The sequence below is a fragment of the Triticum aestivum genome, chromosome 5B (assembly GCF_018294505.1).
Source record: "Triticum aestivum cultivar Chinese Spring chromosome 5B, IWGSC CS RefSeq v2.1, whole genome shotgun sequence".
NCBI classification, from domain to species: domain Eukaryota; kingdom Viridiplantae; phylum Streptophyta; class Magnoliopsida; order Poales; family Poaceae; genus Triticum; species Triticum aestivum.
The window spans coordinates 658,988,264-659,060,190 of NC_057807.1; the positions used below are offsets into that span (position 1 = coordinate 658,988,264).

General features: G+C 45.9%; 3 protein-coding genes and 1 non-coding gene across 4 annotated transcripts; 2 read left to right on the forward strand and 2 right to left on the reverse strand.

Moving 5' to 3' along the window:
- The first annotated feature begins 7,417 nt into the window (after nt 1-7,417).
- LOC123115198 (serine/arginine repetitive matrix protein 1) lies at nt 7,418-10,197 on the forward strand. The gene is made up of 3 exons (XM_044536426.1): nt 7,418-8,113; nt 8,181-8,377; nt 9,836-10,197. The coding sequence occupies exons 1-3, from the start codon at nt 7,418-7,420 to the stop codon at nt 9,873-9,875; spliced, it is 933 nt and encodes a 310-aa protein (XP_044392361.1). The 3' UTR covers nt 9,876-10,197.
- An 8,038-nt stretch (nt 10,198-18,235) lies between these two features.
- Nucleotides 18,236-25,406, reverse strand: LOC123115199 (uncharacterized). The gene is made up of 11 exons (XM_044536427.1): nt 25,207-25,406; nt 21,755-21,868; nt 21,270-21,350; nt 20,930-21,043; nt 20,078-20,188; nt 19,580-19,645; nt 19,417-19,485; nt 19,197-19,340; nt 18,838-19,108; nt 18,668-18,756; nt 18,236-18,552 (listed from the first exon to the last, which is right to left on the reverse strand). Exons 3-11 carry the CDS (start codon nt 21,345-21,347, stop codon nt 18,295-18,297), a joined length of 1,200 nt encoding a protein of 399 aa, XP_044392362.1. The 5' UTR covers nt 21,348-21,350; nt 21,755-21,868; nt 25,207-25,406; the 3' UTR covers nt 18,236-18,294.
- A 2,602-nt stretch (nt 25,407-28,008) lies between these two features.
- On the forward strand, nt 28,009-31,376 carry LOC123113965 (uncharacterized). Its single transcript, XM_044535306.1, has 2 exons — nt 28,009-28,112; nt 29,855-31,376. Exon 2 carries the CDS (start codon nt 29,865-29,867, stop codon nt 31,215-31,217), a length of 1,353 nt encoding a protein of 450 aa, XP_044391241.1. The 5' UTR covers nt 28,009-28,112; nt 29,855-29,864; the 3' UTR covers nt 31,218-31,376.
- Nucleotides 31,377-42,166: 10,790 nt separating this feature from the next.
- On the reverse strand, nt 42,167-42,239 carry TRNAE-CUC (transfer RNA glutamic acid (anticodon CUC)). Its single transcript has one exon. It is a non-coding gene; the product is annotated as a tRNA-Glu (tRNA).
- Between the last annotated feature and the right edge of the window lie 29,688 nt (nt 42,240-71,927).

Sequence of the window (71,927 nt, forward strand, 5' to 3'; positions counted from 1 at the left end):
TGGCACATTGTTTTGCTACATCACGCACCTAAATTTCCTCATATGAAATAATCGAAAAGGCTTTGAACGAACGACAAGTCATCCGGATTATGGGCTAACCAGAAAAAAGGTAAATAGACTAGAAAATTCCAAAATTAATAATATCTAGCCTTTAATTATGCAAATCAGAAAGTCTGAACCGTTGGATTTACTTTAAAGGTAATCATCTCTAAATTACCCACCATTGGCATTCAATTCTCCCTCCAATCGATCAACAACACAAGACATAACCCAATTGAAAAGAAAAAAACTGATCAAAAACAGAATAAAGAAAAAAGGACAAGATACACACACGTACACAACAGCCTCGGCTTGAAGCACAACAATAGATTGGGTGTCCGCCTCCCTTAAACCGAATAAATTCTATGGAAGGAAATAATAGTCCAACCTAACCTTATACCATTATATCCTCACGTCCCATGATGTTTACTGGCCTACCGGCTCCGCATCATGCCATCCTCTCCGTTCACCTCTAGTGCTCACCAGCGCCGCCACTACTCGCCTAGGGATGTTGCTGGAGCTTAACCTGCTTCATCTTCAGCAAACATGGAACTGCTTTAGGCTCCTTTCCAATCAGTAAATATTGGCTTCATTAAACTGCAGACCGGCGGTCGATGTGCTGAAGTACAGGTATGTTTGTTGTCACGTATGCTTTGGAAAGAGGCCACTATGTTTATATTTCAAAAATGTTTCTAAATTATTGACTAGTACATCCACTTTAAGCACCAGTTTTTATATTAATTCATGATGATAACACTTAACCTAGCCTTTCATGTTCACGTACTAAATACTGGGGCAAATAAAAATAACAGACCACTTAATTGTTGTGCAAGTTCTCTATAGGAAATTTATTGTCATGTTGTATGGTCGCACCACCCCAGACCCACACCATTGTATCTTGGTATGGGCGCCAATTGAGGGATTAATGCAACTGAAATGAAGACATCACATGGTTGGATGTACTCCAAGCCCGGTTCGCACTGCAACATACCCAACGCCATCAGAAACCAGCAGGGTGAGGCAAGTGTTGATCGATTCTCTCATATTTCTTGCATGTAATTACTACCCCTTGCATGTGCGTACATACCTTTGTTTCATTCTCAAACTGATAGAACATGTACGTCTATACTATGTTTCATCACATGACGTCCAGATAACAAGCATGAAAGGACTACTTGGGAGCTTAAAAAAATATTGGTTCCTGGCTAGAGTACCACTACCTATGGACTTGTCTCCATAGAATTTGTTCCCAAGATGTCATTTTAATTAACCGCTTAAGCTTTGCTCTATTGCAAACCGTCATGTGCATCATGGTATATATGTGACCATCTTGCCCATGTATACACAAGAGGCTCAGAGAATGGGGGGGGGGGGGGGGGGGGGGGGGGGGGCTGGAGCGAGGGAAGAGTAAACAATGGTAGGAGTACCGCTTGGTATTCTGAAGAAAAATACCATCCAAAGATTGATTAGTGTCATGGAAGCTAAATGCTAATATACATGTTACATTTGTTTGGATCTTTTTCAGATAATATCACCTAAGTTAGGTTCTTTCTTATTTCATATGGATACCTTATTTCAGTAAAAGTTCACAACCAAATTCGTAGGACAAATATAATTTTGTTTGTTCTTTCAGTTTTTCGCCACCAAAGATCAGTTTAAAGTCTCTAGAAATGGACAATGATTTACACATTCTATATCTTCTTGATTGATCAGCATGACAAGGAAATAAAAGGATTGAATGATATAGAATAACTTTGAAGCGGTCTATTCGTAAAGGTTACTAAAAATTAGAGTAGTGCCATCTAATAGACGATATAAATATACTTAAGTTTGATGTTGTTGAGCTAATTATTAAAGAACTCATCATTATTGGATGTCCTTAGCAGCTCAAGAACCAGTTGGGTCAGAGTTGAACAAATGGATTTTACACTTTTAAATTAAAGGTTTAGCTAAAGCTAGCAGGTGTTTTTAAACCTGAAATTTTTGTGTCCTCGAGAGTTTCTTTGTATTTTTTCATTAACATTATTTATACAACATTGCGACAAAGATTAGCTAAAGTTGTTCATAGATACGTTGGAACCTGAAAAGCTTCCTTGAGTTTCCTTTTAAGAGTTCTACATTTATTTTCTCATAGATCTTAATTCTTATGTAATACCAAGATGTATTGTGAGAGTGTACATGTGTTAAATTCAGGTTATTCTACATAACTTGCGACAAAATTTAGCTCACACTGCATTTAAATACGTTGAAATCTGAAAGCTTCTTTTGTTCTCCTTTCTACATCTTGCATCGGATTAAATCCCTTTAGTTATCCAACATTTTGTACTACATGCAGAGATAAGTTCATCATAGTTGTCTATTTCCGTGCTAATAAATGTATGAAATCTGCGTTTCTAAGCTACTAGGACAAGTAGAAAAAATAATGTTACTATAGGTTTGAAAAACTGCTGTTGTGAATTGCACTTTGTTTATGTGTGAAAGTGATCACATTTTGTTTCATTTTCTATAGAAAAATCAACTAATGCATTTTCACGATAAAACTAGAAAAGTTCTAGCCCGCACATCGGGCGGGCCACCCGACTAGTTAAAACATAAAACCACATCTAACCAGAAGCTATATAAATTATTTATTACTAAATAGGAGAAAAAATGAAAGAACGAAAAATAAAATTGGATTGCCTCCCAACAAGCGCTATCGTTTAACGCCTCTAGCTAGGCATAAAAACATGAATAGATCTAGGTGTTGCCATCTTAGGTATGCAATCCATAAGTGGCTCTCATAATAGATTAAGAAGGCAATTTAATTTTCTTCCTAGGAAAGTGTTCCATGCCCTTCCTTAACGGAAATTGGAATCTAATATTTCCTTCTTCCATATCAATAATTGCACCAATCGTTCTAAGGAAAGGTCTACCAAGAATAATAGGACATGAAGGATTGCAATCTATATCAAGAACAATAAAATCTACGGACACATAATTCCTATTTGCAACAATACGAACATCAATAATCCTTCCCATAGGTTTCTTAATGGTGGAATCCGCAAGATGCAAATTTAAAGAACAATCATCAAATTCACGGAAACCAAGCACATCACACAAAGTTTTTGGAATCGTGGAAACACTAGCACCCAAATCACACAAAGCATAGCATTCATAATCTTTAATCTTAATTTTAATAGTAGGTTCCCACTCATCATAAAGTTTTCTAGGGATAGAAACTTCTAGTTCAAGCTTTTCTTCATAAGATTGCATTAAAGCATCAACGATATGTTTAGTAAAAGCTTTATTTTGATTGTAAGCATGAGGAGAATTTAACAAGGATTGCAACAAGGAAATACAATATATCAAAGAGCAATTATCATAATTAAATTCCTTGAAATCCAAAATAGTGGGTTCATTGCTACTTAAAGTTTTGACCTTTTCAGTCCCACTTTTATCAAATTTTGCATCTAGATCTAAAAACTCTGAATCATTGGGACGCCTTTTAACTAAAGTTGACTCATCTCCAGTACCATCTTTATCAATATTCATATTGGAAAACAAAGATTTAATAGGAGTCACATCAATCACTTTTAGATCTTCATCATTATTATCACGAAAACTAAAAGAACACGCTTTCATAAAGCAATCTTTTTAGCACGCATCCTAGCGGTTCTTTCCTTGCACTCATCAATGGAAATTCTCATGGATTTGAGAGACTCATTGATATCATGCTTAGGTGGAATAGATCTAAGTTTCAAAGAATCAACATCAAGAGAAATTATATCCACGTTTCTAGCCAACTCATCAATCTTAAGCAATTTTTCTTCAATCAAAGCATTGAAATTATTTTGCGAACTCTTAAATTCTTTAACACTATTCTCAAAATCAGAGGGCATATTATTAAAATTTCCATAAGAGTTCTTGTAGGAATTACCATAATTAGTAGAGGAATTACTAGGAAATAGCCTAGAATTAAAATTGCCTCTATACGCGTTGTTACCAAAATTTGTTCCTACCAACAAAATTCACATCCATAGATTCATTATTATTCTCAATCAAAGTGGACAAAGGCATATCATTAGGATCAGAAGAAACACTTCTATTAGCAAACAATTTCATAAGTTCATCCATCATTCCACTCAAAACATTAATTTCTTCAATCGCATGAACTTTTTTACTGGTGGATCTTTCGGTGTGCCATTGATAATAATTAACCATAATATTATCTAGGAGCTTAGTAGATTCTCCTAAAGTGATTTCCATAAAAGTGCCTCCCGCGGCCGAATCTAAAAGATTTCTAGAAGCAAAATTCAATCCAGCATAATTTTTTTGTATAATCATCCACAAATTCAAACCATGTGTGCGGGCAATTACGTATCATTAATTTCATCCTCTCCCAAGCTTGTGCAACATGCTCATGATCAAGTTGCTTAAAATTCATAATATTGTTCCTAAGAGAGATGATCTTAGCGGCAAGAAAATACTTAGAGATAAAAGCATCTTTGCACTTATCCCATGAATCAATACTATTTTTAGGCAAAGAAGAGAACCAAGTTTTAGCACGATCTCCTAGCGAAAACTGAAACAACTTCAATTTAACAATATCATTATCCACATCTTTCTTCTTTTGCATATCACACAAATCAACGAAGTTGTTTAGATGGGTTGCGACATCTTCACTAGGAAGGCCAGAAAATTGATCTTTCATAAAAAGATTCAACAAAGCGGCATTAATTTCACAAGATTCAGCATTGGTAGTAGGAGCAATCGAAGTGCTAATAAAATCATTGTTGTTGGTATTGGAAAATTCACACAATTTAGTATTATCTTCAGCCATCGTGACAAGCAATCAATCTAACACATAAGCACACAAGAAGCAAACGAGAAGAGACAGACGGAAAGAGGGCGAAGAACAGGCAAAGGTTTTCGAAAATCATTTTAGAAGTGGGGGAGAGGAAAACGACAGGCGAATGGCAAATAATATAATGCGAGGGAGAAGAGTTTATGCTGGGTACTTGGTTTGTCTTGACTTGGCGTAGATCTCCCCAGCAACGGCACCAGAAATCCTTCTTGCTACCTCTTGACCATGCGTTGGTTTTACCTTGAAGAGGAAAGGGTGATGCAGCAAAGTAGCGTAAGTATTTCCCTCAGTTTTGAGAACCAAGGTATCAATCCAGTAGAAGATGACACACAAGTCACCTAGTACCTGCACAAACAATCAAGAACCTTGCAACCAACACGATAAAGGGGTTGTTAATCCCTTCAGGGTCACTCGCAAAAGTGAGATCTAATAGAGATAGTAAAGTAAATATTTTTGGTGTTTTTGTTGTATAGATTGGAAAGTAAAGATTGCAAAATAGTAAACGAGATGCGATGTAAATAAAAGAGATGTAATATAATAGAAAAGAGACCCGGGGGCATAGGTTTCACTAGTGGCTTCTCTCAAGATAGCATGTATTACAGTGCGTGAACAAATTACTGCCGATCAATTGATAGAAAAGTGCGTAATTATGAAGACATCTAAGGCAATGATCATGAACATAGGCATCACGTCCGTGTCAAGTAGACCGAAATGATTCTGCATCTACTACTATTACTCCACACATCGACCGCTATCCAGCATGCATCTAGAGTATTAAGTTCATAAGAATGGAGTAACGCATTAAGCAAGATGACATGATGTAGAGGGATAAACTCAAGCAATATGATATAAACCCATCTTTTTATCCTCGATGGCAACAATACAATATGTGCCTTGCTTCCCCTACTGTCATTGGGAAAGGCCACCGCAAGATTGAACCCAAAGCTAAGCACTTCTCCCATTGCAAGAAAGATCAATCCAGTAGGCCAAACTAAACCGATAATTCGAAGAGACTTGCAAAGATATCAAATCATGCATATAAGAATTCAGAGAAAAAACAAATAATATTCATAGATAATCAAGTTCATAAATCCACAATTCATCGGATCTCGGCAAACACACCGCAAAAGAATATTACATCGAATAGATCTCCAAGAACATCGAGGAGAACTTTGTATTGAGAATCAAAGAGAGAGAAGAAGCCAGCTAGCTAATAACTATGGACTCGAAGGTCTGTGGTAAACTACTTACGCTTCATCGGAGAGGCAGTGGTGTTGATGTAGAAGCCCTCCGTGATCGATTCCCCCTCCGACAGATCGCCGGAAAAGGCCCCAAGATGGGATCTCACAGGTACAGAAGGTTGCGGCGTTGGAAAAGTGGTTTTGTGCCTCCCACTGATGTTTCTAGGGTATAAGAGTATATATAGGCGAAAGAAGTACGTTGGTGGAGCTATGAGGGGCCCATGAGGGTGGGGGTGCGCCTACCCCCTGGGCGCGCCCTCCTGCCTCGTGGCTTCCTCGCAGAGTCCCAGACTTCAACTACAAGTCTTCTGGATTGCTTTTGATCCAAGAAAGATCCTCGAGAATGTTTCATTCCGTTTGGACTCCGTTTGATATTCCTTTTCTGTAAAACACTAAAATAGGCAAAAAACAGAAACTGGCACTGGGCCTCTGGTTAATAGGTTAATCCAAAAATAATATAAAAGAGCATATTAAAGCCTATTAAACATCCAAAACAGATAATATAATAGCATGGAACAATAAACAATTATAGATACGTTGGAGACATATCATAATGCTTTACTTTATCGCTAAGCAGTAGCAATAGTAGTAGAAGCATGGTTGGTGTGACAACCCCGATGGCAACACAATGATGGAGATCATGGTGTCATGCCGGTGCTTTGGAGATGGAGATCAAAAGCATGAGTTGATGGCCATACCATGTCACTTATGATTTGCATGTGATGTTAATCCTTTTATGCATCTTATTTTTCTTAGGACGGCGGTAGCATTATAAGGTGATCCCTCACTAAAATTTCAAGATAAAATTGTGTTCTCCCCAAGTGTGCACCGTTGCGAAAGTTCGTCGTTTCGAAGCACCACATGATGATTGGGTGTGATAGACTCTATGTTCACATACAACGGGTGCAAGCCAGTGTTGCCACTACTGGAATCAGGGAATTTGTCGTCTACCAATTCTTTGCCGTCAGCTAGCGGACGGCAAAGACGGTCTTTGCCATCATCTACCAAGAAGCTGACGGCAAACAAATGGCGGACGGCAAAGAAGGTCTTTGCCATCTGCCATTTCTTTGTCGTCTGCTGGTTGACGGCAAAGAATCTTTGCCGTCCGCTGGCTGACGGCAAAGAGAGAGGTGGCATCCACTAACGAAAAAACTAATGGCCACTTTCTTTGTCGTCTGCTAGCGGACGGCAAAGAGCCCGAAAGCAGACGGCAAAGAAAATAACCTAACGTACCTAACGACCGCCCCGGGCACCCACCCACCCACGACCCACACAGCATCGGGCCCCACCCACGATGCACACACGCCCAACCCATGCGCACACACACCCACGTTGGATCCCATCTCTCTCGTCTTCCTCGATCCCCTTTCTCCACCCCACGCCGCCACCAGATTTCGGCGATCCCCGCTGTTCCCCACCGCCCAGCTCTCCTCCCCGAGGTCACCTCTCCCTGCTCATCATCTCCACCGACCGGTTTCTCTCCTCGCCCAGGAGAGTCCCGCCTCCTCGCCGCCAAGGCCGCCGCCGCCCGCCGCCTCGAGTGGCGCCGCCTCCTCCTCGAGCGTCGCGCCGTAGACCTCGCCTCCCACGCCCTCGCCGCCCTCGCTGGCATCAACGCCACCCACGCGCGCCGCCTCGCCGTCGCCCGCGACATCAGCTCGACCAACGGCGAGATCGAGGACGCGCAGCAGAAGGCGGAGGAGTGGGACCGCTTCTACGAGTCCAAGAGGAAGGAGATGGAGGAGTTCCGGCCGTCATCTCCACAGCCTCCATCCACCCCGGCCGCAGCCACTTCTCAACCCCACGAGCAGCCTCCTGGCCTAGTTCCTCGTCACCGTCCTCCTCCCAGTCCCTGTCCACCTCCGCCTCCACCTGGTGGTCCCAGAGGCGACGATTCCCCGTCGCCTCGGCCGCCGTAGAGCTCTGCGAGGCCGCCACGGGTGGTGGAGACTCCGTCCGCGTCATCGAGACGCCGCAGCCCAACTCAAGTGTTAGCCCCAACTTGATTCTGATGAATTGATGCTTGATTCTGATGGTCATGGTGTGCTGCTTTGCAGGTTAAGTTCAGCGTGGAGGTGCCTCCCTTGATATGCAGAGCAGCGGGTTGCACTCGGACGACGCCGGGATCGGGGCTGCGGAAGCCAGGAAGGCCGACCTCATGGCTAAGAAGGCCAAGCTGGATGAGACCCTGGCTGCAGCCCGCCAGTTCAGAGCACTGCTTCGGCAGTAGCTCCAGAAAGCCTTCGCGTCACAGGTTAGGGATCAAAAGGCAACACAAAACTGACTAGTTATATGGTACAAGCAAAACGACATTCATTAGCTAGCTCATCAATCGCTTCAGATTAAGGATGCAATGCAAGTGTGGCGGGCTAGTGAACAGTAACATAGTAGTACAAATGTAGTGTTACTTTTAGGCAAATGTTGAGCAAATTTTGAACTAATGGATGAGTTTCGTGGGACAAAGCGGGCTGCCACTTGCACTCCTCCTACTGATGAAACGAACTTCAAATGACTCTACATGCAGATACATGCTTTTTATTTCAGTCTTGTTTAGAGGAGGCCCCGGCGGCGTCGAGCTGCTGTTGCTGCGGGCACAGCAACGTCGGCGTGGTCGGGATGGTCGCAGCCCTTCAAGATTCTCAACGGCGGCATCTCGGCCCTGATGGCAGAGTCCACGGTGAGCATCGGCGGGTACAGGTTCAGATCATCCATGAATTGGTAGTTATTGGTCATATTTAGTTGCATTTTGGTCAGTCCGGTTGTGGCTATGGAGCACTTATTTTGGTCATGTGATAGATCTGTCATGTAGGAGTATTTGGCAATGGATATTTGCTCATACAGAATTTTGATAATCAACTAGGAATTACAATTAGAATCAAAGCAATGCTACTTGTACTCCTTTCATGAAAAAAAGGCTACTCGTAGGACCCTTGTAGGAGACCATCCTCAAGATCGACGAGAAGATGAGGTATGGACCCTTGTAGGAGACCATCCTCAAGCAGCGCTAGATGTAACTTGAGTGCTTCAAACCCAATCCGTGCTTGCTCCTCTTAATCAACTAGATTATATTAATTAATACTAGCTACTGAACTTCTTGGATTATGTTACCAATTTTGATGATGGGCGTCCAGCTATTATATTAGTAATTTGATTTTGGTAGTACCGTTGAATTTGGTTGCTGCTATTCATTTATGTATGTGAAGGAGTTTGATAATGTGCTCTTTTTTTGTTTGCAAAATGAAGGACGCTGCATCCAGGTAGTGGGAATAGTTAGTCCTTGCTATCAATGGTAGTAGCATTTTTCACTGTTGAGTGTGAGGGAATTTGATGATCATCTACTTTTGCCTATCATCTACTTCTGATGTTTTCCATGAAAGTGACACGTGATCTTCCTTTGTTTTTCTTTTAGCTGATAGTATGATAACTGCTTGCTTGGCAGAAGTTATGGTTGTGTTGTTTCTTAGGTAAATAAAGAAACTGAGATTTAGTTTGATTTGGAGCGCCTCTTGTTGTACCACAGTTCCTTCTCTTAGAGCTGTACTTGTACAGCAGGTTTTGGATTGGGAGGGGAAAATGCTCTTCCTTCAGCCTCTGTTGAAGTCAAACCCATCCATGCAAAATCTGTACTGTAGTACAATTAATGTAGATGAATATATATGCCTTGCAGTTTTATCGTGCATGCCATTCAACTAACTTGCTCTTGTCCATGCAGATGGAGTAGGAGGACGAGCGGCAGCAGCAAATCAGCCTGATGATGACGGGGTGCGGAAGGCAATGGTGATCATGCTGATGGCATGAAGAAGGCTGATGACCACAACCTGGACCTTTTGGCATTTAGAGATGGCAAACACAGGCGGCGTGGAGACAACAACCTGGACCACCCACCTCCCTTGCCTTTTTAATTTTGGTTGTGGTGGTTGCATCACCGTCGCGGTCGCAAATCAGTATGTAGTGTGCTTGTGGAGTTGGGTCTGGACCGCAGTGTCCATCCAGTAGGTTAGGTGTTGTTGCTGCTAGATCCCATGATGCTCACCTAAGTTTTGTGTTATGTGGAGGCCAACCTTTGTGATCTTATTTGTCAACACTTGTGTGATCTCGTCTTACTTTGTGATACAAGTTGTACGATATATATGTTTTTATGGATGATCTTGTGATGTTCTTTTTTTCATGTGGTCTGTGTTAGATATTTGTGATATATGCATGGGCTATACATATGAATATGAATTGCTGAACATACTATAAATCAATGACAGAGATGGCAAAGAAGGAGATTTGCCGTCCGTGCATCTGGACACTTTGCCTAGAGCCGCGGACGGCAAAGGCCTGCCGTGTAGTGACGTCCAGTTGACATCATTCGGTGGACGGCAAAGGCCGGACAAATTTTATCGTCAGCGGCGGACGACAAAGGCTGCCGTTAGCCACCTAACGGACTAACAGCGTAACTATTGCCGTCTGCTTTCTTTGCCGTCAGCTGCTGATGGCAAAGGCCCCTTTGCCGTCAGCCGCCGAAAGCAGACGGCAAAGTAGCTGTTTGCCGGCTCTTACTTTGCCGTCCGCCGTTCATGCCTTTGCCGTCCGCCGTGGCAGACGGCAAAGTAGCTGATTCCTGTAGTGTGCACATGCAAAACACTTAGGTTAAACTTGACGAGCCTAACATGTACAAACATGGCCTCGGAACACAAGAGACTGAAAGGTCGAACACAAGTCATATAGTAGATATGATCAACATGGAGATGTTCACCATTGAAACCACCTCATCTCACATGATGATCGGACTTGGGTTGGTGAATTTGGACCGTGTTACATTCGGACAATCGGAGGGATGTTGATTTGAGTCGGAGTTCTTAGGTAATATGATTAATTGAACTCATTATCATGAACAATAGTCTGAAGTTGCCTTTGCAAATTTATGTTATAGATCAATGGCTCGCGCAGTAGCTCCTCTGAATTTCAATGCGTTCCTAGAGAAAGCTAAGCTGAAAGATGATGGAAGTAACTTTGTGGACTGGGCCGGTAATCTGAGGATTATCCTCACGGCTTCCCATAAGTCTTATGTCCTTGATGCACCGCTTGGTGCACCACCCCCTCCAGCGATTGTGGACGTTGTGAACGCCTGGCAGTCGCGTGTTGATGACTACTCAATAGTTCAGTGCGCCATGTTGTATGGTTTAGAGTCGGGACTTCAAAGGTGTTTTGAACATCATGGAGCATATGAGATGTTCCAGGAGTTGAAGTTTATCTTTGAGAAGAATGCCCGGATCGAGAGGTATGAGACCTCCGATAAGTTCTATGCCTGCAAGATGGAGGAGAACGGGTCTGTCAGTGAGCACATACTCAGAATGTCTGGGTACTACAATCGTCTGACTGAGTTGGGAATTGATCTCCCACTAGAGGCTGTCACTAACAGAGTTCTTCAATCGCTACCACCTAGCTACAAGAGCTTTGTGTTGAACTATAACATGCAAGGGATGAACAAGTCAGTCTCCGAGTTGTTCGCGATGCTGAAAGTCGCTACGTCAGACATCCAGAAGGAGCATCAAGTGTTGATGGTGAATAAAACCACTAGTTTCAAGAAGAGCAAGGGAAATAAGGGAAACTTGAAGAAGGGTGGCAAAGCAATTGCTCCTCCCGTGAAGAAACCCAAGGTTGGACCCAAGCCGGAAATTGAGTGCTTCTATTGCAAGGGAACTGGCCACTGGAAGTGGAACTACCCCAAGTATCTAGCCGACAAGAATGGGGCCAACGTCAACAAAGGTATATATGATATACATGTTATTGATGTGTACCTTACCAACTCTTGTTGTATTTCCTGGGTATTTTATACCGGCTCGGTTGCTCACATTTGCAACTCAAAGCAGGAACTACAGAATAGATGGAGGCTGGCAAAGGATGAAGTGACAATGCGCGTGGGAAATGGTTCCAAGGTTGATGTGATCATTGTCGGCACGCTCGCTCTTCGATTACCATCGGGATTAGTGATGAACCTGAATAATTGTTATTTAGTGCCTGCGTTGAGCATGAACATTATATCTAGATCTGATTTAATGCAATATGATTACTCATTTAAATCAGAGAATAATGGTGGTTCTATTTATATGCGTAATATCTTTTATGGTCATGCACCCATTGTGAGGGGTTTATACTTATTGAATCTCGATAGTGATGATACACATGTTCATAACATTGATGCCAAAAGATGTAGAGTTGATAATGATAGTACCACTTTCTTGTGGCACTGCCGCTTAGGTCATATTGGTGTAAAGCGCATGAAGAAACTCCATGCTGATGGACTTTTGGAGTCACTTGATTTTGAATCACTTGACACATGTGAACCAGGCCTCATGGGCAAGATGACTAAAACCCCGTTTTCCAGAACATTGGAACGGGCAAGTGACTTGTTGGAAATCATATTTACTGATGTGTGCGGTCCGATGAGCGTTGCGGCGCGTGGTGGATACCGTCACTTTCTCACTTCCACTGATGATTTGAGTAGATATGGGTATGTCTACTTAATGAAGCATAAGTCTGAAACATTTGAAAAGTTCAAGCAATTTCATAGTGAAGTTGAGAATCATTGTAACAAGAAGATTAAATTCCTACGATCCGATCGAGGGGGAGAATATCTGAGTTATGAGTTTGGCAATCACTTAATACAATATGGAATTGTTTCACAATTGATGCCACCTGGAACACCACAACATAATGGTGTCTGAACATCCTAATCATACCTTCTTGGATATGGTGCGTTCTATGATGTCCCTTTCTGATCTACCACTCTCGTTTTGGGGCCATGCATTAGAGATAGCTGCATTCACTTTAAATAGGGCACCATCTAAGTCCATAGAGATGACACCATATGAACTGTGGTTTGGCAAGAAACCAAAGTTGCCGTTTCTTAAGGTTTGGGGTAGCGATGCTTATGTCAAAAGGCTAGAGCCGAAAAAGCTCGAACCCAAAGCGGACAAATGTGTCTTCATAGGATACCCAAAAGAGACGGTTGGGTATACCTTGTATCTCAGATCCGAAGGCAAAGTGTTTGTCGCTAAGAACGGGTCCTTTCTCGAGAAGGAGTTTCTCTCGAAAGAATTGAGTGGGAGGAAGATAGAACTAGATGAGGTTGTTGAACCTTTACTTCAACCAGTGAATAGTGCAGCGCAGAAAGATGTTTCTGTGACACCTACGTTAGTTGAAGAGGAAGCTAATGATAGTGATCATGAAGTTTCGGATCAAGTTAATATCGAACCTCGTAGGTCGACAAGGGTACGTACAACTCCTGAGTGGTACGGTAACCCTATCTTAGATATCATGCTATTGGACAACGATGAACCTATGAGCTATGGAGAAGCAGTGGTGGGCCTGGATTCCGACAAATGGTTAGATGCCATGAAATTCGAGATGGGATCCATGTATGAAAACAAAGTATGGACTTTGGAAGTATTACTTGAAGGGCGAAAGGCCATTCAGAATAAATGGATCTTCAAGAAGAAGACGGACGCAGACGGTAATGTCACCATCTATAAAGCTCGACTTGTGGCAAAGGGGTTTTCATAAGTTCAAGGAGTTGACTACGATGAGACTTTCTCACCCGTAGCAATGCTTAAGTCCATCAGAATCATGTTGGCAATAGCTCCGTTTTTCGATTATGAAATCTGGCAGATGGATGTCAAAACAGCATTCCTTAATGGTTTCCTTAAGGAAGAGTTGTATATGATGCAACCAGAAGGTTTTGTCGATCCAGAGAATTCTGACAAAGTGTGTAAACTCCAGTGATCCATTTATGGACTGGTGCAAGCATCTCGGAGTTGGAATCTTCGCTTTGATGAGGTGATCAAAGTGTTTGGGTTTATACAAGTTTACGGAGAAGCTTGTATTTACAAGAAAGTGAGTGGGAGCTCTATGGCATTTCTAATATTATATGTGGATGACATATTGTTGATTGGAAACAATATAGAACTTTTTGAAAACATGAAGGAATATTTGAACAAGAGTTTTTCAATGAAGGACCTAGGAGAAGTTGTTTTCATATTAGGCATCAAGATCTATAGAGATAGATCAAGAAGCTTGATAGGACTTTCACAAAGCACATACCTTGATAAGATTTTGAAGAAGTTCAAAATGGATCAGTCCAAGAAGGGGTTCTTGCCTGTTTTGCAAGGTGTGAAGTTGAGTCAGACTCAATGCCCAGCGACTACAGAGGATAGAGAAAAGATGAGTGTCATCCCCTATGCCTCTGCCATAGGCTCTATCATGTATGTGATGCTGTGCACAAGACCGGATGTCAGCCTAGCTTGCCATAAGTATGGCCGGAAGGTTTCAAAGTAATCCAGGAGCGGATCACTAGACATCGATGAAGAATATCCTTAAGTACCTGAAAAGGACTAAGGAAATGTTTCTCATTTATGGAGGTGATCAAGAGCTTGTCGTAAAGGGTTACGTTGATGCAAGCTTTGACACTAATCCGGATGACTCTAAGTCTCAAACCAGATATGTATATATTCTAAATGGGGGAGCGGTAAGCTGGTGCAGTTCTAAGCAAAGCGTGGTAGCTAATTCTACATGCGAAGCGGAGTACATAGCTGCCTCGGAGGCAGCAAAGGAAGGCGTCTGGATGAAGCAGTTCATGACAAATCTTGGAGTTGTGCCCAGTGCATAGGACCCGATGACTCTGTTCTATGACAACACTGGTTCCGTTGCTCTAGCCAAGGAACCAAGGTTTCACAAGAGGACCAGCCACATAAAGCGACGCTTCAATTCCATCTGTGATTACATCAAGGAGGAAAACATAAACATTTGCAAAGTGCATACAGACCTGAATGTTGCAGATTCGTTGACTAAACCTCTTCCATGGGCAAAGCATGATCAACACCAGAACTCTATGGGTGTTAGATTCATTACCATGTAATGCTAGATTATTGACTCTAGTGCAAGTGGGAGGCTGTTGGAAATATTCCCCTAGAGGCAATAATAAAGTGGTCATTATTATATTTCCTTGTTCATGATAATCGTTTATTATCCATGCTATAATTGTATTCATCGGAAACTCAAATACATGTGTGGATACATAGACAACATGTCCCTAGTAAGCCTCTACCGTACTAGCTCGTTGATCAAAGATGGCTATGGTTTCCTAGCCATGGACATGAGTTGTCATTTGATAGCAGGATCACATCATTAGGAGAATGATGTGATGGACAAGACCCAAACTATGAACGTAGCATATGATTGTATCAAGTTTATTGCTATCGTTTTTCTGCATGTCAAGTATATGTTCCTATGACCATGAGATCATGCAACTCACTGGCACCGGAGGAGTGCCTTATGTGTACCAAATGTCGCAACGTAACTGGGTGACTATAAAGGTGCTCTATAGGTATCTCCAAGGGTGTCTATTGAGTTGGCATGGATCAAGACTAGGATTTGTCACTCCGTATGACAGAGAGGTATCTCAGGGCCCACTCGGTAATACAACATCACAATAAGCTTGCAAGCAATGTGACCAAAGAGTTAGTCATGGGATCTTGTATTACGGAACGATTAAAGAGACTTTCCGGCAATGAGATTGAACTAGGTATGGAGATACCGACGATCGAATCTCGGGCAAGTAAAATACCGATAGACAAAGGGAACTACATACGGGATTAGCTGAATCATTGACATCGAGGTTCGACCGATAGGATCTTCGTAGAATATGAAGGTACCAATATGGGCATCCAGGTCCCTCTATTGGTTATTGACCGTAGAGGTGTCTCGGTCATGTCTGCATAGTTCTCGAACCCGCAGGGTCTACACACTTAATGTTTGGTGATGGTATAAGTATAGTTGAGTCATTATGGTGGTTACAGAAGGTTATTCGGAGTCCCAGATGAGATCCCGGACATGACGGGGAACTCTGGAATGGTCCGGTGGTGAAGATTGATATATTGTACGAAGGGTATTGGAGTCCGGAATTGTTCCGGGGGTACCAGTGATGACCAGCGTCACCAAAAGGGGTTTCGGGGGCCCCGACAAGTGTTTGGGGCCCCATGGGCAAAGTGGAGCGGGCAAACCAACCCACTAAGGGGCTGAGCGTCCCCCTCACAGCATCTCACATAACCAGGATGATTGGGGGCACCCCTCTAGGGCTTCCCACCTCCCGGCTTGGGGGGCAAGTCACCCTAGGGGAGATCCCATCTGCCCTGGCCGCCGCCCCCTAGGGGAAACCCTAGGGGCGCCACCCCCTCATCCCTTGCCCTATATATAGAGAGGTAGAGAGAGGGCAGCTACACCCCTAGAGCACGTCTCCATGCCACGGCGCTGCCTCTCCTCTCCCTCGCATCCCTCTTCTTCTCCGTAGTGCTTAGTGAAGCTCTGCTGAGATTTCTCCACCACCGCCGCCACCAGGTCGTCGTGCTGTCTGAGGACTCGAGCTACTACTTCACCGTCGCTCACTGGAGCGAGGAGGTGAAGGCTTCATCAAGCCAGAGGTGTGTCGAACGCGGAGGTGCCGTCCATTCGGCACTTGGATCGGGAGTTCGTGGGACGGATCATGATTGGATCGCGAAGACATTCGACTATATCAACCACGTTTCTTAATGCTTCTGCTTAGCAATCTACAAGGGTATGTAGATCTAATCTCTCCTCTCGTAGATGATCATCTCCTAGATTGGATCTTGGTGAGCGTAGGAATTTTTTTGTTTCCCATGCAACATTCCCCAAGACCGAGTTCCATGATTTCAGATCTAAACCCTCTATGTTTTCATGAATATATTTGAGTTCTTGATCCTACCTGCTAGTCATATGAACTTGTTATTGTTCTGATCCGTAGACCCCATCGTGACAATTGTGTGGGATACTCTCCGGGGATAAGTGTAATTTGATGAGTTCATCTATTCACCATGTGTTAATGCTTTGTTCCGGTTCTCTATTAAAAGGAGGCCTTAGTATCCCTTAGTTTTCTTATGGACCCTGTTGCCAATGGAGGGTAGGATAAAAGATGTCATGCAAGTTCTTATTATAAGCACGTATGACTATATACGGAATACATGCCTACACTATATTGATGAATTGGAGCTATGTGTATTGCTCTAGGTTTTGACTGTTACATGATGAATCTCATCCGGCATAATTATCCATCACTAATCCAATGCCTACGCTTTTCGCATACTGATCTTGGCTAAGTTACTGCTGCTGTTGCTGCTGTTACAATCACTATAAAACCGATACTGTTACCGTTACTATTGCTACTATTACCAGTGCTATCAAACTATCATACTATTGTGCTACTGATCACTCTCCTGCAGATATTTAGTTATTCAGGTGTGGTTGAATTGACAACTCAAGTGCTAATACTTGCATATATTCTTTGGCTCCCCTTGTGTCGAATCAATAAATTTGGTTTGAATAATCTACCCTCGAAAACTATTGCAATCCCCTATACTTGTGGGTTATCACAAGGCCACATGACAATGCTCTTGGCCATGCATGTGGTAGCAAGGTCTCCATCAGTCTCATCCCCCTCCCTCTTCTCTATTATGGCAGACTATGCTTGGTGCCCATGACCATATCGGCAGTGGAGGTGGTATTGGTGATGGCGACATGGTTTTCATCTCAAATCTGAATCTACAATCACAACCACATGACAGTGTCAGATATGCCCAGATGCTTAGAAAATTTACCATTTGGGGTTTAGGATTTTATAGTTTAAATTTATATTCGAATTTGAGGGTTTCCACATATGGATGTACTTGAAATTATACTAATAGAGCGATGCATCTACAACTATATTTCATTGAACTAATAATCTTGCAATCTACACTACTTATATAACCGTAATTTTAGTGTGTTGATGCAAGTATAGTTTGGCACCAATCCACACATATGATTTATTTTTTAACCTCTACTTATATTTTATGAACAACCTGATAGTATATTACCTTTCCTTAGCATGATCTTAATATGGTTCCTCTTAATTTTTGTTTTAAATATAAAATTAATTTTTATTTAATTATTTATTCAAGCCTTATACATACAAAATAAACTCAAGCTTTTGTGCTAACACAATGTACATTTCTCAAGTTAACAAAGTTGAGCACATTACATAACCAGTTCAAATAAGTAATAAATTACTTGAAATGTCTAATAGTTAACATATGACCACAGTTTATAATTTACTTCATATATAACTCTGACGCCCTACACATCTACCTCCAGCAGTAGGAAGTACATGATCAACTTATTATTCTCTTTCACCACATTCACTTCAATGATAGATCTAATTGGAATTGGAAATCTTTCAAGAAAATCCTTCCAGCCATATGTCAAACCAAGACAACCATCATCAGCAGAAATGGAGTATCCATCTTCCACTTTAACATCACCTCTGCGATTGATAAGTGTAACTTCACCTTCTCTTGGCAAGCATAGTTCTTCAGTAATAGACATGTTAAGTGTCTGCAAATGCAAATTTCAGAATGATACATGGTGCATAGTTGGGGACACATTAGATGAACTAGTTACATACTTAGTTAATATACTTGCTACTGTTCTAGAAGAACGTGTCACTTACAAGCATGCAATTCATGTCAGTGCTACTCATCTCCATTTTGAAAGAACGGACAAGCCCTTTCATGTAAGTTGGTTGAACTTCATTTGTCGCTACAAATTGCAAAAAAAACTCATTAAATAAAGAACAACTAGTAGTACACATGCATAATTGATACAAGCTAAAAATCTTACCAATAACCTTCTTTCCATCACGCCATACAAGCTTATCTCGGTAAACAAATGCAATCATGGTCACCAAGTCTTCTTTGAAGTGGAAACAAACTCGATCACCATCATCAATATCATGAGTAATCACAAATTCTTGCCACCCACTTCCACACAGAAACGTCATTGCAGAAGCTTTTACAAGTTTAACTTTGTAATTTCTTTGATACATATCTTCAATATTTATCGTATCTTCACCCATCTTGTTAACCTTTTCACGAAGATTGCAAGGTATTGTCTAGGACACATTTGTAAAAAATAATCTAGTAAAATAAAGATATGTGGCATTCAAGATACACGGAAGTGTTGTTATCTATCTTACATACCAGAAATTCTCTATGTGAAGATACTATTGGAAGGCTGAAAAATTGTTTGTCTCTCTTCATTGGCATGCATGGACCTCGTGGTTTCCCACAAGCATAACACGCATCAGAAAGAAAGTACCCCATTTGATGGGCGGTAACATGGTACTGCTTTCCAAACAAAAATTAATGAGATTAAATATTTTATCAATTAAAACCTAAAGCAAATAAGAAAGTATACAACCTCGCATTTTGGCGTCACATTTTCGAATCTTGGTGGACAGTTTAAAGGAGGAACATTTGTATTGTCCTTCTTCATGCATTATGAACACAAAGATATTGTAATTGAGAATATTGGCTAGATTTTGTATTACTAGTTGTCTTATATTACAAAGCACACAACTTACCTGACTTCCAAAACTTAGCGTTGCTTCCGTCCTCTTCTTATTTTTGTGCCCACGAGTTATATTGTACTACAAAATATGGATTTTTTAGGTTATGTGCCAACAATTTGCCAATCAAAGGTACTAATAGGAATAACACTTCCATTATGCATGTCCATGCTATCTGAATGTCATATCCAACAATCAGGAAATCGAATTTAAATTGATTACAATTCATTCATAATCTACATTCATATCATATGTAAAATACTTAGAGCCTAAGTAACATATTGAACCATTATTTCTTACAATATGCAAATTCTTCATATAATTGGGCACAATATTCCCAAAGCTCAATTCAATTGCAATCACTTGAGAAGAAAAATAAATATAATAAATTCATCTCCTTATCTTAAATACGTTACTTAACTTTGTGAAATTATTTTGAATGTTAACATATAGTACACAAAAAAATATTTTATGTACACAACTTATATATAATGCTTCCAAATAGAAGTATACCTTGCTCTTGGTAATCCATTTTTGCTGGATGGAACTACTTTGGACTGTTGGACTCCTCACTACATTTTTTCTGTTCATGTGCTCATTGTTCCTTCCATCATGTCGATTCAGCTGACACAAAAGTTTACGACTATCCACAAAATGAACATGACAAATAAAATATACAATTAAACTTGTAATTGGCGAACACATATTTAGCACAATATAAAAAATATTAAATATAATATCGTTTTTGTATGTAATAAGCACATAATAAGTAATGAAGAAATTTAGATTCAAAATTGAACGTTCTTATATATTTATATATATATATATATATATATATATATATATATATATATATATATTTGAAGGTTGGATTTCAAGATATTCAGTAGATTAAAACCTAGAAAAACACTTCACAAATATTCTTTCTAAGTTTTCTAAGTACATGTGAACTACGAGTTAATCTTTGTTTCTTTATATTTATATCTCCCGTGACTTCGGTTGAATCTCATGTGTAGTGATGAACCAAGCATTGTGGGGCAAAAAAATCACCCTATTAGCATTTTCATTAAATATGTTTCGAAAAAGATACTAGTAAACGAGTCACGTTACAACATAGCAACAACTTACTATAGCTAGCAATAATTCCTTTGACGATAGCCATAAGTGTCAATTTTATTTGAAAAGACATGGATTCTTCTAAATTTTAATATTACTCGATTGCCTATATTTATCACAAATACTAGTGTACATAACATGGAAGATTATATAGATAGATAATTTGCAAGTTATAAATAGAAATAAACAATTGTTTCATATTCAAACCCAAGAAATATACATAAAAAGTTCTTACAATTATACATGTACCTTTCTTTTGCTCGAACTACTAGGTACATCAGAAGTACTCTTAAATCTTGCACTCCTCAAGTCATACCTCCTATGAACATTCTCATCTCTTATTCTATCAATATGATCAACTGCCTAAATAATTGAACAAGCAATAACATATATTAAGAAACAGAATCTAGAGGACTTAATCGATTTCATCTTTAGTATAGAAAAAAGCAGTAGCACAATACATCATAGGACAATGTGTTGCATTGTACAATATATATGCAACTGATACTCATTCATTAATCATATTTCATTGTTTTGTACATGTAATAAGGCAATGGGTACACAACACAACTAATGTTCAGACGTTTACCTTCATATTGTCAGAGTTGGTCACTACATCACAACCATTTTTCATATTTGAAGATCTCACATCATGTTGTCCATCCATGTGCTGCAAGTACAAATATTAAATACGCAAGAAAAAATTACAACAAAATTAACAAGATTATATACAAATTAGATTTTGTAGAGAAATGAAAGCCATTAATAGAACAGATAGTTCCACGCAACTTCCTTCATACATGCAAACAATTTCGTGAACATTAATTCTAAATGCAAGTACTAGTGAAACTAATGACCATTGTTACTTATGACTAATTAGTATATTGTACATAGTAGACCAAAGTCAGCTTCACACACTAACCATATTGCTTAATTTTGAAAAGTTATTAGAAATACTACCATATCTTAGAAAAGATTCAATATAAGAATGAATTTGAATTGGTCAAATTTAATAAAAGTGTTCATGTTTAGAACGTAGTAACAAATTTGTAGAGCTTTGAACTAGATATGTACCTCACTTCTGCTAGAACTGCTTCACAAATAACCACGGATCTTGACACTTGAGTTCCTCAAGTCATAGCGTCGATTCAACTTCTCATTATTACTTGCATCCATGCAATCCATCTCCTAGAAATACCATCACCCAAGAACAAATATTTAGAACAAAAATGTAGCACCTTCAATCGGATATGCTATTTGTAGGGAAAACCAGAAACAACAATAAAATAGATAGTTAAACATTCTATGTAAAAGGAATAATAGCATAAGAACTAATCAAATCCAGTGCCAAGATGAATCTATGAAAAATAAATTTCAACATTTCAATACTTATCGTCCGTAATTTGAAAAATCAAATACAAATCCAAGATTTGGGAGGAAGAAAACCAAGCGGCAAGACAAAGGAAGAAGAAGTGGTGGTTGAGTGAGAGGTAGTGGGTATGCTCACATAAGCGACACCGTCCTCTTGGGTCCCATAAAACTGTTGTTGTAAAAAACCCTTCCCCAATCGTCCAATTTTTCTTCTCATGTTGCCACCACATCATCATCTAGAAACGAGCAGTATCTACACTTTTCATCCACTACCTACCACTGAAGGTTGCATATTCACACGCACAATGCAAAACTACTTCCAAGATCAAGAGGAGCAACAACGATTCATCTATAGTTTAAGAATTCAGTTGTTTTCACCGCTCGATGACACCAGTTAAGTTTTCTATCTTTGATTAGTATCTTATTCTATACTTACGCCTTTTCACATTTCACAGTTTCAGCTTCATCCATGATGAAGTATAGATCCATTTGCTACTATGGTCATAACCTACTGAAAATCCTCATGTTCTACATATTCAACTACCACGTATATAGATCCATTGTAGAGAAATTAATACTTGATACTCAAATTGTTGTGCATGTTACTTTGTGCTATAGTCAGCCCTTACCTTTATCACAGATTTTTAATTAACATTACAATCTTCAAATAAAGAAATTTATCACAATTTTTATTTATACAAAGCTAATTAAATAGCAGGAGTGAGAATTTATCAATTTGAATAGACGTTCTCAAGTTTTTAGCTACATTTGATGGTTTTCAAATAAACAATATTTGCAAACTTTATATATTAAGTACCTATAAAATACAAAATATAACTCCTATGTTGATCACTTACAAACGATTCTGAAAATTTCAAATCCATTCTAATTTAGTAGAAACATGTTAACGTCATGTCATGAAAGTAGTAGTAGCTTCAATGAAGACCATATACTTATGAAAGCCATAATGAGGAAACTAAAGAAGACAATGTGTCCGACCTAAAGCAAGACATTGAAGATAGCAGATTCAAATGCACAAGGTGTTTAAAATCGATTTAAGAAATTACATTTTGAATTTAAATAGTTGTACTGATATGTACAAACTAATATTGTTGCACAGTTGAACTTGTATGACATGCATTCTTTCTGATGAGAGGCGCAACAAAAAACTGTAATCAACTAAGCACACACCAAAAGAATTAATGATAGGTCTTGTTGACAAAATAAATAGGTTTGGTGTAATAAAACAATTACCAAGGACATTTTCATTGGTAGTGTTATTAAATTATAAAGATATCTTCAGTTTTATGTGATTTCATCTCATCAGAAACCTGACATGGTTATGTATACATGTCCTAGGCCTTGATTATGATGCTTCAAAATTCAATCTTGTGTTATGAAAGGAACTTTGGCAATAGGATAATACTAATTAAGTTTTATATTACTCATGGATATGGTCTTGCTGAGGATATCATTTAAGAAGTCTAAGTTGTCCTATCTATGGAATTAGAGGAGGTTGTGTATAAAAGTATTATGAGGGCATATCTTGTTGGCTGTCAGCTCCTTGCAGGAAATACCGCACCCAAAAGGTCAAAACTATGTTGTTAAGATGTATCACGTTGAGGCATGCTACACAACTGCATTTCTTGTTAAACAACCTCATTTAACTTCGTTGGACAATGTATCAAAACTCAATGTATGAAGAACATTTGAGTGCAGGTGTGAAATCATTCCATCCTGAGTGGGTTACAATGAGCTAGTGACTTGGGAAGCCCACATCACTAGTAGGTTGGTTACTAGTGGTGTGCCACGGTCACACCACTAGTAACCACTTATTAGTCGCATGATACTAGTGGTGTGCTGCTTACATGCCACTAGTGACAATTTTGGCACACTACTAGTAGGCTTTGATGTACTAGTGGTTGTGTTGCAAGAATAATCATATTTACGCATGGGTCCATGTGACCTTTTCCTATAATTAGAAAGAAAAATCATGTTTTCAACATTTAAATTTGTGAAACCATGGAAAATGGAAGCATGCCAACATGAACTTTGCTATATAAATAAGATTGTCTAAGAGTTGTAAAAATCAGAAGATGAAATATGCAAGATAAGTTACATAATATGTAATGTATCTTATTTTTTGGTAATTTAATCACATCTAAAAAAATCTTTGTATTACCAATTTCACAAGAACTAGTTTCTACCCATTATATTGTTGTTTTTAATAATTTTGTAAGTTATAAATGTGATCATTAATTACCATGTACAAACTGAGAAATTGTATGAACCTAAGTTCACATAATAAAAAGAAAGAACATGGAAGATCAACTCTCAAAATAGAGAAATAAGCTAATGAACAAAGAGTATCACTTACATCCTTCACTAGTCAAGGCGAGACAAGGAAAATGTTTAGTGAAACGAAATTGCATTGATTAGTACAATGCACATGTGCATTATGACGGTGACAAAAGAAGATCGGAGTTTTGAACATGTGTGATAGCTTCTCTACCATTCAGGTATTTGGAAAATCGCGTCCATCACAGGAAACTCCTTAATAAAGAATGGAAGATGATGGAGGATCGCTTCGAGATGAAACTTAACAATTGGAAAGGAAAGCTTTTGTTCCATGGGGACATGATAATCCTTGTCAATGTGATACTCACTATCCTATCGATGTGTATGATTTTATTATTTGAGATACCAAAAGAGGTACGAAAAACAATGGAATATTACATATCCATATTTTTCTGGAAATGTGATGAATAGAAAAGAAAGTATCAGTTGGTCATGTGGACTGTTATATGCAAGTAAAAAAATACCAAGGTGGACTAGTCATCGAGGATCCCATTATAATGCTTACCTCCCCACATGTGTGGTTGTACAAATTACTTAACAAGGATGATGTTTGGCAGGAATTCCTATGGAATCAATACCTCCACTCAAAACCAGTACATGAGTGACATGAAAGCATTAGAATTCTCCTTGTTGGAAAGGTATGATGGGAGTCACTATTTTCCACAAGAATTCTTTTGGACATTCAATGTGTCTCTGAAGATCAAGATCTTCAACTGGAAATTGCATCGGGGGGTGGGGGGATCTTAACTAAGGAGAATCTAGTCAAAATACGACGAAAGGGAAACAAGAAACATTACCTTTGTATTGGAGACAAATTAAACTGTGTCCTACTATGTGTCCGGTGCTGCTTGTGCCACGCTGCCGTGCGACCAAAGACGTGGGGAGCTGTGAGAGAGAAAGAGAGGGGCAGTGGGTGGTGGTGGTGAGGTTAGGGGCGGCCGGGAGAAGAGAAGGGACGAGCGGAGGAAGGTGAGAGATTGGGAGAGGGAAAGCAGATCTGGAGAGGGGAATGGTGGCGGCTAAGGTTGGGAGATGTTTGGGGAGAGAAAATTTTTAGGTTAGGGTTAGGTTAGGTTAGGTCGTGTGGTTTTGTTTTTTGGCTCATTTCAATCCCCCCCCCCTAATTTGCGCCCACTCTCATCTTTACCCCTAAAAACAAATCATCTTCTCAACTTTTCCCCTCTTTTGTCAACTTCGCTTATGGAAATACCCCTCTGAGCCGTTTCTGTCTGGTCAAAGGCCTTTGACCATCTAAGGGATGTTTCCTGGGCATTTTTGCCCCTCTGTGGATATGTCCCTTACGGGTGGGACCCACCTTCATGAAAAAAACTCTCTTTCTTCCACTTACATGTGGGCCTAACAATAAAATAGAAATAAATAAATAGAAGGAAAAATTCTCTCTCTCCCTACCACACAACACTAGTTCAACTCCGGCGAACCCGACGCCCCAACCCTACGCTGCTGCCACCGCGAGCTCCAGACACATCTCAACACTCTCCTTATCCTCCCCTCTCCATCTCTCTCTATCTCACCCTCATTCTATCTCTCATCCTCTAGCCCTCTCCCACAAGAACACCCGAGAGCGTTCGATCGCCATCGTCAGGCAGGCACGCGTCCAGCGGTAACCCCAAGTGCCACAACCTTGCTAGGAGCTCTGTGGAGATGTTGTCAACCTCTGAGCCGACAAATTTGAGCAGAGAAAGCCATGACAGGGTGTCACAATGTCATCTTCCCCACCTTCACCTTCGGACCGCCGCTGTTAATTTTGATGTCGTTGAAGCACACCAGCCAATACCCGCCGCGCTTTGAGGATCCCGAGGTGCCACATTGACATCGTCCACTACAAGCCCATGACCTAGGGTCGTCTTCCTTGTGAGCTCCAAGCCCTTCCATATCTGTCACCATCGATTTCCTCACTCCGGTATTTCCAGAGCCCCAATGGTGTGCCATCGTGCTCCAGTTGAGCTCCTTAAGCTATCGCACCATTTACCCCTCTTAATCTCGCATGATAGCCGGCTCTCCGACTTGCGCTGCCCACAGCCGGCGTGGGATTGGTCGCTGCCATTCATGCCAGTGACCATTTAGTCCAAAGCCACCATCGCTGGATGCGGAACAACCAAGGCTATCGCCTGATGCCATCGCTCGGCCTCCCTGCAGCTTCCCGGCGTGCCTTCGCCAAAGGATTTGGTCGCCGTCGGCAAAATTCGGCCCAAACCCTTCATTTCGTTTTCCCCCTTTTCTTTTTTAGTTGGCCTCACATGTAAGTGAAACAAAAGAGAAACGAGAGAGAGTTTTTGTAAAAAAAAATCCATAGGTATGAAATGGTCCCATATGTAAGTGACATATGCAGCGATGGTAAAACTGTCCAGAGAACGTCCCTTAGACGGTCAAAGGCCTTTGACCAAACGGAAATGGCATAGACGGGTATTTCCATAAGCGCACTTGACGGAAGAGGGGCAAGGTTGAGCACAAGATTTTTTTTAAGGGTAAAGATGAGAGTGGGCGCAAGTTAGGGAAAAAATGGAATTGTCCCTTTCCTTTTTTGTTCCTTTCTTTTCTACTATTTAGTAAACCTTATCATTTTCGGAAATACCAAAATAATGATCTAAAATTATCCATGATTGTTCTACATTGAAGATAACACAGTCCTGTTGGGTTTCTCTCCTAGGTCAAAAGGTCCCCAACTCCTTAGCTGATAACCAATAACGAGCTTCTTCGTAGAAAGACCGGAGCTGGCGATCGTTCGACTTGCTATGCTTTATGGCTTTGTTTGCTAGGGGAAAGATTCTTGGTAATATGGAGTTAATGATAGATCGAACCAATATTTTTACACTATGTGGGAAACCAACTTCTCCTTCCCAACTCCGCGGAGTTAGGCCGTTTGGCCCAATTCTGACCGTGGAGTTGGAAGAGCTAGTAGCTAGAGAGATACCAAAATGGCCTACATTACATAGTAATATGCCTTCGTTTTACTTATGTTTATGTAATAATTTGGATCTCATACTTTTGAAATGGCACATTAAGAAATAATGTGAGGCAGGTCCAAAGATTACTGACCCAGAAGGATCCAAAAAAAATCGCATTCAACACACACCAGTACATCTTACATGTCAAAACCTGGCATTTTTCAGTGTTCATGTGCTATTTTAAGGCACTACATTTATCGACATTCGATATATTTCAAATTGAACTACAAGTCTATGAAAAAACAGCCACTAATTGGTTGAAAATTCATGTTTAGGTTATTGGGTATATTTGTAGGTCTTATACAAAGAAAATATATTTTTTGAACATTCAGCATACACCATTACATCTTCCATGTGCAAATTTGCATTTTTCTTAATCAATTTTCTATTATCTAGCCATTAAATGAATTTCGAGCTATATAGTGGGTACAATTCAAATTTGAACTACATGTATATAGAAAAAGGCCTCTAAATTTAGAAAACTGTGGATGTTTTTTTTAGAATTAAAACTGAGGATTTTCTAAAAGAAAAAGAAAAATGAGGATGTAAAGACTAAACAGGAGGTCTGAATTGGGCCTTCCCTTGAACCAAATCTCGTCTCGGCTTTTTTGGTCAGCCCACACAACACTGTCCCAACGGTGTCACCTTCAGGCTGGCTTTCTCTCGTCCTCTCCCCGGCACACCGCACATGGACGGCACACCGGCGCGAACGCGGCGGCGGCGGCGACGGCGACAAGGTATCTCTCCTAGGTAGGTCTCTCCGGCTTGAAGCTAGACTATTATCACGAGGGGCTGATGGATTAGAGTCTTAGTTCGTCTTACTTCTCTTTGTCTGCTCCCCCGCCCCCGCCATAAACTATCAGCTCCGGACCCAGCGAAATCGATTAATTGGTAGTCTCTACCCGGAGATCCCGTGCCTGGTGATTGTTGCGTAGTGCTTAATTTTGACTGTATTAGGGTAATGGACGCTCAACACATTTGGGGATATTTTCTGGAGACGTAACCCTAGCGGCGATGAACAGTGTGATGCCAGCTCAATCAGTTTGATATTTTTGGTCAGAAATTATCCCTAATGCTGCTGAACAATGTGGGGTGTGTTTTTACCTTGTACTAGCTTCATGAATCGCCCGCGGTCGCAGTGGTGGATCCAGAAATTCAACTTTGGATGTTCAATTTGTTTTTCACCCTAACAGAGAAGCCAACTGGGTTCACACAATACAAATTGTTCACAATAGCAATAATATATTACAAGATTAATGAAATTGTTCACTGTACTCCATAAAGTTTTCAAATCAATGTTCTTCCTCTTAAGTTTTGAATGTGCCTACAATTCAAAGACAATTCATTTGTTATTTTTCTGCTATTTAAATCAACCAGATCCTCACTCATGTGACACCTATAGATCTATATCTCTCTGAATCCGAATATAAGCAACACACTTAGTTAGGGATTTCACAACACATTCAGGCCCAGTTCTTTTGCCAGAATCTGGGGATTCTCCCAGAATCCGACCCCTACCCAGCTTCTCCTAGAATCTTTTAGCCCCATTTGTTTTACAATCCTATCTAATTAGACTCTAACTAGATAGGATTGTAAAACACATGGGGCTCAAAGATTCTGGGAGAAGCTGGGTAGGGGTCGGATTCTGGGAGAATCCCCAGATTCTGGCAAAAGAACTGGGCCTCAGTGAACATTGCAATTTCAGTATTGGAAAAGGATTTACCTTAGGCTCAGAGATTGAGGTTGTTGCTGCACTGGTATGGCATTGACGACCGCAGCGGCCGCCGCCGCGCCGCTCGTCCGGTCGTCCCCACCTTCGGTGCATCGCAATCCCCGTTGGCGGCAGCGGGCGCGGCACTGCGCAGCTTGCCTGTGTCCTCCGCAGCGGCGAAAACCATGGGATGGTCCATCCCGTCCGGCGCCGGTGGCTTGGTCGAGCTCTCCCTCGCCAGACTCTCCGTGGGCAGCAACGCGCCGCCGCCTTGTCCATGGGCTGATGAAATCGAAGCGTCTGTGTTTGGCTGGTGGTTGGCTGCGTGCGTGAAGACAGCTCGCTGCTGGCTTTGCTGCTGTTGGGCTCGCTGCTGCTTCCGAAATGGCCTACTGATGGGCCTATAGGCTGCAGATTATCGTCTCTGTGATACGTATATACGATTTTTTTCAGAAAATTTTGGGTGTACGTTTGTACACCCATGACCAATGGTGGATCCGCCCCTGCGCGGTCGCATCTTTTATCGTGGTTCCACCAAACTAACCATAGCTATCTTGGATATTTTCAAGTCTGCCTTGCTATTATGCTGGATGATGGTTTAAATTGATCTTGCACCCTTCCTGTGGGGTTTTTTCGAAATGCATTGTCTCGATATTGAAATCAGATCCTTTTTTAAAGTCACCCTAAGAAAAATTATGATATAATTTCCCTGGGGCAATTGTTTAAAACATGACATAAGCACACATGGTGCATCACTTTTCTTTGCAGTGCAAGACTAATGGAAGACGACTATGCAGCACCACATCTTCCTATGGACATCATGTACAAGATCCCGACACACATCTCTGATCCAGCCTCCCTTGCCCGCCTCGCTTCATCCAGCAAGTTCTGGCGCAGTCTCATCAAGGACCCGACCTTCCTTGACTGCCTTAGGAGGAGGCACCGCGACCACGGTTTCACCCCTTCCCTCCTTCTTGGCTTCTTCTACCAGGACAAGTCTCCCTCAGACCTCTGGAAGTATCACATTGACAAAACCCGCTGTTTGGCGCCAAGCTTCTTGCGGATGTCTGAACTGTTACGCTTTGTTGGTAGCAAATCTGCTCGCCATGCTATCAAGCTACTATCCCTTGAGACCTTCATTCCAGGTCTTGGTGCAAGCCTTAACTTCTACAAGCCCATTGCATCCCAGGACAGCTTCCTGGTTCTGCGCCGCCAATCAGAAGTTGCCACTCCCAACGGTCAGGCCCTAAATGATTTGCTATGTGTCTGCAATCCTCTCACTGGCGAAACCTTTGAGATTCCTAGCCACAGATATGTACCTCCTGACCATTATGCCTTGTTTGTCACCAATGATGTCGACATTTATGGACGCATGTCCCAGTCCTTCCAACTAACAGGCATTTGGATAAGAAAGGGAGATCGTTTCATCTGTGTGTGCTACAGCTCGAAGAGTGGAACATGGACGAGGTCTCAAGGAGTTCCTCAGCTAATGCATGACCTTTATTTGGTGTTATCCTCAGCCGCTGCTTCTGACGATGTCATCCATTGGCTATGTGGTAGCTGGAAACAAATGTCGCTCATTCACGTTGCCACGCTGCACATTAGCAATATGAAACTGTCATACCTGGAGCTCCCACCCGAAGCAAAGCGCAACATGTTTCCATTGCTGGGGAATTCAGCAGACGGGGGGATTCTGTTGGTCATGGTGCAAGGGTTTCAGATGACACTTTGGAAACACAACAGTGCGCTTGGCACTGACTCCAGCAGCTGGGTGCTTTCTGAAAGGATTGACATGAGAAGTTCGTTGCCGCAGCGAGTGGCCACGTTGGAGATCTGGGCAGAGGTCAGGTTGGAGATGTTCCGAGGCAAAAGTGGTACGTTGGTGCTCTGGGTTGATGGGGAAGGCCTCTTTATGTTCAGCCTCAGCGATAGGTCGATGAGGAGGATTGACAGTGCAAATGTAACCAAGAAGTACTTCCTCTGCCCATATGAGATAGATTGGCTGTCCTGCCTTGCAATCACGAACCTTGTCGTTGATGGCTCGCTGTCTCTGGACTTAGAAAGGGAGAAGGCCCAAGGCAGGTGGAGGACATTAATGGGGATGAATTTGGAGACAAATGGAGCATCTTAATTGCCAGGAACATCATCAACCTGGCAACCATTAATTCTAATATTGTCGAATGTGTTTCCTTTTGTATGAGCATCATAATGATGACTATTAGTATTAGTTTGTTACTTCATTCTAATGACATTCACCGTGAAACCTTTTCGCTCTTGTGTCCTAATGAAATGCAAGACTTCCTAAGCTGTGTTTTTAGTTGAACTAAGCTGTGTTTTTAGTTGAACTAAGCTGTGTTTTTCTAATGAACTGAGCTCTGGTTAACCCATGTTCTGTCTTTGCATCTGAGTTGGTTGGCCATTCTGCTGAAGGGTTGTGCAAGTAACGCCATGGTAGCATGGTTGTTTAATTTTGCTGGTACCATGAATTACTGAAATTCAGAATTGCATCATGGTATTGTGACAAGCTTCTTTTTTTTTGCGGGGTGTGACAAGCTTCTTCAAACCGTTGTTTTTCTTTTAAAAAAAATCCAGTGATCTGCTGGGTTAGTCAAAGAAACATGTGCAATAGGCCAGCTTGTGTCAGGTAAACTGAATTTGCCCTTGTGTTTCTAATCTCTGGGCTGTCTTATCTAAATGCCTCTGGATTTTTTAAAGGACCAAGTTGGTTGTAGAGTTTAGGGGTAGTCCACTAATCACGCCCTGAGAACAACTTAAAACTTGTTTCTTTTATTGCCTATCCGTTACCTACTTGTGCACTGAAAAATGTACTGAGTTTTGTGAAACGTTACACAAAACTAATGTATCCTTCATACCTGAAATGAGATTTGAGTTGTGATCCTAGACAATCCTGGCAGTGGCAGAACTCTTCTTTGGTAAAATGTATCCTGCGGAATTGTATTTTTCTTATCCTGAAAAGAAATGGAACTAATGCAATGTTTCGACAGTTTCTTTTTGAGGAGCCTCTAGAGAATGGGATGAGAGAGAAAAGGATACATTACTTTTCGAATATTTTAAGCTTTAAATATTTTATGACGAGCCTCTAGAGAACATTTTATGTTTATCCCTTTTAAGCTTTAAATATTTTTTTCCACAATGTATAAACATATATTCACACACGTATTAATAACCTATTTTATTCCACGAACCTTTATAAAAACACATGCACTTCTTTGACACATGAATATATTTTTGTATACATAAACACATTTCAATTACTCGTTGAATATTTCATTTCATATACATGAACATTTTTTTAATTCAGATATATGATTTTTTTGCGTACATACGCTAATGGTTTCTTTATCTTCTAAAAAATACATTATTTCTTTTTAACAACACATTTTTTATAACCTGCTAATCAAAATACATTTTTCCTTAACTAGTGATTCTGATTTATTTTTTTCATAAAAATTGAGGACATAAATGGGCCCGTGCCGTTGCTGTAAATGGGTACATGAGTCACAATATGGGCAAAGCTTGTCTGGGCTTTTTTGCTCAGCCCATACAACACTCTCAGCGGCCTTTTGTATTGACCGAGCCGTACAACGTGGTGCCTCTTGTATTCACGGCGGAGTCACACCTTTCTCTCGTCCTCTCCGCACGCACGACGGCACACTGGTAGACAGCTCTCGGCGAGAACGCGGCGGCGGCGGCGGCGACAGCGGCCAGGTTTCTCTCTTACTCCTAGGTAGGTCTCTCAACTTCGAAGCTAGACTATTATCATGAAGGGCTGATGGATTATATACATGGTTGATGTCTGGTGATCTGGTCTGCTCCCCACGCCTCCGCCATAAACTGTCAGCACCCGAGCCAGTGAAAATCGACCGAATGATAGTTTCTCGTAAGTGTTCCCTTGGTTGGGGGTTGTCGGCTTGTCGCGTTGTGATTTATTTTGACTGTAGTAGGCTAATGGAGGCTCTACATATTTGGGGATATTTTCAGGAGACCTAACCCAACGGCGATGAACAGCGAGTGCTGATCAAGCAGTTTGATATTTGTGGTCAGAAATTACTGTTGACAATGTGGGATGTGCTTTCACCGTGTAGCTTCATGAATCGCCCGCCGTCACATATTTTAGTGCGGTTCTACCAAAATAACCATAGCTCTGTTGAATATTTTTCAACTCTGCACTATTTTGCTGGATAATGGTTTAAATTGGAGTTGCAGTCTTCCTGTGGGGGTTCTTCCAAATGCATTGTTTCGATATTTCAGTCAGATCCTTCTATTAAGTCATCTTAAGAAACTTTTTTTTATATAATTCCATTGGGCCAATTGTTTAAATCATGAGGTAAACACACATGGTGCCTTGCTTTTTTTTTAGGGAAGGACCAATGGAGGAGGATGATGTTGCACGGCATCTTCCTATGGACATCATGTACAAGATCCCAGCATACATATCTGATCCAGCCTCCCTTGCCCGCCTCGCTTCGTCCAGCAAGTTCTGGCGCAATCTCATCAATGATCCGATCTTCCTTGATCGCCTTAGGAGGCGGCACCGTGACCATGGCTTCACCGCATCCCTCCTTCTCGGCTTCTTCTACCAGGACAATGAAAGGACTTCCCTAGACCCCTGGGAGCATCACATTGACACCCGCTGTTTGGCACCAAGCTTCATGTGGATGTCTGAATTGTTACGCTTTGTTGGCAGCAAATCCGATTGCAATGCTATCAAGCCACTATCTCTTGAGACCTTCATTCCAGGTCTTGGTGCAATCCTCAACTTCTGTAAGCCCATTGCATCCCAGGACAACTTCCTGGCCCTCCACCGCCAGTCGAAAGACGCCAATGGTCAGGCCACGAGGGATGTGCTATGGGTTTGCAATCCTCTCACTGGCAAAATCTTTAAGATTCCTACCCTCGAATATACGCATCCTAACCATTATGCCTTGTTTGTCACCAATGATGTCAACATTTATGGACGTGCGTCCCAGTCCTTCCAGCTGACTGTCATTTTTTGGATAAGAAAGACAAAGAGTTTCACCTGCGTGTGCTACAGCTCAAAGAAGACTGGAAAATGGACAAGGCCCCAAGGTGAACCTGAGCTAATGCCTGGCCATTACTTGGTGTCATCCTCAGCCGCGGCTTCAGGCGGTGTCATCCATTGGCTCTGTGGTACCTTGAGCTTTGGCTTGTGTAAAGTTCCAGGGACTAAGTGTATCCTGGAGTTCAACGAGTGGAAGCAGGTTGAGCCCAAAGGAAAGCCACTTACGCAGGTCTGGTTGCGGTTTATAGGGGCTCCATCTAAGCCTCTGCAGGATGCTCGAGTGGTGGCCAGTTTAGGCATCATGGTTGGAAAGACAGAGAAAGTGGATATGGCTTTCACGCGTGCCCATGGGGTTGCACGGCTTTTAGTTAGCGTTTTGGATATTGAGTTTGTGCCTGATAAGGTCAACTGGACCTATAAGTGAGAGGTGTTCCCGCTAGAGATCGAGTTTGAGGACACCGATTTATTTGCTGATGTTGTTAATGGTAATGATGTTGACATGCACGACAGGGATGGTAATGCGGGGGCCAAGGGGCCACCGTCAGATGAGCCCAATTGAGAGGGGTCTAACGGTTCTCACCCACCTTCTCAGTCGCCTGGGGAGGGGACCTGGGTTGAGCCCGCAGCTTCACCAGCGGTGCCCATGACTACTTTGCGTTTTGGGTCTTTTGAGCCAGCCTCGGCATCTCCCAGACTCTGGAGTGACTGGGTTGAGTCTGGTGATTGTCTTGAGCACACGCTCCCTTCGTTGGAGTTCGAGGGGGAGGCTGGTTGGTCTGCTGGACGACAGGTGAGGACTTTGGTCGGCGCTACGGAGAGGAGGCCGGAGGGTGCTTCTCTTGTTCTGGCGCCTCACGCGGACGCGACTGCGGAGTCGGCGACTGCGGTCGCGTTGGGTTGTGGGGGAGGGGGTTCAGGGCAGGTGGCCCCGTCTTCTCCCGTCCCCATAACATCCCGGTGGCGTCGGTGACGCCGGCCCCGAGGGGGTCGGACGGTGCTGCGAGAGGGAGCCCGAGGCAGGAGGCCTCGGCTCCTGCTACTCCGTTGGTGGTAACCACGGAGGTTGCTGCTGCGTTAGGGGGGACGCCGGGGCAGGAGGCCCTGTCTCCTCCCTCTCCACCGACGGTCAGGAGGACCACCTCGCCGATGGCTCTTTCGTTTGAGCTGGCGGCTGGGGTGGGAGGAGGATGCGGGCAGGCGGCCCCACTACACCCTCCTCGACACTACCTTTGGCAGGGGTCCCTGGTGTGGGGCACCTGTCTCAAGGGATCGGGAACCTGCAGACGCCATCTCTGGTAACTTCGGCACCACCTTTCAGGGCTTCAGTGCCAGGTTTTACTAGGGAGGAGGTTGTCGCATTTGGTGGGATCCCGGACCCTATCTCTGAGGGGAGACGGATGAGTGCTCGCATCCTCGACATCCCTGAGGTGGACGATATGCAGCAGCAGTGCGCTATGAGGGCGGCCAAGCTTTAGGATGCTGCTTTATCTTCTGGTATGTCCGTCAACCTATCTAATTCCTTATTGCATTTTTCTAATGAGGACATTATAAATAATGCAAACCAATTAGGAGTTTCACTAGGTGCTACGGATAGTGAGATTACCAATTCGGTGAATGATCTATTAGATTTGGAGGCGGAACGTGCTTTAGAGACTATTCGTAATCTTGCAGCAGTTAAACCAATGAATGATGATGAGATTAATGCGTTAGGGGTTAGAGTGCTCGATAATCTGCGTGCGGATCTAGCACCCCCCATTCATGACGCTGAGGAAGATGATGCACCCCTAGGGAATGATGCTAGTCATATTTGTGAACCCGGTCATGAGGACCGGGTCACTGAGCTTAGTAAACCTAAGCGTAAGTGGAAACGGAAGATTTATCCCGATTCCGCAGTTCGTAGGAGTGCTAGGATTCGAACCACTAAAAAATTTCATGATGAAATATGAGAGGAATTTTTTGGAATAGCAGAGGTCTGAAGGACTTGGCTAAAAGAAGATTCCTGGCTGAGGCAGCTTTAGAGCAGAGGTTAGATTTTATTGCTCTATCGGAGACGGGTAGAGATAACTTCGCACCACAGTTTCTCTCCTCTCTTGTGGGTGGTATTGATTTCGATTGGCATTGCCTCCCTCCACGAGGAAGATCGGGTGGTATCTTACTAGGTGTGAGATGCGATTCGCTTGAAGTCCGAAGTGTAGTGATGGGTGACTTCGCGGTGAAGTTTCGAGTTAGGTCTAGGATAGATGGTTTTAACTGGGCTTTGATGGCGGTCTATGGTGCCGCACAACCCGAGCTTAAAGCGGAATTTCTAGCGGACCTTGTTCGAATCTGTGGGTCAGAACAACTGCCAATTTTAGTTGGAGGTGATTTCAATATCATCAGGAGGAGAGAGGAGAAGAACAATGATAACTTTGATGGCAGATGGTCTTTCATGTTCAACACCATTATTGAAAGCTTGGATCTGAGAGAGATAGAGCTTTCTGGTCGAAAGTTTATCTGGGCTAATGCTCTGCCAAACCCAACCTATGAAAAACTAGATCGAGTTCTTGCGAGCGTTGAGTGGGAACAAAAGTTCCCTCTGGTTACGGTGCAAGCTCTTTTGAGGGGAATATCTGATCATACCCCATTGTTTGTGGACTTAGGGGAGCCGAACCACGTGGGTAACAAGAACACCTTCTCCTTCGAGATGTCATGGTTTGAACGCGAGGGGGTTCTTGGACTTGATTGCCAGGGAATGGGTTAAAGGTGTAGGAGGCAAAACTGCGATTGAGCGTTGGCAGAATAAGATTAGGCATTTGAGAAGCTTCTTACGGGGCTGGGCTAAGCACCTCAGTGGTGAGTATAAGATTGAAAAGGATAGACTCCTTATTCTTATACAGGACCTGGACATACAGGCCGAATCCCATATTTTATCACCAGCTGAGCTTCAGGTTAAAAATGAGGCGGAGAAGAGGTTAAAAGAATTGCTCCGCGAAGAAGAACTGAAGTGGGCTTTGCGTGCTAAAGTCCGAAAAGTGGTCCAGGGGGATGCGAATACTCAGTTCATCCATTTGATTGCTAATGGCAAACACAAAAAGAAGCGTATCTTTCAGCTTGAGCAAGACGAGGGCACTATTTTAGGTCAGGATAACCTAAAAACATGTATTACCGACTATTATAAGCAGTTATTTGGACCTCCGGAGGATAATAGTGTGTCCCTCGATGAGTCCAGGACTGAGGATGTACCTCAGCTATCGGCTGCCGATAATGATATTCTGGTTGCCCCATTCTCGGAGAAGGAGGTGTTTGATGCCATTACACAGATGAAAAACAATAAGGCTCCTGGACCGGATGGATTCCCGGCAGAGTTCTATAAAAAGTGCTGGCACATTATTAAGGGGGATTTACTACCTGTGTTCCATGATCTGTTCTCTGGACAGCTTCAATTATTTCACTTGAATTTTGGGACTATCACACTGCTTCCTAAGAAGACAGATGCGGTGAGAATTGAGCAATTCAGGCCGATCTGTCTCCTCAATGTTAGTTTCAAATTTTTCACCAAGGTCGGGACTAACAGACTCACACAGATTGCGCATTCTATGGTGCAACAGTCCCAAACCGCTTTCATGCTAGACAGAAATATCCTTGAAGGGGTGGTAGTCCTGCATGAAACGCTCCATGAAATCCATTCCAAAAAATTAGATGGAGTGATTTTTAAGGTGGATTTCGAGAAAGCGTATGATAAGGTCAAATGGCCATTCCTCCAACAGTCATTGCGTATGAAAGGTTTTGCTGAAGCCTGGCGCCGACAGGTTGAATCATTTACGCAAAAAGGTAGTGTGGGAATTAGAGTTAACGATGACATAGGTCACTATTTCCAGACACATAAAGGCCTAAGACAAGGAGATCCGATGTCACCTATCTTGTTTAACATTGTGGTGGATATGTTAGCAATTTTGATAGGAAGGGCTAAGGAAAGTGGTCAAGTCGGTGGATTGGTACCTCATCTTATTGATGGAGGTGTTTCCATCCTTCAGTACGCTGATGATACGATCATCTTTATGGAGCATGACTTGGCCAAGGCAAGAAATATGAAGCTGGTGTTATGCCTATTTGAACAATTGACCGGGTTAAAGATCAACTTTCATAAGAGCGAGCTGTTCTGTTTTGGTAGGGCCAAAGATGAACATGATGCTTATAGGCAATTGTTTGGATGTGAGTTGGGAGAGTTACCCTTCTCTTACTTGGGGATTCCTATCCACCATCGTAGGCTGACAAAAAGTGCATCGAGGACCGATTTGAGAAGAAAATGAGCTGCTGGAAGGGTAAGCTCATGTCATACGGAGGCCGATTAATCCTAATTAATTCGGTGCTCACGAGTATGCCAATGTTTCTTCTATCGTTCTTTGAGGTACCAGTTGGGGTTAGGAAGAGACTGGACTTCTATCGATCGCGCTTCTTTTGGCAGGGTGATGAGCTTAAAAGAAAATATCGGCTTGCTAAATGGGATATCATTTGTAGACCGAAAGACCAAGGGGGTCTCGGGATTGAGAATCTCAAAGTTAAGAATAAATGTCTTCTTAGCAAGTGCCTGTGGAAGCTCTCTTCGGAGAATGATGCTATGTGGGCTCAAATCCTTCGCAGCAAGTACCTCCAGACAAAAACTTTGTCCCAGGTTACAGTCCAGCCGACTGACTCGCCCTTCTGGAAAGGCCTTATGAAAGTCAAACATGCATTGTTTAATAGGACGAAGTTTGTTATTGAAAACGGCACGAGTACACGTTCCTGGGAGGATACTTGGCTCGGTGAGACACCCTTGGCCATCCAATACCCGTCTTTGTACCGCATCATTCAACGACATGAGGTGTTCGTTGCATCGGTCTTTCAATCTACCCCCCTTAATATTCAGTTCCGTCGAACGCTAGCAGGCAATCGTTGGGAAGAATGGCTCCGTATAGTTAGGAGACTGATGGAAGTCCAGCTTTCTCAACAACCCGATGAATTATGCTGGAAGTTGACTAAGTCTGGAGCATTTACGGTAAAATCAATGTATATTGATGTTATTAATTCGAACTCCATTCCTACGTCCAAGCATGTTTGGGATGTCAAAGTTCCTCTGAAAATAAAAGTGTTTATGTGGTTTGTCCATAAACAAGTTATTTTAACTAAGGACAACTTGATAAAGCGTAATTGGACAGGACCTACTAGGTGTAGTTTCTGCGATCGGGATGAGACTATCAAACACCTCTTTTTTGATTGCCCGCTGGCCAAGGTACTTTGGCAGACGGTCCATATTGCTTTTAATATCAACCCACCGAATTCTGTTAATGCGTTATTTGGGACATGGCTTAATGGGATTGAGCCTCACTTAGCGAGACATATTCGGGTTGGAGTTTGTGCTTTCCTGTGGACTATCTGGAATTGCAGAAATGATTTGGTCTTTAACAGAATATCATGTATACATTTTTTGCAGGTTTTATTCCGAGCTACGGCACTGATCCGTTCGTGGTCGCTACTAACCCAGACGGAGGCCAGGGAGCATTTGGTTACTGAGTCTTTCCGCTGGGAGATGGTAGCTCGGGATATCTTCAACCGGTTTGGATGGCGGTCATGTAATAGGATAGGCATTTAGTATCTCTATCTAGTTTTAGCCAGCCGGTTGTGGCGTCTTTTCTTGGCTAGTTGATGTTTCTAGCCTCTTTGGCTCTGTGTGAGCTTTTTGTGCTTTTTTAGTACTTTATGAGACTTTTGGAACCATGTTGGCATACTTTATTTGGTTAATAAGATGGCCGTATGCATCTTTCTGATGCAGAGGCCGGGGAATCCCCCCTTTTCGAAAAAAGAAAAGAAAAAAAACGTTGCCACACTGCATATTGAGAATATAGTGCTGTCATACCTGGAGCTGCCACCCGAAGCAAAGCATATCAAGATACCAATGTTGGCAAATTCAGCAGATGGGGGGGATTCTATTGCTCTTCGTGCAAGGCCTCGAGATGTCACTCTGGAAGCACACCGGCGCACTTGGCAGTGACAGCAGCAGCTGGGTGCTTTCTGAAAGGATTGACTTGAGATGTTCCTTGCCTCAGCAGGTGGCCACGTTGGGGATCAGGGGAAAGGTCAGGTTGGAGATGTTCAGAGGCAAGAGTGGGGCGGTGGTGCTCAGGGTTGTTGGACAAGGCCTCTTTCTGTTCAGCCTCAGCGATAGGTCGATGAGGAGGATCGACAGTGTGGTGACCAAGAAGTACCTCCTCTGCCCATATGAGATAGATTGGCTTTCCTGCCTCGCAATCACAAACCTCGTCGTCGATGGCTCGCTGTCTCTGGACGCGGAAAGGAGAAAGGCTCAAGACCGATGGAGGAGATTAATGGGAATGGATTTTTCAACGAATGGAGCATCTTAATGGCCCCAAACATCGTCGATCTTGTTTCTTAGTGGCTTGGCAACCATGAATTCTAATAGCGTTGAACATGCTTCCTTTTGTATGATCATCCTAACGTGAGTGAATTGCAAAAAACATCGACATTGAAGGCTAGGGTTGCAGAAATCACAACTCTACGGATTTGTGCCAAAAAACACTAATTCTAAGCCTATTTTTTTGCAAAAAACACTAGTCGCCGGCTTAGGCCGTTTTGAGCACGATTATGACAGGGGGTCCCGCTAGACAGGGTGATGTGGCAAAAAAGAAAAAACAATTACATACTGGTACAATTTTGTTTTGCAAAAAGACCCCTGGAAAAAAGCAATCGGGTCCTCCACGCCAGATCACGCCGCTGCAGAAGTCCATGGCCAGGGGCGCCGCCGTTCGCGAGGTTGAACTCGGCCAGCCAGCGCATGGGGGAGGGGGGGGTGCTGCTCGGTCGGCGCAGGGGAGCTGGCTCTGCTCCGGCCAGCGCAGGGAGACGCAGTGGAGCTGCGGCTCGGCTGGCGCGGGGAGTTGCTGCTGCTTGGCCGGCGCAGGGAGTTGCCTCTGCTTTGCCGGCGCATGGGGAGGCGCGGTGGAGCTACTGCTTGTGGCCCGGCGGCCTCGGCCCGCACGCCGGCGCGCTCGAGCTCCACCAGCTCGGACGTCAGTCAATGGCGACGACGGTTGGCGGCGGCCCGGCTTGCAAGGCCAGGAGGAAGCGGGTATGCGGCGGCGCGACGGATTACGTCCGATTCCGGCTGGCGGCGGAGCTTCGCATGGTCCAACGGCAATGACAGAGCTCTACTCGTGGCGCATGGTCGCGACCTTATCCTCTTCCTCTTCTTTTTGAAAGATAAGATGGCCTTACCCTCTTTTACATTTTTACAATTTAGTCTATGCCATTTTATCTATTTACGAACCGTTATTTCGTGTCACGTCACCCTGTCTAGCGGGTCCCATATGTCATAAACAAGCTTAAATTGGGCCAATTGGACGACTAGTGTTTTTTGCAAAAAAATTAGGCTTAGAATTAGTGGTTTTTGGCACAAATCCGTAGAATTGTGATTTCTGCAACCCTAGCCTTCAATGTCGATGTTTTTTGCAATTCACTCTCCTAACGTTGACCATCAGATTGTTACCTCACTCTAACAATGGCTCGGCAACCATGATTTCTGCTGGTTGTCTTATCTTTTCTAGACCAGGGGAGCTTTTTTTCCGCACAAGACATGAGTCCATTGTAATATCTATTAGCGGTGCAATGCCAAAAAAATATTGAAAATCACAGCATATGCTATCGTAGTAGTCTTCTTTTTCAAAAGGTTTAGGGTTCTGTTGGGATAGTAAAAGAAGGGCATGTACAGTTGGTCGGCTTGTTTCAGGTCGACTGAACTTTCCCATGTGTGTCTGGACTGTCCCGAAGATTCCCTAAAGAACACAGAATATTTAATCTCTTAGGACATTAGATAGAAGTCTTCATCGTTCCCTCAAAAAAAGCTATAGAAGTCTTCATCATGCTTGCAAGTAGTCAGGAATGTATTAACACAAAACTGAAACTGTTTATAAAGATAACCAGGCAGAATACTTCAGACAAAAAAGCCATACTTTTTGGGATGAACTGTTGAGTACTAAAATCTAATGAAAAACGAAAAAAAACATTTCCGTCGCCGGGACTTGAACCCGGGTCTCTCGGGTGAGAGCCGAGTATCCTAACCACCTAGACTACGACGGATCTGTGATGACTCTAGCAAAACGTCTGTCAAAAATAGTGATCTATCCTGGTTTCAAGGATCACTCACCGCACATGGTTGAGGAAATATCCTGGTCGTTTTCGTGTACTCAAAAAATCAAGAATGTGCCCCTCCATTTGCACGAGAAAGATCAACGCGAAAAAAAAAATGCAATTGTCCTACTGAAATCCACTAGGCTCTGTAGGAAGTCAAACATGTTCAGGTGGGGTGTCGTGTCTGAGATCCGGTGCCTTGGCACACACAAGGCACACGTGAATAGTGCAATGCCTTGAGCTTTCAGCCGTTAGATTGGAAATCAAGGTTCCAGATTTCAGTGAACAGCACTCCGCGCTACAGTGTGTTGGTCCTGTAGCGATTGTCCTGTAGTAGACTTCCTGTAGCGATGTACTGTAGCGTTGACTCTTGATGTTCATCGGACCGTCGCTTGTAGATCCAACGGCTAGGAGATGCCCTCAAGGCACGATACTGTTCATCCGTGCCTTGTGTGTGGCAAGGCACCGGATCTCACTCGTGTTTAATATGGGCAATGTGAGGATGGTTTGGTTTTCACGTTGACTTCCTGATATGGGCAATCATAACATGTTCATGACACTTGGGTCACACTCATCTCAGGATTTTATTTATTCTTAGTACTAATCCTGATGCCATCCGTAAGTGTTGTGATTTGTCCAGTACGTGCAAGAGATTATTTGGGAGTGAGGATACAAATTATTTGAATTTTTTTTATAGATGACATCTCTCTGATAAGCCAGATGTTAATCGTGGGTGTGATCGTGGGCGTGCAATAAGAAATGGGATTTACCGTACAAGTTCCATATATAGTGCTTCAACCTTTCATTTGGCTAAACTCTGAAAATAATAATCGTTTTTGAAGATAAGAGTTCTTGTGTGGCAAGCATTGCGTGATCGCTAAGGGGTCATACAATTTGATTAGCCAAGACCCCTCAGATAGCTTGTGACCTTCACGTATTGCGATAGAATCAATTGATCTTCTGGTGTCCAATGTTCATCCTTTTTGGGATCTGTCGCTAGGGAGTCTTTTGGTTGGCTTGGAGTCCTAGCAATTTCTGTTATTGCAATACTTATTATATCTGGAAAGGGGTGACGTCGACTTGGTGGGCACTTTGAAATACATACATGTAACAGTCAGATCTTTGAAAGTTGCTACATACGCCCTTCAAGCCACGATTGAGATGCCTCCACCTCCCCCTCTCCTCTCCCCCGGCCCCTCGGCCCCGGCCACCACCAACCCCAAAACTCCAGCCACCGCGGCCGCCAGCCCCTCCCTCGCTCCGGCCTCCGTGGCGGCCTTCCATGACCCAATCCCATGGCACGACTCTCCCACCTCCAAGGCCCTACGTGTGGCGCTTGGAGTTGGAGACGCCATGGGCGACGTCTTCCAGGCGCAGGTCTGGCGCTGCCTCTCCAAGCACATCAACCCCCGCCGCCATGAGGCTCCATGTTTCCTCGCCGTGCAAGTCCACCACTCCTCGCTCGACCTCGACGAGGAGCTGGTTGCCATCCTCATGCAGGCTTGCCTGGGCGGCAACGCTCCGGCTTTCCAGGTGACTCGTCTCAATGACGACATCTTTCGAATCTCTGTCTCGGACGTATGCATCGTTCGAGTGCTTCTCGCCGAGCCCGCGCTGGTTGCAACATCTCACCCCATCAGGTTTCTTCCATTCCCTCTCCCCCAACAACTTCACCACGCCCCTATCATCCCCAAAAAAACCATTGACATCGGTGACCATTTTGGCCATGATGCCGCTTTCTTGAGCTCTCAGCTGGGTTTCTCCCCAATGCCTGGCGTCGACTTCACACGTAACATCCTCGATCTGTTCTCCTCTCAAGTCTTCTCCCACCCCATGGACTCGACCACCCCGGTCAGGATCATCTTCTTCGTTCACGAAGCCGACTTCACGGTCGACGAAACGCTTGTTACCATGGTTCTCTCCTTCCGGTTTGGTGGAGCCCCGAACTCTATATCCATCCACCGCCTGTCAAAGGCGGTGTTCTCTGCACCGGTCTCCTCTGCCTCAGTTGCTACGTTGATGGCCGCCTGCTCGCTGATTGTGGCCCCTCGCATGTTCGCCACCATCACTGTCGTGCCCCTCATGCCTCCGGCCTCGCCTCAACGGCCAGTGGCCTCACCGCGCTTGCCTGTTGTGCCGTCCCCAGGCCCGGCCGGCGCGTCGTCCTCGTCCTCCCGCTCCACTTCCTGCATGCCCCCCATGCATGCGGGGCCCGCAAATGCCAACGGTCGTCTGCCACCTGGGTCTCCTGTGTCTTCCACAACGCCTAGCCACCCGCGACTGCATGCAAAGGTACGACTGTTCCATCCTGGGGTCCCGTTTAATAAGATGATTTACTCTAAGTACCACTGCCTAGTCACCACACCCACTACATGCCTCTCTCATAAACCCACCACCCCAATTTGGGTTGTCTTTTGCTCAAACTCGGTATGTGCTAATGAAACACTGATTAATAATGCCTTAGACCACCAATTTTCATTTCAACGTGTTTTCCACACGGTCACGCTTGCTCGCAATCTGTTCTTAGTGCATGTGTTCTCGACAGAGGTCACAAGTGAGGTTCTCCGTTGCGCGCCACTTCAGTTTTTAAATTTCAAACTTATGCTCTTTGACTCGTTTGACCACGCACATATAGTGTGCAATGTACCCCTTCCAATCGTATTCGAACCGGACTCCATTGACCCGTCGCCCACCGTCCTGTCTATCCACTCCACGTCCTTGCTTGGACCGCACCCGTCCACTAAAATAACCATGCAAGATCTATCTCACCTGACCCCGGCGATACACCACACTGTTCTAGGCGGTGATTCCCCTTCCACTGCGTCGGTTGACCAAAACACACTCGATGGCCTGGGACACGTGGCCCTCTCGCCCGGCTTGGCCTCTCCTATCACGTCTCACCGCAACCCTTCAAAGGAAAGAATACAAGCTGCTGCAGATGACTGCGCCGTCTGATGAAGCCATGTACCTAGGGTAGGGTCATGGACCTATCCAAGGTACCTGTCGGTGTCAAAACCGGCGGATCTTGGGTAGGGGGTCCCGAACTATGCGTCTTAGGATCAATGGTAACAGGAGGCAAGGGACACGATGTTTTACCCAGTTTCGGGCCCTCTTGATGGAGGTAAAACCCTACGTCCTGCTTGATTAATATTGATGATATGGGTAGTACAAGAGTAGATCTACCACGAGATCGTAGAGGCTAAACCCTAAAAGCTAGCCTATGGTATGATTGTTGTTGTATATTGTCCATGTCGACTAGCCTGGCCCTGGTTTATATAATGCACCAGAGGCCTAGGATAACAAGAGTCCTAGCCGAATACGCCGGTGGGGGAGGAGTCCTTGTCTTGATCGCCAAGTCTTGTTGATTCTTCCTTGTATGCGGCAGCTGTCCGGACTGGCCCATGAGTATACGACCATGGGGGTCCTCGGCCCAATCAACTGATCGGGAGACGACGCGTTGAGTACCCCCTAGTCCAGGACACCGTCAGTAGCCCCTTGAACCGGTCTTCAAGTTAGGGATGCTCCTCGATTCTTCCGAACTGTTCTTCATCTTCGGTTGCCGGTCTTGAAACTGGTTCAACAAATCTTCTCATCTTCGATCTTGAGGATCGCCGAAATGCATTCGACGAGTTTATATGTCGGGTATCCGAGGAGCCCCTTTAAGTTTCCGGCCTTTATCAATGCCTTGTTATTTTTATGCCACACCTCGGGTTTGAAGTTGTTCCCGGGCGGCAACGTCCTCTTGCGTCCGAGCTCCAACGCCGGACTGTATCCGAGGTGTCGTAAATCACCTTGGTTCAAAGAAGTTTGAAGGAGTTTAGCCGAGCTTAATGCCGGAAATGCCCTCTATGGAGCCAGCCACTAGCGTCCGAGCTTTATGCCGGACTGCTTCCAAGGTGGTGCACCACCCCGAATGTGGGCCGATTTTTGTCAATATTTTTTGACTGGTGCAATTTATTCTCTGCCGAGATACATAGCCAGTAGCCCTCAAGGTGGGTATCGGTCTAAAACCCGAGATGCCCATGAAGGATGACATAAGACCGCTGATCCCCGTAGCTGCTGAGACTCAAGTTGATTTGCAAAATCGGTCTGAGGATCAAGTCCTAGCTCGGCAAAATACTTCGGGACACAAAAAGCGGCGTGCTCAGTCCTCAAGACTCAGGTTAGGTGCGGCCGACCAACCTGAGGATCAAAATCTCCTCGGAAACTGTATTGCACTTAAAATTTTCTGCATAGAACAGGCAATGCAGTAGCCCCCGAGACACTGGTCGGGTGGCAATGCCAGATCAGGGGATCGATGCGCCCCTTTAATATTTGTATAAATAATAAGCCCGAAGCCCAGTAGCCCCCGAGCCTTAATGCGGGCACGGGAGGCCGAATTAAGGATCGATATCCATAGTAAAATCACAAATTATGTGTAATGACTCTATGTATCCAAGTACTTTACGTCATTAATGCTCGGATCCGCATTGTACAAAACTTTGTTGACCGACCATCGGCTTCCACCTCCTCGGCCGATAGCCGAGGAGTGTTTGTCTTACTTTATAAAGCCTTTATGAGGGCAAAGATTTACAACAAACAAGGCAATCTGGTCATACGGTTTTATAAACAAAGGTACGCGGAGAGACATGTTATATTACTTTTTAACAGAAGAAATGTCTTTCAAAGAAAATAGTCCCGCTATCGGTTCCTTTCTTTGGGTTGTCATGCTAAGCATGATCATGAAACCTCAGCTCCAATGTAAGAGCAAAATATTGAGGATTTAGTTTGGGAGGCCAGTTAATAGCCCCCGATAGTGTTCGGCGACAGTTGAGGTCAAGCCGGAAACACTTCGGCCAATGAATGGCCCGTCATTTAATATAGTCATCGGATCGCTGACCAGTTTACACCTATTGTGACAGTCAGTTTTCGGCTTTCTCCACTGAGGTGCTTGACCATGCGAGCTGGAAGCACAATCGCAGTGGTTCTCCCTTTGCACACCTAGCCGAACAAAGCGGAACGTAGGAGGCAAGCGCGGGAGCCAGGCAACCCAACTATTGACCGAAGACACAATTCGAAACTGATGTATATATAGCAATATCCGAGAATGTTTTTGCCAAATCTCAAAAGGTGTCCGGCGATGCACTGCGAGACTTGTGCTGAAAACACACAAATAGTTTAAAAGTGCCATGGGCTCGAAAAGCCAAAAAACTTATTCAAAAGATTAATGTCCGAACTAGATCAAATGTTCGGTGCCAATCCGAAAATTGGACTTTAGAAAAAAAAAGGTGCTTCTGCCGTGCTTTAACATGACACATCCTATCTCAAAACTTCAAGCGGGTCAGCCTACGGCTTACTAGGCCAGTTTAGCAAACTAAACTCCTAGCGGCTTTGAGAGAGAAATTAGGCTCCCCGGCTAGTGACCGCACACTTGTGTCGAAAAAAGGAGTGATAAATAATAATAAAAACTTTGCAACGGCTAGGAAGAGAAACACTTAGTATGAAGCGGCTCAAATAAACATAAGAGCCCCCAAGTGACTTGGGTAAAAGTTGACTATATAATGTAAGGTGACATGTAGAATGCCTTCTAGCCGGATTGTAGATCGTTTGTCGTAGCGGACCTTTTCGCTTCAACCTTTGGACCCAATAGTCCAGAGTGTGTCCGAATACCCTCGCGGTTATAAAAACCGGGGCATGCGTGGAGACCAGGCATAGGGGTCATTAGTGCTTTATCAGACAAGTGACCAACTAGTTATGTTATATTACATGGTTAGTAAGAAACATCTTCCAGGGAGAATAGTTCCATTAGGGGTTCCTTTCCCTGGGAGGCACCCTAAAGTGCATGTCCGGACTGCGAAAAGAGCAGAAAAACATCTGGGGGCAGGTAAATAAATAGGTAAGAAATCATCTTTTAGTTCACCGACCAAGTATTCCCTTAAGAACGCTAGCTTTCGGCTTCACGCAGTCTGAGGTACACATCCGGCTGACCCGGTAGTAACAATCACAGAGGTGCTCCCTTTACCACCTAGCCGAACAATCGGGAACATAGGGGTAAGCACAGGAGCCAGGCAACCCAGCTTGGCTAAAACTTAAGTCATATCGATGCATATAATGGTGAATAAAAGGTACATGCGGAAGTGTGACACATGTGTTGGGCATAAAGCCCGAATTGATAAGCTTCTGTTAAAGAAGCCCCCAGGTATAATGAGCGCGGGTAGCACGTCAAGTGTGTGCGAACAAAGTTTCGACAAGGAAAATTTTTACAAGCAACTTTTTACAAAAAAGTATAATTCTTGGTCGAACCGAACACAAGTTAGAAATTTAAAACTTTGAGCATGAAGGCAGCTTCGCTGGTTAATGTGTTCGGTATTGACGACGCGATCCGAGCTTGATGCGGGACAAGGTTCCATCCCCCAAGCCGGTCCTGAGGTGGCGGAGCAAGGAGCTCGGCACTCTGAAGTGGTGACATAGCGCGGTCAATGCAGGACGGCAGAGTGATGCCAAAGTCCATGGCATGGGGTAATGAAGTATTGATGAAGCCCCCCGTCCAGCCGAGGTGACGTCAAAGGATATAGTCCGGCTGGATCATTTTCCTGTGCACAAAAAATAGTGCAGACCGGGGATAATAGTAATAATAGAAATTAAAAAAAATGTTGCATAATAAATAATTTATGCAAAGTGAGTAGTAAAAGAAATATGGCCTGGCGCCGAAGTCGATGTCGATGCAGGTCGTCGGCGTAATGCAATAAAGGTGTGGCAAAGCCTGGATTCACAGGTCGGTCCAAGTTCCGGATGCGGCGTTCGCCGAACTGTGTACGGAAACTGACCGAACCATCATGCGACCGTCGATAATGCGGCCACCATTTGATAGACCTGTGTACATATGCAGGACTAACCAGAGTAATAATTCCTTTGGAAAAATTTAACCCAAACGAGCAAAAAGAAATACTAGGATTAATAGCACCTAGTTTATTTGTTGTAGCAATCCGAAGGAAGGTGATTCCCAAAATTGGGATTCGATCCGCGCACCCATGCCTGGTCGGCTAGTGACGCCGAAGTGTCTGGAGTAGGTTGATGAAGGGATGGCGAAGCCCCCGGTCCAGCCGAGATGTCGAAGTAGGTCGGCGTGATGGACACCAGCTTGAAGAAGCAATAGTGCGGCCCTGCCGATGCAGGTCGTGACGTGGTCGATGTCGGCTTGATGAAGCGACCGTGCGGCGATGCCGGTATGCCCGCTCCGTGTAATCCGTGGGGCGGCGATGTTGGTGATGATTTATCCTTCGCGATGCCGGACTCTTGTTCGGCTTGCCAAGATGATGATCCGAAGAAGTTGAGCTTGGCTCAACAAAGTGACGACGTGTTTAGCGCAGGTCGACAGTCGTGGAGTAATATTGCCGGACTGGTTTGACACCAGCATGATGTTGAAGATCATGTTCAAAAGATCTTAGAGTTAGTGGGATGTGTTCGGGAACAAAACACAATACCCCATACAAAACTTCCTTCAAAAAGGATGTCCGAAATCCCGTTCATAAAAAAGACGAACTCGGGTCAGATTCGTTTTCGCGCAGAAAACAGATCCGAAAAGTGATGCACTAATCGGAAGGTTCCCGGAGTTTGGACGGTCGGATCGAGCTGAAATTTTGAGGGGTGGTAGATATAGGAATTCCGCAGCCGATCAACGGTTGGATCTTCCAAAGGAAGTCCGAGCTAGAAGCGGGACACCACGCCCTAAACTCGTCCGGATTCTCGTCCAGATTCAATGCGGCTCCGGTATATCGGAGATTGCCAGAGATTCCTCCATCGGAACTCGACGAAATTTTCCAGGGTTGTTGTAGACTCAATTCCGCACAATTCCAACGAAGCAATCGTCAAAGCGACGCTCGAGGAGGCGGTGACGGCGGACGTAAGTTTGCCATCCGAAAAAACAGCACGGTCGCCCGAGGGCAATGTTGACGTTGAGCCCCCGGGCTCCCTGGATGATTCCTCCATGATCTTGACAGAGATCGGAGTTGATGTTGATGAAGGTCCTCATCCGAACATGACGATTGGGGGTAGGGCGCAGTCCTTGGTCGAACCAAGATGACCAGTCGAGCTGGTGACGAAGATGCCGACGTCGCAGTTGACCTGTAGTCGAGCCATTGATCCTTTCGCCGATCACACAGCGAAACTCTCAATGAAAGCACCAATGTCGGTGTCAAAACCGGCGGATCTCGGGTAGGGGGTCCCGAACTATGCGTCTTAGGATCAATGGTAACAGGAGGCAAGAGACACGATGTTTTACCCAGGTTTGGGCCCTCTTGATGGAGGTAAAACCCTACGTCCTGCTTGATTAATATTGATGATATGGGTAGTACAAGAGTAGATCTACCACGAGATCGTAGAGGCTAAACCCTAAAAGCTAGCCTATGGTATGATTGTTGTTGTATATTGTCCATGTCGACTAGCCTGGCCCTGGTTTATATAATGCACCAGAGGCCTAGGATAACAACAGTCCTAGCCGAATACGCCGGTGGGGGAGGAGTCCTTCTCTTGATCGCCAAGTCTTGGTGATTCTTCCTTGTATGCGACAGCTGTCTGGACTGGCCCATGAGTATGCGGCCATGGGGATCCTCGGCCCAATCCAACTGATCGGGAGACGACGCGTTGAGTACCCCCTAGTCCAGGACACCGTCAGTACCCTTCCCAAGGACATCTCTAGAAGAAACTACCTTTCAGTCGACCTGGAAGGATTTCACTCGACGTACTCGAAGACACTCGACCATGAAGCCATTCACTCGACCGACAGGAGATCTAGAGTCACTTTGCACACAAACGGTCTGTCATTAAGTAGTCTTTATGGTCATGATAGCACTTTATGTATGGTGTTACCAGTAACGTCAGACCTTAATGTACTTTAAACCCTACATAACTGAGGGCAGAGGGGTCTAGCGAACTCTATATAAGCCACGCCCCTCCTCAGTGTAAAGGGTTCGCACCCCTGTAATTCATACGCATATAATCCAGTCGACTAGGGCTGGACAAAAAGCTCGAAGCTCGGTGAGTCTAATGAGCACTCGGCTGCTCGACTCGTTTGAGCTCGACTCATTTTCTTAATGAACCGAGCTGAGCAGCAATTTTTGCTCGTTAACACTAACGAGTTAAACGATCGAGATTGCGAGTTTCGTGAGCTACTCGTTAAGTTCGGTAGTAGCATGATTTTTTTCATTATAGAGAATTTTTCGATGACTTCGATCACTCCTAAGTCTATGGACGGGCTATTTGCCACATTCACATCTTTCTCATCTTCTCATATTCTCGATTTATTGAATCCTACTAGGTGGACCTATATATGTTTGTAAATATATGCATGTGATGTATCTTGTTTACTGATGCATTTTCCTAACGAGCTGCTCGCGAGCGCTCGCGAACATATAACGAACCGAGCCAATCTTTATATTTAGCTTGTTATCCTTAACGACCTTAACAATCTGAGCTTTAATGATCACGAGCCTTAACGATCCGAGTCTTAATGAGCCGAGTAGCTCGTTAGTCCAGCCCTACAGTCGACCGCCTCCGGGCTCCGAGACGTAGGGCTATTACTTCCTCCGAGAAGGGCCTGAACTCGTAAACACCTTGCGTACACAACTACTCCATAGCTAGGATCTTGCCTCTCCATTCATACCCCCTATTCTACTGTCAGACTTAGAACCACGGCAGTTGGCGCCCACCTTGGGGCAGGTGTCTTAGCGACTTATTGGAGAAGTTGCGATTGCTCCAATCACCTTCATCATGGTTTCTGGCGGAGTTTTGGTTGAGGGCCACAAGATCCGTCTCGGCACGCTCACATTCATCGCCGATGACTCTGCTTGGCTTCAGGAGGCTCCACTCGACATCGACGCGCTCCCCGTCCGTGGGGCGACGCACTTTCACGCGTGTGTTCGCGGCGTCCTCCTGCGGCAATCGTCGGCTCTGTATTGGTCGACCCCTGTGTCGTCCTCCCTTCCTGTCTCCCGCCAACGCAAGTGCTCCGGTCGGTCGAGGCTTCAGCGGTGGGTGAGGCACGCGGTGGCCCGCCAGTCGACCACCCCCCAAGTCGCAGCGATCGAGCCCGACGAATCTCTCTACGGCCTGTTCGATCTGTCGACTGGCTCCGTAGAGACTGCATCCGAGTGCGACAACAGTGATCCAGTGGCGGAGGTCCTGATGGTTAATGGACCGCGCAGTCCTCCCGGCTTCCCCCGCGCCGACGGAGGCGACGGTGGAGGCGACCAAGCACAGGTCCACGAAGAGTATCAACCCGAGCCACTCACTTCGCTGCAAAGGGAAGATCTTCACCGCCGGAACATGGATGCGCTGCATACTCCTATCGTTGGAGAAACCGCCGAGCCTCGCGCCTTAGAGGACGCGTGTTTGGCCAACCTGACTGAGCGCACTCGACTGGAGAACCTCCAGCGAGCACTCGACGAGCGTGCACATCAATGGGTTCCAGACTCCAGTCGACGTCAACTCTTTCCCCCACCAACTCAGGTATATCGAACTCCGATTCAGAATCTAGCAGCTACAACCCGTATAGCAGAATCGATTCAGCCCTCTCAGTCGGAAGCCGGCAGAGGCTTGATGCAGATAAGAGATTTGCTCCGGGCAGCAGGAGATCAAAATTCTGCTGTATCGCAGTCGTGGAACAGGATTCACAGCAGATCCATCACGTGAATACAGTCCAGTCGGCCCATAGCCCGAGATCGCCTCCCAGGCGTGAGGGACGTGGAGGTCGGCGTGATCAGTATGATGACCGATTCGATCGTGCTGATCGGCGTCGAGTGCCTACTCCTCCCCCAAGGGGTGGGTCGTATGCCCCTCGACAGCAAGATGACAGACGCCAGCACAGTGTTGGGCGAAGGGTTCCAGTCGACCCCAGGGAACCAGGCTTTGATGCGAGATCCATTATCGTTCAAGGTTTGGTCGATCAGAACAGAGCTCACCGAGAAGGCCATGACAGAGATGTGCCCACCAGCAGCAGAGTTCACGTCTCAGGGCCAGAGTGTTTTAGCAGAGCCATCAGGGCCGCGGTGATTCCTCCCAACTTCAGGTTGGCGGCTGGAGTTAGTAAGTTCACCGGCGAGTCCAAGCCCGATACTTGGCTTGAGGATTACCGAGTGGCTGTTTAGATTGGCGGCGGCAATGATGAGGTGGCCATGAAACACCTACCTCTTATGTTGGAGGGCTCGGCCAGGGCATGGCTGAATCAGTTGGCACCTAGCAACATTTACACTTGGGAAGATCTTGCCCGAGTGTTTGTCAGAACATTTGAAGGAACTTGCAAGCGACCAACAGGGTTGACAGAGCTGCAGGTTTGTGTGCAAAAGTCGAATGAGACTCTGAGGGATTACATCCAGAGGTGGATCACGTTGCATCACACGGTGGAAAATGTATCTGATCACCAGGCAGTCTGTGCCTTCAAGGAGGGTGAGGGAGTCCTGGACTAGGGGGTGTCCGGATAGCCGGATTACCATCATCGGCCGAACTATCATCGGCCGGACTATCATCATCGACCGGACTCCAAGACTATGAAGATACAAGATTGAAGACTTCGTCCCGTGTCCGGATGGGACTTTCCTTGGCGTGGAGGGCAAGCTTGGCGATACGGATATGTAGATCTCCTACCATTGTAACCGACTCTATGTAACCCTAGCCCTCTCCGGTGTCTATATAAACCGGATGGCTTTAGTCCGTAGGACACAACAACATCAACCCTTACAATCATACCATAGGCTAGCTTCTAGGGTTTAGCCTCCTTGATCTCGTGGTAGATCCACTCTTGTAAACATCCACAATATCAATATCAATCAAGCAGGACGTAGGGTTTTACCTCCATCAAGAGGGCCCGAACCTGGGTAAAACATCGTGTCCCTTGTCTCCTGTTACCATCCGCCTAGACGCACAGTTCGGGACCCCCTACCCGAGATCCGCCGGTTTTGACACCGACATTGGTGCTTTCATTGAGAGTTCCTCTGTGCCGTCACCGATAGGAAGGATGCCTCTTCCCGTCTTCAAGGACGGTATCTTCGCCAATGGAGCCCTGGCCGCCGGCCAAACTATCTGGCTAGGAGGTTTTCTTATGACCGCCTGTCCGGCCACCGCTTCAACGGTGACCTCTCGAGTCATCAAGAGCAATCTTCACGTCAACTCGGAATTCGCCGAGCAGCTAGATCCAGCAGAGCTCTCGTCTGTAAACGAACTCTTGGATCGGATTGCCGCCCTGGGAGTCGCTACCGACTACAATCAGATCGGGCTTAAAACCGATCTAAGAGAAATAAACTCTCCCCAGGTTACCCACCACGGCACGGTGGTATAGGAACATCGCGACGATCCTTCTCCCATATTGAAAACTAGTCGTGTCCGGGCTACCGAACCCTCCATGCCGGATTCCCGTGGAGGAGCGGATTTCGATCAAGCGCTGAACATAAAGTCAGGCATCAGACCAGACTCGTTGGACAATGTTCCACTTTCGAAGCTTCCAAATTTGGAAACTTCTCGGCCCTTGGGCCTCGAGATGGACAGGGTCCCGGACTCAATCAGGCCCGCTCGTCCAGATATATGCGATCTATCTCTAATCCAGCAAGAGCCAGCCAAAACAGTACATCATTACTGGGCCAGATTCCTCCGGGTCATGGACCGGATAAAGGACTGCCGAGAGGAAAACGCAATCTCGATCTTTTGCAATAATTGCACGGACAGGGGAATCTTGAACGCCGTCAGCCGTCGTAAAATCACACGCTTCGCCGACCTGGCATCCATAGTACAAAATTACTGTGCGATAGAGAGTTTCCGGAAAACCGAAAATAGGTTTGGGACAATCCGGCCCCGGATACAGCCCCAGTCCGCAACAAAAGGGTGCATCACACTCAGGCACCAGGTGCAAGAACCAAAAAACAGAAGCCCCTTAAAGGGAACGGAACCGTACTGGAGGGATGGCTCAGCAGACCCTGTACAATTCACAGTACAGAGGGCGCCGTCCCAACACATAACCTTCGAGCATGTTGGATATTACGGCAGGTGGCCAAAAGTGGCGAGGAGCTTCTAGCCCTGGGAAACCACACCAGCAATACCGGTACGGTATCAATAGTCTTTGAGACTTTCGCATCGAACAATACGCGGAAACGAACAATCCGCAGCCTCGCCGAAGTCTACCAAGTAGCCACAGCAAGTCCTTGGAGCGACGCGGCCATCACCTTCAACGCCAGTGACGAACCTAAATTCCGAACAGCCCGAGCACCAGTCGCATTGGTCCTCAGTCCAATAGTGGACGGCTTTCAACTTACCAAGGTACTCATGGATGGCGGCAGCGGATTAAACCTCATCTACGAGGAAACCCTTCAAAAATGGAAATAGACTGGAGCCGCATTGAGCGAAGCAGCACAACCTTCAGAGGAATAATCCCTAGCCGGGAAGCGCGCTGCACAGGAAAAATCACACTCGATGTGGTATTCGGCTCGCCGGACAATTACAGATCCGAAGAAGTCACGTTCCAAGTGGCCCCGTTCAACAGCGGATATCACGCTATATTAGGACGAGAGGCATTCACAATCTTCCAAGCCGTACCCCATTACGGGTACATGAAGCTCAAAATGCCTGGGCCCGGCGGAATAATCACTCTCGTTAGTGATCCGGACATAGCACTCCGCGCCGAAAACAAGACAGCCGCATTAGCCCTGGAGGCACTATCCGAAGCCCTAGCGGCAGAGGAACTCACCGCGCTGCGCTCTACGGTGAATAGGGACGATGTGATACTCGATAAGAGGTCCAAGTCCACCTCCTTTAAACCAGCAGATGAAATAGTAAAATTCCAGGTCCACCCAACGGACCCGACAAAGACGGCCTCCATCGGGGCACAATTGAACCCTGATGTAGACGCCGCACTGCGAGAATTCCTTCGGGAAAATTGGGACATTTTCGCCTGGCACCCCTCGGATATGCCCGGAATCCCACGCAGATTGGCAGAACACAGCCTAAACATCCTAAAAGGATTCAAGCCAGTCAAACAGGCTCTTCGACGATTTTCCGAACCCAAAAGACAGGCAATGGGAGAGGAACTAGCCAAACTATTGGAAGCCGGATTCATCAGAGACATCAAACATCCGGATTGGCTAGCAAACCTGGTAATGGTACCAAAGAAGGACAAATCCTGGCGCCTATGTGTCGATTTCAAAGACCTAAATAAAGCCTGCCCAAAGGATCCCTTCCCCCTCCCCCGCATCGACCAAATCATCGATGCCACTGCAGGGCACGATTCATTGTGCTTCCTGGACGCATACTCCGGCTATCATCAAATCAAGATGGCAGAAGCGGATCAAGCCGCAACGGCATTCATTACTCCATATGGACCATTCTGCTTCAACACGATGCCCTTCGGACTTAAAAACGCCGGCGCAACATATCAGCGCATGATTCAGACATGTCTGGCTACCCAGATCGGCAAAACAGTAGAGGCATACGTAGACGACGTAGTCGTCAAAACTAAACACGTCGAAACTCTAGTAGACGACTTGAGGGTCACATTTGACAACCTCCGAGCATATGATATCAAGCTGAATCCGGAAAAATGCGTTTTCGACGTACCAGCCGGAAAGCTCTTGGGCTTCATTGTAGCCGGAAAGCTCTATCACAGCTGGATATTCCAAAAAACCTCAAACAGATCCAGAAATTGACCGGATGCATGGCGGCTCTCAGCCGCTTTATCTCCTGCTTAGGAGAAAAGGCATTGCCCCTCTATCGCCTCCTCAGGCACACCGAACACTTCGAGTGGATGGATGCTGCCACCGCCGGACTCGAAGAAATAAAGGCCATATTGGCAACGAATCCGGTCCTGGCTGCGCCCAACCTGGGCGAACCAATGTTGTTATACATCGCAGCAACGCATCAAGTTGTAAGCGCGGTACTCGTCGTCGAACGAGAGACAGAAGGGCATAAATTCCCTCTTCAAAAACCAGTGTACTATGTATCCACTGTGTTAACCCCCTGCAAGTCCCGTTACCCGCACTATCAGAAGATAGCGTATGCGGTGTTCATGGCATCCTGGAAGCTCCGACACTACTTTCAAGAGTGTTCGATAACAGTGGCCTCCGAAGTACCACTTAACGACATTATAAACAACCGCGACGCAACGGGCAGGATTGCAAAATGGGCCATTGAGCTCTTACCATTCGATATAACTTACAAACCTCGGCGAGCTATAAAGTCACAAGTTTTGGCTGACTTTGTCGCTGAATGGACCGAAGCCGAACTCCCTAAAGAGTACGGCGCATACTCCAATTGGATTATGCACTTCGACGGCTCTAAAATGTTGGCCGGACTGGGGGCTGGCGTCGTATTGACGTCCCCGACCGGGGACACAGTCCGATACGTACTTCAAATAATGTACACGGACTCCAACAACGCAGCCGAATACGAGGCCCTTTTACATGGTCTCCGGATGGCAATCTCCATGGGCATCCAACGCCTAGAGGTGCGCGGGGATTCAAACCTCGCAATATCCCAAATAAATGGAGACTTTGATGCCAAGGATCCGAAAATGGCAGCATACCGCAACGCTGTCCTAAAAATGTCAGCTCGGTTCGATGGACTCGAATTCCATCACGTTGCCAAGGATAATAACCAAGCGGCCGACGTATTGGCACGCATCGGCGCAAAACGTGACGCTGTCCCTCCAAACATCTTCCTGGAACGGCTGTTCAAGCCATCCGTACTATGGGAAGAGGAATAACAAACCGGAAGCAGCCACACCAACCGACACAGAGCAATTTGACATAAGCGGCGATTCCGCCGCTGAAATAACACCTTCAGCCCACGACATAATGGCCGTAATCGCCCTGTGGACAGAACCATTCCTAGCCTACTTACTTAGGCAGGAACTTCCCGAAGACCAAAATGAGGCCCGCTGCATAGTTCGGCGATCTAAAGCCTACAAGGTCCACGAGGGAGAACTTTATAAGAAAAGCACAACCGGAGTCCTTCAAAGGTGTATCTCCGAAGAGGAAGGGCGAGACCTCCTGGCTGAAATTCATGCCGGACTAGGCGGACACCACGTAGCAGCCCGGGCCCTCGTAGGAAAGGCATTCCGTACAGGATTTTATTGGCCGACAGCCCGGGCAGATGCTCAAGACTTAGTCCAACGATGTGTCGATTGTCAGCTCTTTGCTAATCAGAGCCATATGCCACCCACCGCCCTCAAAACTATACCCATAACCTGGCCGTTCGACCACTTAAAGGGGGAACCCACAAGCAAAGATACCTATTGGTCATGGTGGATAAATTCACCAAATGGATAGAGGCCAAACCAGTCAAAACGGCAGAGTCCGGACCAGTGATAGACTTTATCTCCGGGGTAGTACACCGTTTTGGTGTCCCCCACAGCATCATCACCGATAACGGCACGAATTTTACGGCCGACGAGGTTAAATCATGGTGCAAAAATATGGGCATTAAGCTCGATTACGCTTCAGTCTATCATCCTCAAACCAACGGTCAAGTGGAACAAGCAAATGGTCTAATAATGAGCGGCATCGAACCCCGACTAGTGTGGTCACTTACGAAATCTGACACGCACTGGGTAGAGGAGCTCGACTCCGTACTCTGGGGGCTGCGGACAACGCCCAACCGTACTACCGGATTCACACCATCTTTTATGGTGTACGGCGCAGAGGCAGTTCTGCCCTGCGACATTATTCATGACTCACCTCGAGTGCGCATGTATGAAGAAAGAGAGGCCGAGCTGGATCGGCAGGACAGCTTGGACGCATTGGAGGAAGAACGCGACGTCGCCAAGGCTCGTTCCGCATTCTATCAGCAACAGGCTCGAAGATATCAAAGCAGAGAAGTACGGGCCAAGACTTACAACGTTGGCGAACTAGTTCTATGCCTGCCAGACAAGAAAAAGGACAAGCTCAAGCCCAAATGGGAGGACCCCTTCATTTTCGACCAAGTCCTGACCGGCGGAGCGTACCGTCTATGAAATGTGTCGGACAACCGACTCGAGCCGAACCCATGGAACGCAGCCCGCCTCCGAAGATTCTATGCCTAGCGCCGGACTAAGAGTTCGTCCCCTTCCCCCGCTCAAATTTTTACACTTCAGTTGTCTTTTATTTCTCTTTCTTCTCTTAACATCCTATTAAAAAGCCCTTAAGGGCCTACTTGCGCATTGTTCGCACACACTTGATGTGCCATCCGCACTCATTATACCTGGGGGCTTCTTTACCAGAAGCTTAATTATAAGGGCTTCATGCCCAGCACATGTGTGAAGCTTCCACATGTACCTTTTATTCACCATTATATGCATCGATATGACTTAAGTTTTGGCCAAGCTGGGTTGCCTGGCTCCTGTGCTTACCCCTACGTTCCCGATTGTTCGGCTAGGAGGTAAAGGGAGCACCTCTGCGATTGTTACTGCCGGGTCAGCCGGATGTGTACCTCAGACTGGGTGAAGCCGAAAGCTAGCGTTCTTAAGGGAATATTCGGTCGGTGACTTGAAAGATGATTTTTTACCTACTTAATTATCTGCCCCCAGATGTTTTTCTGCTTTTTTCGCAGTCCGGACATGCACTTTAGGGCATGCCTCCCCCAGAGGAAAGGAACCCTTAATGGAACTATTCTCCCTGGAAGATGTTTCTTACTAACCATGTAATATAACATAACTAGTTGGGCACTTGTCTGATAAAGCACTAATGACCCCTACGCCTGGTCTCCATGCATACCCCGGTTGTTTCATAACCGAGAAGGTATTCGGACACACTCCGGACTCTAGGGTCCCGAGGTCGAAGCGAAAAGGTCGGCAAAGACAAACGATCTACAATCCGGCTAGAAGGCATTTTACATGTCATTTTATAATACATTGTCAAATTGACTGACTGTATTCTTCCTCAATCCCATCTAACAGGCTGTCTAATTTACAGTCTTGTTGGGAAAACTTAGCGGCCAACTCTACTTGGCCGTATACTAAACTTACAGGGATCTCCTTCCCATCGGGCCCCACAGGTCCGACTTCGGCCATGTGGTTGGGATCCGCCTTCTTGTACCGCGTCTTCACCATGGCCCAGGCCTCCCTGGCACCTTGGCGACAGGCTGAAATCTTCCATAAATGGAAGCGCTGCCGCACTCCCTGAAGCTTCTCCGCAAGCTCCCCAAGGCCCTCGGGTAGGGAGAAGTCTGGCCATAAAGCCTGTATGACGCCGCGCATTGCTTGCCGAACTCGTTCGATCAGTTGCAACAGCTCGGGAAGTTGATCACCCGTTGATACGGGCATCTCCTCCGCAGGACGACCTGTGAGTATACCTACAGACATATTTTGTCAATTGACTTCCTCGCCGGACTCTTCTTTTCAAAGGAGTTTGCTCAAGCACTTACTATAAATGCCGCGACGAAGTCGCTGATTCTCCTTAATGGAGCCGGACAGCTCGGCCCGAACGCCTTTCAGCTCTTCTCCAAGCTGGGCATGGGCATCTTGGAGTTTGTTCCTTTCTTGCTGTACTCTATTCAGCACCCTCTCGCCGGCCTTCAGCTGGCGCAGAAGTTCTTGCCTGTCCAGATCCTGTCCGGCAGCACCTGCAACGTCATTATCAGACTTGCGAACAGGCTACACACTACTTATCTTTTTTAAAATAATGTGTTACCAGGAGAGGTCCGTTCCTCCTGCGGCAGCGAGTGCGGCCTCAAGTTGAGCCTTACACTCTTGCAGCTCCTGAGACAGTTGGGTATTCTTCTCGGTAAGACCCTGCGTTTCATATGATCCTTAAATCAGTTAATATAACTACTTTAAGTCTCGGGGGCTACTGGCATATATAACTATTAAATTCTCTTACCTGTATGTCTTTTACATATTGCTCCGTGGCTCTGGTAAAACCATCTTGAGCAGCACGAAGGTGCGTGTCCCCCGCGTTAAAGGCATTCAACGCCTCGGGGGAGAAGCACGTGTCACGAAATACTGTCCAACGGCGCCTATGGTTCATGGCGCTCTCCACCTCAGACTTGGTGGCGGACAGTCTGTCGGCATCCTCTGTCAGAGGAGTGTCCGGCTCGCGCCTTGCGCTCGCCTCCCCCTCCAGGCCAGGCGTTGGAGCTTGGCTGGTAGAGGTCGGATTGGCAACCTCTACACCCACAATCCGGCGGGCGCTTTTTCTCCTACAAAAGTCATGAGCACTCAAATGCTTCCTAGGAACGTTGCTCCAAATAATGAATTGTGAGCTATACCTTTGCGGCGATGTTTCAGTCCGTGCCGCGCTCCTCTTCCGCCTACTGGTCCGGACTGGCCTTTGATGGTCAGCCACCGCGGGCATAGCTTCCCACCCTAGAGGCGCCTCCTGCACAGCGTCATCATATACGATGGTCAGAAATAAGAAAGGAAGGAATAACAGTGTCAGGACTTTGGTCACAATCACCTGGGTAGCCGGATATAGCCCGGGATAGTCGGCCGTAATGGCGACTAAAGCATTATCCATGATGAGCTGGTGGAACACCCCGTCGATTAGCTCCACTCCTATGTCCGGATCCTCTTCGGAGGCCGGATCCCGGGATCTCTCTGGATCCTCGGGTTGCGGAGCTGGACTTAGCATGTCCTCCACCATCCGACGCAGCTCCTGCGTCGAAAGAAGAACACAATATAAGAAACTTAAATTTCAAAGGCATGGGTTGGACACGCGGAGTGTTCGCTTACCCAAGGCCGGGGATTATTCATGGAAAACCCATTTAACGGTTTCGTCCGAAGGAAATCCTCCTTCTCCCCCTTATACAGGCCGGACAGGATCTTCACCAGGTCTTCGGCCGAATCCGGCCCTTTGCGGCCATGACGGGTGGCATCGTCCTCCCCGTTGAAATCCCACATGGGGCGGCCCCTGTACTGTAGTGGCTGCACCCCCCGCATAATGCATGTTGCCATGAATCCAATCATGGTCAACCCGGAATGGGCCAGTAACCTTATCCGGCCCATCAAATAATGGACGCTCTTGTCTTCCTCCAGTTGGGGGCTCTGCGGACGCCAACTAAGGCGTTTCTTCAGAGGAGCATTGCTGAACTCCGGGAGGCCGATCCGAACAGGGTCCGGCAGCGAAGCGTCTTCTATATAAAACCATTCTGAAGGCCAGTCTTTGGACGCTTTCTTAGGGGTTCCGGATGGATATCCGGTCCTGGCAATGTGCCATATTTCGGCGCCGCCCACTTGATATATGGACCCCTCATGAGAGCGGGGTACAAGGCAGAACAACCTCTTCCACAGCGTGAAATGGGGCTCGACGCCCAGGAATAGCTCGCAAAGAGCTACGTAACCTGCAATATGCAGGATCGAGGTGGGCGTGAGGTGATGAAGCTGGAGTCCGTAGAACTCCAGGAGCCCGCGGAGGAACGGATGTACAGGAAATCCAAGTCCCCTTATCAGATAGGGGACGAAGCATACCCGCTCCCCTTTGTTGGGACTTGGGGTAGCCTCCGCCTGCTTCCCACCTTTGTAGGTGGCCAGTCCGGCTCGAACCGGAACCATGAAGGCCGGAGGGAGATATCCCCCCGCTTGGAGCTTCACCAGCTCGTTGTGCGGAACAGAGCATCTCCTCCAATCTCCTGGCAGAGGGCTGGGAGCGCGAGAAGAGGAGCCGCGTTGACGGTCCATGTTGGAATGGATTCTTGGTCGAAAGCGCTCCGATGAGTATTCGCGGGAGGAAGATGGTGTGATTTGGATCTGGATTCTTGCCTCTCTTATAGGCAGATTATTCGCACAACTAGGGGGTAAAACATAAAAGACACCCTGGCTTTTCGCATTCGTGCGACGCGTGGAAGAAGGCCATTATTGGGCGTGGAAGCCAAGAAGCACAACATTGATGAGGAAGCCGGACACTGTTCGGCAGGTACATGGAACTTGAAGGAGAACCCGCCTTGCAACGCCGAAGACTATACACATGCTGGACTTATCGTCATTGAAGACTGGTTCGGGGGCTACTGAGGGAGTCCTGGACTAGGGGGTGTCCGGATAGCCGGATTACCACCATCGGCCGAACTATCGTCGGCCGGACTATCATCATCGACCGGACTCCAAGACTATGAAGATACAAGATTGAAGACTTCGTCCCGTGTCCGGATGGGACTTTCCTTGGCGTGGAAGGCAAGCTTGGCGATACGGATATGTAGATCTCCTACCATTGTAACCGACTCTATGTAACCCTAGCCCTCTCCGGTGTCTATATAAATCGGATGGCTTTAGTCCGTAGGACACAACAACATCAACCCTTACAATCATACCATAGGCTAGCTTCTAGGGTTTAGCCTCCTTGATCTCGTGGTAGATCCACTCTTGTAAACATCCACAATATCAATATCAATCAAGCAGGACGTAGGGTTTTACCTCCATCAAGAGGGCCCGAACCTGGGTAAAACATCGTGTCCCTTGTCTCCTGTTACCATCCGCCTAGACGCACAGTTCGGGACCCCCTACCCAAGATCCGCCGGTTTTGACACCGACAGAGGGCGTTAAGAACAGAGAGCTAAGTTTGAAATTCGGTCGGACTGGAGACATGACCCTGAGTCGGATGATGGAGATTGCCACCAAGTATGCCAATGGTGAAGAAGAAGACCGACTCCGGAGTGGCAAGTACAAGCCAACCGCTCATGAAACCGGGGGAGGGAACTCCAGTCGGAAGCAGAAGAGGAAAGCCGAGCCAGCTTCTCCTGGAGAAGCCTTAGCCGTGACTCAAGAAAAGTTTAAAGGAAGGCCCAAAGGATCTTGGAACCCTAAGAAGGTGAAGGACAAGGAAGGAAATGACGTGATGGATTTGCCATGCCACATTCACACGAAGAAAGATGAGGAGGGTAACTTCATTTACCCGAAACATACCACTCGGCAGTGTCGGCTCTTGATCCAGCAATTTCAGGGGAAACAGCCCAAGGATAAGGAAAAGGAGTCGGACAAAGTTGAGGACAAAGAGGACAGTGATGAAGGATATCCCCATGTCAATTCCACCCTGATGATTTTTGCTGATGTTGAAAGCAAAAGTCGATTGAAAGTTATCAACCGTGAGGTGAATATGGTTGCTTCGGTGACACCCAGTTATCTGAAATGGTCTCAGACTACCATCACATTTGACCAGTCTGATCATCCAACACACATAGCCACCCCTGGGAGGCAAGCTTTGGTGGTCGACCTAGTCGTCGAAGGCACTCGACTGACTAAAGTTCTGATGGACGGTGGCAGTGGCCTAAATATATTGTATGCAGAAACACTGAAAGGGATGGGCATTCCGATGTCCAGACTCAGTACCAGCAACATGAGTTTCCATGGAGTCATTCCTGGGAAGAAGGTTGAGTCACTCAGCCAAATTGCTCTTGATGTGGTTTTCGGTGATTACAAGAATTTTCGAAAGGAAAAGTTGACGTTTGAAGTTGTGGATTTCCAGAGTGCTTATCACGCTATTTTGGGCAGGCCAGCTTATGCGCGTTTCATGGCTCGGCCATGCTATGTGTATCTCAAAATGAAGATGCCTGGTCCCAAAGGTGTGATCACTATTACTGGCTATCGGAAGAAGGCGGAAGAGTGCTTTCAGAAGGGCTCAAAAATCGCCGATGCTCAGATGGCTGTGGTAGAGCTGCATGAATACCAGAAAACTGCAGATCCGAGTGATCTGTTGCGAGCCAAGAAGCCTGCTACAGAGTCAGCGTTTCAGTTGTCCGGTGAGACGAAGCCCGTTCACAATCACCCGACCGACCCCAGTGCTGCTCCGACTCATATCTCCACAATACTCGACTCCAAATAGGAAGAAGCACTCATCCAGTTCCTCTGTGAGAACTGGGACATCTTCGCATGGAAACCTGCTGACATGCCGGGTGTTCCCAGGGGGCTGGCTGAGCATCGCTTGAGAGTCGACTCAAAAGTAAAACCTGTCAAGGAACATCTTCGACGGTCCGCCGTCCAGAAGAGAAAGGCCATTGGCGAGGAGGTGATTCGGCTCTTAGCAGCGGAGTTTATCCGAGAGATTTACCACTCCGAGTGGCTTGCCAATGTTGTCATGGTCCCCAAAAAGGACAAGTCACTTCGTATGTGCATTGATTTCAAACATATCAATCGGGCCTGCCCGAAAGATCATTTTCCTCTCCCCCGCATCGATCAAATAGTCGACTCAACTGCGGGATGTGAGCGCCTGTCTTTTTTAGACGCCTATTCCGGTTACCATCAGATCCTTTTGTATGGACCCGACGAGATTAAATTAGCTTTCATCACTCCATTCGGGTGCTTCTGCTATGTCACCATGCCATTCGGCCTCAAGAATGCCGGAGCCACATTCATGAGGATGATTCAGAAGTGTTTACTCACTCAAATCAGTCGGAATGTGGAAGCATACATGGATGATATTGTGGTCAAATCACGGAAAGGTTCCGACTTGTTGACTGACCTTGCTGAAACATTTGCCAACCTCAGGAGGTATGATATCAAGCTTAATCCATCAAAGTGCACATTCGGAGTTCCTGGTGGAAAGTTACTCGGTTTTCTTGTTTCCGAACGAGGAATCGATGCCAACCCAGAAAAAGTTGGCACTATACTCCGAATGAAACGCCCTGTGCGTGTGCACGATGTCCAGAAGCTTACTGGATGCTTGGCCGCTTTAAGTCGATTTATCTCTCGCCTCGGTGAAAAGGCATTGCCTCTTTACCGACTGGTGAAGAAGTCAGACAAGTTCGAGTGGACTCCCGAAGTTGATGCAGCGTTTGCAGAGCTAAAAGCCCTTCTCTCCACCCAGCCGGTGCTTGCTACCCAATCAGCGAAGAGCCTTTGCTCCTTTACATTGCAGCCACAAGACAAGTCGTCAGTACAGTACTTACAGTCGAGCGGGAAGAAGAAGGAAAAGCCTTCAAAGTTCAATGCCCAGTGTATTATCTTTCTGAAGTCTTGACCCCGTCAAATCAAAGATACACGCATTATCAGAAGCTTGTATATGGGATTTATATGACCGCGAAGAAGGTTGCTCATTACTTCTCTGACCATTCCATTACAGTCGTCAGCGACGCCCCATTGCCAGAGATTCTGCACAACAGAGATGCAACTGGTCGAGTGGCAAAATGGGCGATTGAACTCCTTCCCCTTGATATCAAGTTTGAGGCAAAGAAAGCCATCAAGTCCCAAGCTGTAGCAGATTTCATTGCCGAGTGGATTGAACAACAACTACCAACTCAAGTTCACTCGGAGCACTGGACCATGTTCTTTGATGGTTCTAAGATGCTGAATGGTTCCGGTGCTGGGGTAGTATTGGTTTCCCCCCGAGGAGATAAGCTCAAATATGTGCTCCAGATCTACTTTGATTCCTCCAACAATGAAGCAGAATACGAAGCACTTTTGTATGGGTTGCGTATGGCCATTTCACTCGACGTCCGTCGCCTTATGGTCTATGGCGACTCAGATTTGGTGGTCAATCAGGTGATGAAGGAGTGGGACGTCAGAAGTCCAGCTATGACTGGTTACTGCAATGCGGTGAGAAAGCCGGAGAAGAAATTCGAGGGGTTAGAGCTTCATCATATACCCCGACTAAAAAATCAAGCGGCTGATGATTTGGCGAAGATAGGTTCCAAGAGAGAAGCCATTCCCCGTAATGTGTTTTTGGAACACATCCATATTCCATCAGTTCAAGAGGATCCTTTCACCGAAGAAGCTCCACAGCCAAAAGGTGTCACATATCCGACTGAGGTTGAGGTTCCAGCTGTGGTCGACCTAATCATGGAAGTTCTGGTCATCACTCCCGACTGGACAGAGCCGTACATCGCGTATATCCTAAGGAAAGAGCTCCCAGAGAATGAGGAAGAGGCTCGACAGATCGTCCGTCGATCCAAAGCCTTTACCGTGATAAAGGGACAGTTTTATAGAGAGAGCGCGACTGGAGTCGGCCAGAAATGTATAACGCTAGAAGAAGGTCGGATAATCCTTGACGATATCCACTCGGGGACCTGTGGTCATCATGCTTCCTCTCGGACCATTGTGGCTAAAGCATACCGAGCGGGATTTTACTGGCCGAGAGCAAATGAAATGGCAAAGGAGATAGTCGATAAGTGTGAAGGATGTCAGTTTTATTCCAATCAATTGCATAAGCCCGCCTCAGCCTTGAAGACCATTCCACTCGTCTGGCTCTTCGCTGTTTGGGGGTTAGATATGGTTGGACCACTGAGAACTGGCAGGAGCGGCTTCACTCACTTACTAGTAGCAGTCGACAAGTTTACCAAATGGATTGAAGCTAAGCCTATCAAGAATCTGGATGTTGGCACTGCTATCAGCTTCATCAGAGAGTTAGTATTCAGATATGGAGTTCTGCACAGCATCATCACAGATAATGGGTCAAACTTTGATTTCGACGAATTCAGAGCCTTTTGCGCGTCTCAAGGCACACGAGTCGACTACGCTTCAGTCGCTCACCCCCAGTCGAATGGACAAGCAGAACGAGTGAATGGTTTAATTCTCAAAGGACTGAAACCCTGACTGATGCGCGATCTCAAACACGCAGCAAGCGCATGGGTCGACGAACTTCCGTCCGTTCTTTGGGGATTAAGGACCACTCCTAATCGGTTGACTGGGAGAACTCCGTTCTTCTTGGTCTATGGAGCTGAAGCAGTCCTGCCGAGTGACCTGCTTCACAATGCGGCCCGAGTCGAACTCTACACTGAAGATGAAGCAGAGCAAGCCCGACAAGACGCAGTCGACCTTCTAGAAGAAGAAAGAGAGATGGCCATGATCCGATCGACTATCTATCAGCAGGACTTGTGTCGATTCCATGCCAGAAACGTGAAGAGTCGGGCCTTCCAAGAAGGAGATTTGGTTCTCCGAGTGGATCAGCAGAAACCACACAAGCTGGCTCCTACTTGGGAAGGTCCCTTCATCGTCACCAAAGTCCTCCACAATGGAGCGTACCGCCTTTACAATGTCGATCGCCAGATCGACGAGCCACGAGCTTGGAACGCGGAGCTGCTCCGCCCTTTTTATACTTAAGTATTCACTCGTATGATATGTAATAAAAGTACTTCTGTAGTTTATTTATCAAAGACAAGAATGTTATGATTTTCCCAGCGATTTTTGTCACTTTTGCACATGAGAAATCCTCCATTGGGTGGCATAGCTGCGAATCTGTTTCGCCTAAGATTGTAAAAAACAAAAAACCCTGCCGAGTGGTGACCCAACCTTTCACTCGGAGGCTTAGCTGCGAATTTGTTTCGCCTATGTACTTTAAAATCCTACCGAGTGGTGAGCCAGCCTCCCACTCAGCGGCTTAGCTGCAGTCCAAGTACTCGCCTAAGTGTTTAAAATCCCACCGAGTGGTGAGCCAGCCTCCCACTCGGAGGCTTAGCTGCAGTCCAAGTACTCGCCTAAGTGTTTAAAATCCTACCGAGTGGTGAGCCAGCCTCTCACTCGGAGGCTTAGCTGCAGTCCAAGTACTCGCCTAAGTGTTTTAAATCCTACCGAGTGGTGGGCCAGCCTCCCACTCGGAGGCTTAGCTGCAGTCCAAGTACTCGCCTAAGTGTTTAAAATCCTGCCGAGTGGTGAGCCAGCCTCCCACTCGGAGGCTTAGCTGCAGTCCAAGTACTCGCCTAAGTGTTTAAAATCCTCCCGAGTGGTGAGCCAGCCTCCCACTCGGAGGCTTAGCTGCAGTCCAAGTACTCGCCTTAGTGTTTAAAATCCTACCGAGTGGTGAGCCAGCCTCCCACTCGGAGGCTTAGCTGCAGTCCAAGTACTCGCCTAAGTATCAAATACAATGTGCGCTCTGCAAGGATGACGAGGTGCAGGTCGACTGGTGCCTTCTCCTTTCGAGTTACGCCACAAATACAACGTGCGCTCTGCAAGGATGACAAGGTATAGGTCGACTGCTACCTTTTCCTTCGAAGCTGCGCCACAAAAATCCTACCGAGTGGAGAGCAAACCTCCCACTCGGAGGCTTAGCTACAGCCCAGTGCTCGCCTAAGTATCTGAAAACCCTACCGAGTGGAGAGCAAACCTCCCACTCGGAGGCTTAGCTGCAGCCCAGTGCTCGCCTAAGTATCTGAAAACCCTACCGAGTAGAGAGCAAACCTCCCACTCGGAGGCTTAGCTGCAGCCCAGTGCTCGCCTAAGTATCTGAAAACCCTACCGAGTGGAGAGCAAACCTCCCACTCGAGGGCTTAGCTGCATCCCAGTGCTCGCCTAAGTTTGAAAAATCCTACCGAGTGGAGAGCAAACCTCCCACTCGGGGGCTTAGTTGTAGCCCAGTGCTCGCCTAAGTATCTGAAAACCCTACCGAGTGGAGAGCAAACCTCCCACTCTGGGGCTTAGCTGCAACCCAAAGCTCGCCTAAGTTTGAAAAATCCTATCGAGTGGAGAGCAAACCTCCGACTCGGGGGCTTAGCTGCAGTCCAGTACTCGCCTAAGTTTGAAAAATCCTACCGAGTGGAGAGCAACCTGCCACTCGGGGGCTTGGCTGCAGTCCAGTACTCGCCTAAGTATGAAATCCATTCCGATTCACAAGAATGACGAAGCGCTGGACGAATGTTACCTTCTCCTTCAGAGCTCCGCCACAAATACAATGTGCGCTTTGTCCCGACCCGCAAGGATGCAGGTCGACTGCAATCTGTACTTCAACCTACAAAAGTACGTCACAGGCACTAAAATATATTTCGAGTGAAGAGCAATATTCACTCGAAGGCAAATGCAAACATATTCAATGGCAAAACCAAGTTCAGATAGCGTCCTATGGATTCGGAAGTGCTCAGGCATCAAGCCAGACAAAGTTTAACCGGTTACAAAACCACTCGGCATTCCGAGGCAAATTTAAGGCAGGGCATAAAAGTTTTTTCTAACTCCTCAGGCGGGGGACTGGAAGGCGCAACAAACTCGTCCAGGTCGATTCCATCTCCAATCCGAGTGGCAGAAGCAATGAAGGTCACCATGAAAGATCGGAAGTCATGCTTCTTGGTATTGGCCACCTTGAGGGATGCCAGCTTGTCCTCTCGCGCATCCTTGCAGTGAACACGGACCAGAGACAGAGCAACATCAGCACCACACCTGGCAGAAGACTTCTTCCATTCTTGCACTTGACCTGGAACTTTGTTCAGTCGAGTCATCAGAGACTCAAGGTCATTCTGAAGCGTTTCCCCCGGCCAGAGTGTTGTGTCGATGCGCGACGTTGCAACCTTCAGTCGAGCAAGATAGTCCACCACACTAGCAACATGAGACTCCAGTCGGAGCACGTTCATGGCAGTTTCATCCTTCACAGGAGAGTTGATGGGATCCAGGCCTGTCTCCACTCGACTAGTCTCTTCCTCAAAGTTTTGGCAGAATTCTGTAAACACAACGCAAAGATAAGCCAGCAGTTCTATGGTAAGTCAATAATTACAAGCCAGTCGAATATAAGGGATTACCTTCAAGCATGAGGAATAACTTCTTGGCGAGCCCCCTGAGGGAGTCCTGGACTAGGGGGTGTCCGGATAGCCGAACTATCATCATTGGTCGGACTCCAAGACTATGAAGATACAAGATTGAAGACTTCGTCCCGTGTCCGGATGGGACTTTCCTTGGCGTGGAAGGCAAGCTTGCGATACAGATATGTAGATCTCCTACCATTGTAACCGATTCTGTGTAACCCTAGCCCTCTCCGGTGTCTATATAAACCGGAAGGTTTTAGTCCATAGGACGAACAACAATCATACCATATGCTAGTTTCTAGGGTTTAGCCTCCTTGATCTCGTGGTAGATCTACTCTTGTAATACCCACATCATCAATATTAATCAAGCAGGACGTAGGGTTTTACCTCCATCGAGAGGGCCCGAACCTGGGTAAAACATCGTGTCCCTTGTCTCATGTTACCATCCGCCTAGACGCACAGTTCGGGACCCCCTACCCAAGATCCGCCGGTTTTGACACCGACATTGGTGCTTTCATTGAGAGTTCCTCTATGTCATCGCTCATAGGCCCGATGGCTCCTTCGATCATCAACAACAACGCGGTCCAGGGTGAGACTTTTCTCCCCGGACAGATCTTTGTATTCGCCGGCTTTGCACTGCGGGCCAATTCGCTCGGCCATCTGGAGCAGATTGAAAGCTACGCCCCTGGCCATCAGGTCAGATTTAGAAGTTTGAACTTCATAGCCTACGTCCGCGGAGACTTGATCTTCGACGGATTCGAGCCACAGCCGAGCGCGCCGCACTGTCGCAATAGGCATGACCTAGCTCTGCCGCCGGACAGTGCCCTGGAGGCCGCATAAGAGTCCGCTCCGACCCTTAACTCGGAGCCGACTGCACCGATCGAGGATGGGTGCCTAGACGCCGCCTCGGGGGCTGCTACCCCTACGGTGATGGAGCCGAATACCGACCCTATCCCTTATGAAGCTTGTGACTCTAAGGTGCCGGACTCCCCACCGGACTCCGAACCTCCCACGCCTCTACCAATCAAATCTGATTGGGCGCCGATCATGGAGTTCACCGCTACGGACATCTTTCAGCACTCGCCTTTTGGAGACATCCTTAACTCACTAAAGTATCTCTCATTATTAGGAGAGCCCTGTCCGGACTGCGGTCAGGACGGTTGGGATGCGGACGACAAAGAAATTGAAAGCCCACCCACCACCCACTTTGTAGCTACTGTCGACGACCTAACCGACATGCTCGAATTTGACTCCGAAGACATCGACAGTATGGACGACGATGCC

Bases quoted from the DNA above. Each gene is read 5' to 3' on its own strand.
- LOC123115198 (XM_044536426.1), top strand. From the start codon at position 7,418: ATGCACACACGCCCAACCCATGCGCACACACACCCACGTTGGATCCCA. The intron at 8,114-8,180 runs GTTAGCCCCAAC...GCTGCTTTGCAG, and splicing joins CGCCGCAGCCCAACTCAAGT to GTTAAGTTCAGCGTGGAGGT. The intron at 8,378-9,835 runs GTTAGGGATCAA...TTGTCCATGCAG, and splicing joins AGAAAGCCTTCGCGTCACAG to ATGGAGTAGGAGGACGAGCG.
- LOC123115199 (XM_044536427.1), bottom strand. From the start codon at position 21,347: ATGGATGGACAACATGATGTGAGATCTTCAAATATGAAAAATGGTTGT. The intron at 19,646-20,077 runs GTATACTTCTAT...CATATTTTGTAG, and splicing joins AATGGATTACCAAGAGCAAG to TACAATATAACTCGTGGGCA. The intron at 19,341-19,416 runs GTTGTATACTTT...TTTGGAAAGCAG, and splicing joins ATGTGACGCCAAAATGCGAG to TACCATGTTACCGCCCATCA.
- LOC123113965 (XM_044535306.1), top strand. From the start codon at position 29,865: ATGGAAGACGACTATGCAGCACCACATCTTCCTATGGACATCATGTAC.